We start from the raw sequence: 70,840 nt of genomic DNA on the forward strand, positions 1-70,840 counted from the left end.
GAGAGGGGGCTGGAGAAGAAAGGGGGGGGTGATGATGACAGGTGTCGGGGGAGAGGTCAGAGGGAACAAGAGCAACCTCTAGGTTGTCCCTAGGATTCCTCCACAACCTCACAGCTGTGGGCCTGATACTTCCTGACTGATGGGAGCTCATTTAACCCCCTGGAGCCCTTGTCTCCTCATCTCTACAGGTGAACACAGTCAGGCTTGTACCAAAGAAACAACCAGTAGGAGATACAGGCATACCTCGTCTTATTGCACATCACCTTATTGCTCTTCCACAGGTGTTGCGTTTTTTTACAAACTGAAGGCAAGACCCTTCACTGGCAAAAAGATTGCAACTGGCTTTATTGCTGTGGTCTGGAACCAAACTTGCAATATCTCCAAGGTGTGTGTGTTGGGGCGTCGGTGGGTGGGTGGATGGGTGTGTGTGTGACATAATTGTGGGGTCTGGCTGGGTAAGTCTGAGATATCTGGAGGGCAGGCTGGCAATCTGGAAACTGGCAGGCAGGAGCTGACACTACATTCCACAGGGGCAATTTCTTCTTCCTCTAGGTAATCACAATCTCCATTTTGCTGTTAAAGCCCTTCAACTGATTGGATGAGGCTCACCAGATGATCAAGATAAGCTCCCTTACTTAAAGTCAACTGGTTGTAGATGCTAACCACCTCTACAACAGACCTTCACAGCAGCACCTAGATTAGTGTTTGATGGAATCACCAGGGACTGTTGCCCAGCCAAGTTGACAGGTAAAGCTGACCATCAGTGGGGGTGGCCCTGCAGCTTGCTCACAGCTGCTGTGAGGAGGAAGTGGGACCAGTGTAAAGCCTTCTGCACGGACTGAAGATATCCTCACGCCCAGGCAGCTCCAGCGCCTATTTGCTTGCCTGGAGCATGCAGGTAGAGAGGTAGGGGTATGCATTTGGGGGTGATAGGAAGTGTTTCAGCCAAGGTGGCAGATGTGGTTTGGGGCCTGCTTGTCTGCAGGGAGTGGGGGTAAGGGCTGGCCCAGAGAGCCCTGGTTGCGGGGGTGGATGGAGTCTCTGTGGGTTCTGGGAGCTGCAAGACAGGCACGTCCAGAGGCACAGTGTGCTACCTGGCCACTGGGACTTCATGCCCGGGCAGCTCGCAGAGGAAATTTCCAGCCTAGCCTCACCCCTCCTGAAGGCCTGGCCAGAGACAGGCTGAGAGTTTTCAGGGCTCTGGAAATTCCCACCTGGCCAGTGTGCCCTCAGCATGGGGCTGTGTGCCCTCAGCATGGGCCGCTGCAGACGGTCAATGCTGGGTGTGGTCCCCCCTGGACTCTCCACTGTGACAGACAGGTCTTTGGGAATAAGCTCAAATTTGTCCCTACACAGCCTATAACTCAGGGGTGACAAGTTTTATCTCCTAATTTCGACCAGTTTTCTAAAAGATTCAAACTATGTCACACACACACACACACACACACACCTTATATACACTAAACATACAGGCATTTTTGTCACATAGGAATGGGGATAATGGTAATACCCAACTCACAGGGGTTGCTGTGAAGAGTAAGCCCAGCTACAGTGAGTGGGGCATGATTTAGGGGATTGTGAAATGTTGGATGTTATTAATAGCTAATATTTATTTAGAGCTGACTTGGAGCCTATCCCTGGATTGGATGCTTTCCACACATTATTAAAGTTATTTGTGAATAGATAGTGTCCTAAAAACCTGTGGGCTATGGGGAGGCGTGGGGGAATGGGGACCTGGGGGAGTGCCCCTCACCTCTAAAACTGGCATGGAAAATTGCATGTCCTGTATATTGTATATCGAAACTGTCCGTGGCTTTCAACCAGCTCCTCAGAGAAGGAAGAACTGGTTTAGTTGATAGTTGGATATTCAGTTAGAATTATTTCAGCGTTGTTTTAGCCTAAAAGAGGACGTGTCTTCACAGGTAAAATAGTCTACTTCCTGACCTTGGATGAAGCACCTCGCCGTCCCTCTTGTAATTAACTTTGCAAAAAATGTCCCTGAAATTATTTCCAGTGTCAGAAGCGCTGTGAACAGTTACAGGCAGGAGCAGGCACTTGGCCTCACAGCGGCGAGGTTCTGCAGTTGGCAGGGGAGCAGTGGACGGGAGAGGGGAGGCTCAGGGAATACCCCCGGTGGCCTGGCCTCTCCCGGGGGTGCGGAGGCGCGGGGCACACGGTCGCCCCGCCCGCCTGCTTCGCCTTTAAGGGCCGCTGGGGGCGTGCTGTCAGCTGCCGGCGGCGCGGAGGGGAGGTGAGGGCCGCCGCGCGCCGCAGGGGACACGTTACTGGGTTTGGTGACCCACCTGCGTGCGCTCGGAGTCTCGGGCTGTCCTCCCTGGCGCGCCCCTGCTGCGGGCCATGCCCTGCACACGCTGAATGGGCACCGACCCGGCTCCGGGCGGGCGGGGCGCCGCGGCCCCGGCCACCGGCAGCTTCCAGCTGGAAGACTTTGTAGCGGGCTGGATCGGAGGTGAGCCCATCCTGGATGGGAGGGAACCCCCCCCCCAGAGGTGGGTGTGCTTTCGGGAGACCCCCGTGCCGGAGAGACAGAGAGACAGAGAGACAGAGAGAGAGAGAGAGGCGGCTGGGCGCTGCGCCCAGTTTACACCCGGGCTCCGGGCGGGGAGCTCTGCACCCACGCTTCCCGCTGGCGCCGCGCGCCGCCCGCTGCGGGGAGAGCCCGGTGCCTGGGGGTCTTGCGGTTACCCGCGTAAACTCTGCGAGCCTCACAGAGGTTCACCTGAGCTGCCGATTTGCCTCCAACTTCGGATCCCCGGAGCTTGATCCGGTAATGATTAAGCCATCCGTCCCAGCGGACAGCCAATGGAGCGCCCCAGCGCGTACACACCCTTCGGTGACCAGGTGCCCACCTGAATTTGGGGAGGTGGCTTGCAGGAACTTGTAGGTGAAGATGGTTCTTGTCCACTGGCCCCGCGCGCGGGATGGGGAGCTCCACTTGGTAATCTGGCTGTTTCTAGGGGGCCCCCAGGCTGGAGGGAGCCGATAGGAGGAACCCTTTACCGTCTTCAGCCGCTGTCAACGTCAGGCCCCTCCTCCAGGCACTAGGGTCCCCTGTACCGCTCCAGGAGCCTCTCCCTGCTGGGCCTGGGATGGGTTTGCTTGGTCAGGAGTTTCATCCATTTCCTTGCTTCTCCCTTCTTCTCTTCCCAATAGGTCTATCTTTCCTCTTCTTACAGTATGGGTGGGGGTATGGGGAGAGGGTTTGAGGGACTTTTACTTTACTTATTGTAAAATATTATCTTTCTTTTGGCCCCATCTAAGGGGACCGTCAGAAAAGAGGTGTTAGCAAATGCAGCCACTCCCCAAGATAAAATACAATATTGAGGTGCTGAGGCCGAGACTCTAGATAGCATGTCTGACCCCACCTAGTGTTCTAGGTATGGAGGAGACCAGGAAATTTGTAGGGAAAGGAAACAACAACAAAAATCGACAAGCCAGGTAGCACCCCAGGTTCTTCCCCTATGGTGCTCCCCTCCCACAGGAGGCCACGTCTGTCCCTCCACGGGTGGCTGCAGGGTGCCTGCTTCTGACCATCCTGAGCAGAGTAGGTTCCTTTCCTGGTGGGCAGCCCTGTTGGCACAGGCTCTCCTGGGCTGGGCTGAGACCTGCCTTGCCTAATTATCCCAGGGGGCTGTGCCTGGAGGCCCGCTGGGCATATCCAGGCCCTCTTTGGACAACCCTTCAGCCATTCCAAGGGAGAGCCTTCCCTCGGCTGTTTCCTTCAGTAGCCAGATCAACTTCAGTAGGTCTGCCAGTGGCTTGGTTTAAGAAACACCCTGGGGGGTAAGCTGTCAGAGGAGCTCGAAGTCTCTGATGACAGGGAGACCCTCCCCAATTCACACAGCAAGTAGTGGCTTGTCCTGTATTCTGTAATTGTCTTTACTTTGATGACGTTAACATATCTTTTTCTTTTTTGCTTCCATGAAATGATGATGAGCATAGTGACAGTGAATACTTAGTGGGTACCAGGTGCTGCTTAAGTGCTCTAAATATGGTTTTAAACCAACTTTATTAAGGTTATTTTACATATCATAAAATACACCCACTTCAAGTGTACAATTCAGTGATTTTTGAGTAACTGTACAAGTGGTGCAACTATTCCCATAAATCAGTTTTGGAACGTTTTCACCCCTCAGTAAGATCCCTCATGCCCACCTACGGTTAAACTCCGTCCTGTCCTTCTCCCTCTGGGCAACCACTAGTCTACTGTCTGCCTCTATAAATTAGCCTTTTCTGGGCATTTTATATAAGTGGAATCATAAAATAGGTGGTCTCTTGTGTCTGTTTATGTATATTTCTTTATAACCCCAATGAGGTAGCTATTATTACATTCCCATTTTACAGATGAGGACATGGGTACACAGAGGAATTCAATGACTTGCCCAAAGCCATGCATCTAGCATGAGCACTGGCATTCTAACCCAGGCAATCTGGTACCACGGCCATTTTAACCCCTGTTCTCATCTACGGCTGTTTTCTTTCTTACTGACCTTGCATAATGAAATTTCACCATTTCATCATTCACATTTTGTTTCACATTTTACTGGTCGGTGAAGTCCCAAGGGCTGGAAACCACTGACCTGATATTCTGATTTCTTATCTTGTACCCCCCGCTTTTGGACGGGTGGGCTACTGAGTGAGCAGGGAGATACTGGCTCAAGGCTGGATCTGAGGTTCTGTCCTGGGCTGAGGGATGCCCCTAGGGAAGGATGCACTCACTAGGGAGGGGGGGAAGCTGGAGCCTGAGGACCAGACTCCTTCCTTCCCCTGCCGGGATGGGTTCCTGTGGAGTGAATGCTCCAGCTTCCCGGTGCCCATCACCTTTCTGCCTCTGCCCAGGTGTGTGGGAAGGAGGGATTGAGAGGGGGCTGGGGGTTCCAGACCAAGGAAACATTTGCTCTGAAATTAGCTGGTTTCTCAGCCCCTGGAAATATCGAATGTTTTAGGACCCCTTACCTGCTAGCAGAGACTCTTCCTCATCAGGTGATGGGGAATTGGTCTTAGAAGAATGACTCCTGTTTCAATCTCACAGTCAGTGACTTCTGCAACTAGGGCTTTGTAATCTGTGTGGACTCAGGGTGGCCTTGCTTCCCTCCAAAATGGTTCAGGCCTAGTGAATGTGTGTGGGGACAGGCATTTTTCTGTGAGAAGGTCCAAAGTATCCATTACCTTTTCAAAGACATCTTCTTAAAAAAAAAAAAGAAAAATCAATAGCATCCCTTTTTGAACATCCTATAAGCGCCTAGCTCTCTGCTAGTACTTTACATTCATTACCTTATTTCATTCTTACAATGGAACCGTGAGGTAGGTGCTAGCATTATTCCCTCCTACACATGCTAAACGTGAGGGGTAGAAAAGTTCAGTTACCTGTAACCTGGAGGTAACTGAAAATTTTCTGGGTTTTCTCGTCACAGTCTCTCCCCTTTTTTCAGGTGAAATCCACATAACATAAAGGTAACTAGTTTAGAGTCCAGTTCAGTGGCATTTAGTACATTCACAGTGTTGTGCAACTATCACCTCCATCTAGTTCCAAATCATTTTCCTCGTGCCCAAAGAAGTCCCTGGATCGTTTAAGCTGTCACTCGCATCTCCCCTACCCCAGGCCCTGGCAACCACTAATCTGCTTTGTCTCTGGGCTTACATATTCTGGATAATTCATACAAATGGAATCGTGCAATATGTGGCCTTTTTTGTCTGGCCTCTTTCATTTGCATCATGTTTTCAACATTCATCTACACTGCAGCCTGAGTCCGTACCTCATTCCTGTTTTTCTAATAATATTCCACGGTATGGTATACCACGTTTTCTTTATCCATTCACCCAGCGATGGACAGTTAGGCTGTTCCCACCTTTTTTGGCCATTGTGTGTAGTGCTGCTATGAACACGCGTGTACATGTACTTGTTTGAGTGCCTGTTTTCATTTCTTTTGGGTATACACGTAGGAGTGGAATTGCTGAGTCATACGGTAATTCTATGTGTAACTTTGGAGGACCTGCCAAACTGTTTTCCACGGTGGCTACACCATTTTACATTCCCACGAGCGATGTATAAGGGTTCCAATTCTCCACATCCTTGCCAACACTTATTATTTTCCTTTTTTTGTTTTGTTTAAATTAGAGCCATCCTAGTGGGTGTGAAGGGGAATCTCATGGTGATTTTGATTTTGATTTTCCTCATGACTAATGACATTGAGCACCTTTCCCTGTACTTGTTGGCCATTTGTGTATCATCTTTGGAGAGGTGTCTATTTAAGTCCTCTGCTCATATTAAAACAAATTTTTTTTAGATGTTAGAGTTCTTTATATCTTCTGGATTTCAGACCCTTATCAAATATGATTTGCAAATATTTCTCCCCATTCTACAGGTTGTCTTCACTTTCTTCATAGTATCCTTTGATGCATAAGTTTAATTTTTTATGGCATTCAATTTATTTTTTCGTTCGTTACTTGTGCTTTTGGTGTCGTATCTGAGAATCTATTGCAAATCTGAGGTCATGAAGATTTTCCCCTATGTTTTAAGGATATGATTTTTGTAGTTTTAGTATTTCAATTTAGGTCTTTGGTCTATTTTCCATTTAGGTCTTTGGTACATGATATGAGGTGTTGGGGGAGGGGTCCCACTTCATTCTTTTGCATGTGGATACCTAGTTGTCCCAACACACTCACTGCCCTTTTCTGGGGTGCTTGTTTCTTGAGGCAGAGCCCTGGTTTGGCTGCATTTTCTCTGCCTTCCTCAACGCCTGGCCCAGTACCCGGCAGATTAGGGGTCCTCTCTGGCAACTGGGCATTGACTGAGGAAGTGAATACACGTGCCTGAGCCCTCTGTCCTGTCCCATGAGCCAGCCAGTGTAAGCTAGGAGTCCAGGGGCTGAGTGACCAGGTGTTGTGCTTGAATCCACAGGTGCAGCCAGTGTCATTGTCGGCTACCCACTGGACACCGTCAAGGTACAGTCACCACGTTTGCCATTACCTCTTGGAAAGAGTCCTGGAGTGAGTCTGCCTCTAGGTGTGTGCCTGCTGTTTCTGATGCCTGCAGTGCAGGCCAGGTTCTCTGCCAGCCCATGGGGCTGTGGTGCCAGGAGGCCTGCTTTGGAATGGCTCTGCCCTCGTTACTTGACAGTGATTTTGTTTTTGTGAATGTCTCATCTCTGCCTCCAGATTCTCATGAAGTATGTGTGTGTGGGGGGGGGCAGGTGGCCAAGGCACTGGTGAGTGTCCTCCTGTACGTCCTTGTGAAGCCAAGGAACCAGGAAAGGCTTCCAGTGTGAGGTGGCAGCTGCGCCCAACTTTAAGGGGGAGCCTCAGGTGATGAGAAAAGGTATTTCAGGCACAGAGAACAGCATGGGCAAAGGCACTGAGATGGGGACGCTTTGTGGGGCTGCTTGGGAGTCTGGCCCTGGGCTGGGGCTGGGGCTCCATTATAACGTGACGCAGCTCGTGGCGTGTGAGGACTCTGGAGCCAGCAGGGCCATCTGGCGTGGGTTCATTCAGTTCCTTGTTCCACAGATGTAGAAACTGGCTCACAAAGGGGAAGCGCCTTGCCTCAGTCACACAAGTTAAAGCATCAAGGAGTGAGATTCTCTGACTCCACCCCCACCCCTGCCACCTGTCCCCAGTGGTGAGCAGGACTCAGCGCCATCCCCTGAGAACCTGGCCCCAAATAGTGACTCCCAGATCTGTGCCGAAAGCTCAGCCCGGATCTGCACAAAGAGGAACTCGGAGGCCTTTTTCAAACAGCTGTTGTCATCTCCTTTCTCCGCCTTCCTCCCCGGGTGACATTGGGCTCCCTCCTAGATCGGAGCCCAGGCCTGCTCTCTTCTTGATGGGGAGGTCAGCCTCCTCGTCTTACATTGTTGAAGATATTTCCTGGCTCCTCATGTCCCCCATACAGGCCCTGCCATTTGCTTGTATGTCAAACGCATACTGGACACTTGCTCTGTGCAGGCGCCATGAGGGTGGCAAAGCATCGGTGGTGGACAAAGCAAGTGCAGTTCCTGCCCCAATGTGGGGGTCTGACAGCCACATTCTGTATGCAGGTGACCTTTGTGTCTCCTTGGGAGAGTGTCCTTCCCTTGCCTCTAGCCTGGCGAGCCTGTTGGAGTCACCACCATCCCCTTGCCCAGGCAAGTCTGCTCACATGTCACCTGAAAAGACGGGAGCTCTCCTCCGCTTCCCTCTGGAGGGAACCCTCCTGATACATAAAATCCAAGTCTGCTCAGCCTGACAACCTCCCCCCTGAGGGGACAGCCTGGTGGTGCCCAGGGGTGTGGCCCAAGGCCCTTATTTCTCCCCAGAACATCCTCCTTTCTCCCTCCCTCTTGGCTGGCACTTTCTCTCGAGTCCCTGTCCACTGAGAAAGTCCGGGCAAGAGCTTCAGAGTCCAAATAACCTGGAGTCCAGTCCTAGCCTCCCCACCTAGTGACCAGGCCACAGCACTTAACCGCCCTGAGCCTGGTGTCCTCGTCTATAAAATGGGCAAAGAAAACCTCCCTGGCAAGGCTGTCATGAAGACTGTCACTGTGGCACTGAGGATAGAGCAATGAGGGGGCCATTCCCATCCTGGTGGGCACACGCACTGGGGTATGACTGAGGCCCCCGGGCTGGCCCATGGGACAGCCAAGCTCCAAGGGCCTGGCTTACTGAGTTGGGGCAAAGACTCCTTCCCCTGCCTGCAGCTGCCTCATCAGAAGTGGCAGAGCCAACCACTGGCTGCTTGGTGGCAGGGGAGCTGGGGTCAAGATTCTCACCTGGTTCCTGGCACAGCTGGTTCTTTCAGGGTTTATGCCTAATGCAGTGTGACCAGCTCTCTAATCAGTGCTCGGCTTCCTTTAGACCAGCTGGCAGACTGTGAGAGAATAAATTTGCATTGTTTTAAGCCACTGAGTAATTTGTTATAGCAGCAACAGGCAACTAATACAGGGAGTGGGCTTTCTTCGTCTGTAAGACAGGGGTAGGTAGCATCCAGGCTGCAGAGCATTTAAAGGATTCAGTGAGATGACTTCCTAAGGTGCCCAGGGTTTCCTCATGTATGCATTTGGTACACACTAAAATGCCAGCGTCTGTTGTAATCGGAGGACCTGGAGGCTTGAGCTGTGGTGCTGGCCTCGGTGGCAGCCTCCCAAGCGCTCAGCACGGCCGGCAGACCTTTGCTCCGTGGCTTTGAACCTGCTCTGTGATCTGGGTTTGGCTTTTGGGTTGTGTGCCCTCATATGCCATTTGCTTAAGTGACTCGACCACTCAACCTTCTTAATGGGACTTTGATACCTCCTGGGGCTCAACCATTTCATGGGTTCACTACCCAGGGCCAGTCCTGACAGGGCTGGGGCCAGCAGGGGAGAGCAGTCAGCCTCAGGCCAGCCTTCAATGGGGCAGACAGAGGCCTGTGCCCCCACCTGCCCTGGCCCACGCCCCTGCCTTGGTTGGGGACACCCCACCCCAAGGTAGACCTCTGTGGTTCTGCTTAACTAGGAGACCCTGACACCCCGTTCTCACCTCGCTGCATCTTCTGGGACCTCTTCCCCACCACCCAGCCCTTCTGATTCTTGGTTTATTTGTCTCCATGGCACCTGTCATCTGACATATATTTACTTGGGAATTAGTTTAAGTTCCACTTGGTTTAAGTTCACTCGGTTTAAGTTCCATGAGGGCAGGGAGTTTGTTTTTTCTACTGCTGAATGCAGTAGAATGGTAAGTATTCATTAAGCCAGGCAATAAATACATTTCTCTAATTATGAAAGTAATATTTATGAACAGAGTGGTACCATTAATGGCTCATACTTGTAGGAATACTACATATTTCCTCTGGCTCTATCTGTGTAAAACTATGTAGAGGAATACCTATCAGACTCTCAGCTAGGCTGTTAGCCATGGTTATGTGGTCAGGGAAGGGGTGGGGTGAGAGAGAGGGGTGGGCCAAAGGAGACTTTAGCTTTATATGTAATGTTGAATTTTTTTTATTAAGAGAGTGTAGTTCCATATTAGTTGTATACTTATTTTTTAATTACATAAGCTAAAAATAATCAAAGTAACCCCTGCTTGTGGTAGGAAAGTTGGAAAATGAAGAAAAGTTCAATGCAGGAAAATATGACCCATGATTTTTACCTAAGAGACCATCACTTTTATGATATGTGTTCTTCCAGGGTCGTCTCACCTGTCTGCAGATTGAACCCAGGCTGTTAGTGTGAAGTGTTAGTCTGCACCCTGGGCTTTAGATCCTCATGGGACCCTGGGTTCAGGGGGCAGGGTCCAGGTTTCCACCTCTGTGGCCCTCACAGCTCCTTCCTACCAAGCGTGGCATGTTGTGGGTGCTGAGAAAGTGTTTTGATGGAGAATTATAGGCCGCACATCTTAAAAGAAGTGGAACCCTCTGAGACCAGGGTAAAGGGTGCCCTGGGCACTTTTGTGGGCTTACTGAGACCCTCTGTGCTATCACGATGCCCCTGGCCACCAGAGCCGTTCGAGGACAGCACGCCTCCACCATCCAGCCCCTTATTCAGCCAGGAGTCATGTGCCAGGGCTCCACTTGGCTTTCGGGACAAGAGGGAAGTAGGAGACGGCCTTGCCCCAACGGGGGCACCCAAATAAACCCTAAGCAAACAGACAAACAGATGACACCATTGTAACATTTAAAAAAGATGAGAGAGAACTGGAGGCAGAGACTTCTGGGAGAGGAACAGAAATGGAAAGTTCTGAAGGCAGGAAACCGCTGACGTTCGAGGGACTGAGAAGGCCGAGGGTCGAGGGCTGGTGTGGAAGCAGGAGGTAGAGGACATGGCAGGGTGCGATGAGAGGCGGGCTCAGGTGCTCACCCAGGGTGTGGAATTTATTCTACGCTGCTAGGAGGCCACTGGAGAACTTTAAACAGCAGTGACACAATTCACTGTTGTTTAGAAAAGATCAGTCTCACTTGTGTCACTGGTACCAGCCAGATACCAGGCCATCGTCCAGGTGAGGGGTGAAGGGGTTCTGGAGGTAAGAAGAGCAGGTCACTCCTGGGAATATTTAGGAAGGCAGAGTGAGGAACAGCAGACGGGGCATAGCCATGCCATCGGTTGGCTATCTGTGCTCAAGAGGCAGGGATCACACATCTCCAAACAAGCATCGTTTTTGCTCAACAAACTGGCCTTTGTCTTCTGGGCTTCTGCTGTATTTAGGGAGGTCTGAATGGGACACTGAGGGAAGCAGTGCAGATAGAGGAGAGAGGGCCAGCCTGGCTGGGTCTGACACCCAGACCTACTTCCTGGCTGAGTCACTTTGGGCAGGGCCTTCCCCTGTCTGGGTCTCGGTGCTGGAAGCTCAGCATTCTGGGAGCAGCAGGGATGTGAAGCATCTCTGCCTGGGCCTCACCCTTGCCTCTCTCCTCCACAGACTCGCCTGCAGGCTGGCGTCGGCTACGGGAACACCCTCAGCTGCATCCGTACCGTGTACAGGAAGGAGAGTGTAAGTGCCCCTCTGGTGGGTGGCTGGAGCCCTAGTGGCCAGGGCCTCCCATGAAACAGGGAAGAGCCCACTGGGCCTGGGGACCGAGCGGCCCCAGCCCTCCCACCAGCACCTCTCTCAGGTAGGAGGCCTGTTCATCCCCGTTCATCACATTTGGCTCAATTTTCCCAGATCATCTCACACCACATCTCAAATATTACGTTACCTAAATGTAACTCTGTCACCTAATGTGATGTTATTGGGTGGGGAGGGGGGAGGTGGGTGTGGAAGAGGGTGGTTTTGTGTAACCTCTCTGGACAAATTCGGAGGAATTTAGAACCACAGTATGGAAAATTCCTGCAAAAACAGGGTAACCTGTCAGGTTTTCAAAACCGAATAAGTGGCTGGTAACTGTGTGCCCACAGGCTTCCCTTTATCCGGGCGCGGTGGGAGCCGTGAGCTCTGACTGCATACGCCCAGAGCGGGCTTGTACCACAGGTCACTCGAGACCATGGGACCCAAGGTGTTTTTGTTTGTTTTTTCAAAGGGGAAAACCTGAGTCATATTTTATAGAAGCTGTATCGAGTGCCTTTCTTGAGAATTACCATGTGCTTTAGGGAGACTTTCTAAGGCCCCTTTTTGGGGAGTTTAAAATAAATATTAAAATTTAGGATGACATGACCTACGGATTTAAAGCAAAGATTAGCCCTCTGGCAGCCCAAGGCACTTCCTTGGCTCACCAGAAGTGTGGCCTGGTTGTTGACCCCTGTTTCCACCCGGCTCGTGCAGGACATGCCCTGGAGCTGCGGAGCCTCTGTCTACACCTGGAGTTTCTCCTTAGACTCTGTGCCTTGTGTCAGGGTGTGGTTCTGACTCTCTGATGGGCTGCTTTAAAATCAGGGCGAGCACTGACAACCCAGGACTAACTGTTCCAGGGTGATGTGTGTGGTTCCTCGGTGCCCTGAAAGGTGACTGTCGATTCTCCCAGGTTGGCACACGTTCCCCGCAGTGTCTGCCCGCCAAAGGCCCCGCTCCGGAGCTTCTGTGGGGACTGTGGGTGTTCCTCAGACACATAGCAGCTCAGGGCTAAGTGCTGTCCCAGTTTACCTGAGGAAGAGCCTGAAGCAGTGTGTGTGTGTGTGTGTGTGTGTGTGTGTGTGTGTGTGTGTGTGTGTGTGGTGTCCTGCCTCTGGCGAATGGGGTATACACACACAAAATTCAGGATGAGCAGGTTTGCATACAGCCTAGACTTTATATGACAGCTTCTAGTACATTTTCGTCTTTGGCGTGGAGCTCATGTGTGCTGCCCTGACTCCTCCAAGGGCCTGTGGAATTTTCCAGTTTCAGGCGAGTGCCTGTGGTGTTCTCTGAGAATGCAGTGTGGACAGGCCCCTGACCTCTGCCTCAGCTCCCTCTCCTCAGTGTCCTGCATCCTGTGTACGTGCAGAAGCATCTTGGTGCTGTCCCTCTGGGGATCCCCCTCCAGCTATTCTTCCAAGAGACATCCATGCCCAGGGGCACCCATCTACAGGCTGGCCCAGGTGCCCCTGCGTGGCCGTGGGACCTACTTCTTAGCCCCGCACCACAAGCTTATTACATTCCATTTTAATTGCCTGTCAGTTTGTCCAGCCAGGTTCTCCCCTCCCCCAGACTGGGAGCTCAGTGAGGGCGTTTCTTTCTTATTGTTGTCCCCCAGGGCCTGGCACAGGGCAAGTGCCAGAGGATGCTTTTGTTGGAGTGGCACGTGAGGGGGGCACAAGTGGTGTGTGGTAAGCCCCCTCCTCACCAGGGCGCCATAGGCTTCCCGTCGGCCACAGCCCAAGAGCACTGCCACTCTGGTGGCCAATACGGGCTCCAGGCCCAGGACCCCACTGCTCAGCCACCAAGGCCGCGTGAGAAGCCGGTTCCTCCTGAGGGCGGGAATGTTCTCACACACCCACATTTCCCGTCACATCAGCATCCTCTCTCATCCTCTTCCCCGGCACATTGCTTTATTTCTGGAGTGTTTCGCTCCCAGCCCGCAGGCTGCAGGAGGGCAGGGTCTGTGCCCAGGACGACATGGGGACCTTGGCACCTGCTTGCAGTCAGGCCCTGGCAATCACACTTCCTCCCCTGGGATTTTCCCACAGGTGTTTGGCTTCTTCAAGGGCATGTCCTTCCCCCTGGCCAGCATCGCCGTCTACAACTCCGTGGTGTTTGGGGTCTTCAGTAACACACAGAGGTTCCTCAGCCAGCACCGGTGCAGGGAGCCCGGGGCCAGCGCACCCCGCAGCCTGTCAGACCTGCTACTGGCCAGCATGGTGGCCGGTGTGGTCTCCGTCGGCCTGGGCACGCCCGTGGACCTCATCAAGATCAGACTGCAGATGCAAACACAGCCATTCCGGCAAGGTAAGAGGCTGGAGGAGGGTGCCTGATGTCTGGGCACCGGTGACCCTCTCCTGGTTCGCCAGATCTGGGGTGCGGTGGTTAACATCCTCTTTATTGAGCCTGGAATCTCCATGATGACGTAATCGTCTGTGGTTAGTGTTACCGGGTCTAGAGAAGTAACGTTCATTGGTTCAGTATTTGCTGGGCTCCTGCTAAGAGCTCTACATATGTTCTCTCCATTCGTCTTTCTAGCCATTCTGTGAGGCAGGAACTCGCACTATTTCCATTTACAGAAGAGAAAACTGAGGCTCCCAGAGGTTAAGATACCCTGGTTCCCCGAAAAATAAGACCTAGCCGGACCATCAGCTCTAATGCATCTTTTGGAGCAAAAGTTAATATAAGATGCGGTCTTATAGTATATTGTATCATATAAGACCCGGTCTTATAGTAAAATAAGACCGGGTCTTATATTAGTTTTTGCTCCAAAAGATGCATTAGAGCTGATGGTCCGGCTGGGTCTTATTTTTCGGAAAACATGGTACTAATTGAGGGACACTCAATCGATGAATGGTGGGTGCGGACCAGCTACATAATTTATGGCACTCCGTGAAAAATGAAAACGTGCAGTCCCTGTTAAAAATTATTAGGAATTTTTTAAAATTAAAGCTTATTGGGGTGACAATTGTTAGTAAATTTACATTGGTTTCAAGAATCTTTAAAGCGCAGCACCATGCATTAGAGCAAATGTGGAGGCGCAGGTCTCAAAGCCATGCCTGACCCATGTGCCAGGGAGTCTCACACCTGGACGGGCTGCACAGGTTTGACGTGGGCGCCCCTCTCCTTGCCCTTGGCACCCCAATTACAGCTGCATTTCTTGGTGTGCTATGTTGCTACTCCTGCATCACAAGCTACACCTGTCATTTCCTCCTCACTGAGAAAGACGCGTCTATGCCTTCTCCTGGGAGTGGTTCTGATAAAGGAGGAAGGAAAGAATGGGAAGGCACTTCCTGTGCAGAGTAGAAAGTGCCAGCTCTAGGAGGACAAGCGAGGGGTCTTAGAAGGCAAATTTCAATACCTTGGAGTTTGGTTCTTGGCTCTAATTTTAGGGTCTCCTCAGGGAAGACACTGCCTCCCCAGGCCTCAGTCCCCTTTTCCGTACAATGGAAGGGCTGAATCCACCATGCTTCCTGTCATCTCAGGTATTCCATCAGGGCCAACAGCTCTCCTGGATAAGCCCCCTCCCCCTGGCAGCCTTCTGTGTGTGACACCTCTGTCCACAGAGGCTGGCGCTCAACTGGTCTTCCTCTCTGTCCTGCCTACTTCAGCAGAGCTTGTTAGTCTCCGGTGCAGAGGAAATCTCCCCATAAGTCTTAAAGCTCTTTGGGGTCCGGATATTGGAAGAGTGTCAGGGATGAGGCTCCTCGGCTCCTGGGGGCAGCCCAGCCTCCTTCATATCCTGAACGCTTTGTTTCTGGAAGGGGAGGAAATAGGGGCAGGTGTGCATGTATATGTGTGTGGCTGGTCACCACGGGAGATGTTTCTCAAATAGTGACTTCCTTCAGAAAGCCTCGGGCATTTCGCAGCAAATTAACTTGTGAGTTTTCTTGACAGTGTTTGGTTTCATCCTCTGTCCTGCTCTCACCCACCCACACCTTCCCTGCAGAGGGTGCTAGAAGGGTGGCTTCCTTGGCAGGCCAAGGCCTGAGCTACAAGGGTCCCGAGGCCAGGCTAGAAGCGTCTGGAGGCTGGAGGAAGGATGGGAGCAGCCAGCTAATAGCCCAACCCAAGAAAGGCCCCAAAGCTGGGTGTGCGGCAGCCTCCATTTTAGGGAGTCGAGCAGCCACCATTGGCAGCTGCCAAAGTTGTTAAGCATTCACTATGTGCCTGACACTGTGTTAAGTGCTGTATGTGCCCCATCTCATTTAATACCCACTAGGACAGTGTGAGATTGGTCTGACTGTCAGCCCTATTCATTTACCCAGCACACAATAGTTATGCACCTGCTGTATGCCAGGCACAAGGCTAGGTGTTAGGAACACAGCCGTGAGCAGAAGTCTCCGTACTGTCTCTCTGTAGTGCTCCGTCCAGCAGACAGGAATTGGGTCACTTCAAACGTGGTCGTGGGAGATAGTGGGCCGGGCTCTCAGCCAGGCTGGGGATCAGGAAGGGCTTTGGAGCAGGCGGTAGGAGGGTAGGAGGGTTGGAAGGAGAGCCTAAAGGTCAGGACTGGGGCCCTCCAGACGGTCCATCCAGGGAGTCCGGGCGCTTCTAGAACCTCGCTTCCTGGATAAGCACTCTGAGCAGTGAAAGCACGGGGACCTGTGTGCCCTCCCTGTCCCTCTCCACTATAGGAAGCACCCGCAGGGTCTCACTTCTCCTGTGTGGGTGGCATCCTGAGCATGAACTCAGGTTGTCAGTTCATCCATTCGTGGTGCCAGAGGAAAGCGGTTATTATACTTGAGGCAGGGACCCCTTGAGGCAGCAACAGTAAATGCACACGTGTTTGTTTTGTCCTTCCCAGTGTGGCAGAAACTGGACTTTGGGTGCTCACGGAAGGCTCTTCATAAGAGGCCAGTACGAGTTTCCTGCAGGCAGATGTTGCTCGGCCCTGCCAAGCGCTAAGTCACTAGTCCCTGGTCACAGGGGCTTAGCTGTCAGTGTAAAGACACGGACGGTTTACCTGAGTGGGTGGAGGGAAGGTAGAAACCAAGATTGGAACGTCGGCCTCAGCGCTGCCCCTCAAGCCTCTGGTCTGGGCTAAGCCAGACCGGCCACAGCCATGGGAGCTCAGGAGCCCGCATTTACTGAGCCCTTATGTGCCAAGAGCTTTGCGTGTGTTTCACCTTCATAACAACCCAATTCCTAGACAGTCATGGAGGGGAGACTGAGGCACAGAGAGGTTCCATCCCTTCCTGAGGTCGCTCCCCTAGGGGGAGGTGGTGCTGGGATACGAACCCAGCCAGTCAGACTCGGAATGCACTGAGGTGGTTTCTGCTTCTGCCCCCAGGATTTGGTAGACGCTGAGGCTTCGGCAACTGTGGGAACACCTGGGCTTTGCACAAAGTCGTCATGCCCAAAACCAGCTTCAGACTTTCGAGGGAGATGTGGGCTGGGGGCACGTTTCCAAAATGACATTGTTCAAGTAATGGGCATAGCTTGTGGGTCCCAAGGGATAGATGGGTCTGAATTCTGAGGCTTTAGGCGGCTCCTCTCTGCATGGTCCACTCTTCCTTACCCCCTCCCCCAACCCCAGCTGCTTGAGAGAGGATTTTGGTGACTACAGGTGCTTGGCAGGTCAACTACTGGGGATGGGGCAGGGAGGCAGGCATTGTGTCACGAGGCAGTACTTTCTGCCAGGAATCTCTTAAGAATATGACGAAGGATGCGGTTTCCTTTTACTTATTCTTCAGAACCCTATAGGCCAGAGGCAGACAATTCAAAGATTCACCTGCACCAGGGAGGTAACAGAAGTGAACAGAGGTGCCTGGCAATTGTATCCTCTTCTACATTTCTGATCCCCACAGCCCTCCTGGCTTACGTTTCATTTTTCTTCTTTTCATTGAAACATGGACATAGCACATATTTCACTCTCCACATCACTCTCCTGTTAGAAAAGCAGCAGTTCAAGCACATGTGTCAGCTTTGGCACCTGGGAGGCCATAGGAAGTGGTGGGCCCACATCCTGTCTGAAGGATGTGACTGTGCTCCAGCTTACTGTCACCCTGTGGCCTGGATCTTTTGATTTTTGAGAGAAGGCAGAAAGCTAGATTTTTCTGTGGAGTCTTTCAATTGGAAATTGTCAAGTAATGCAATTGAAAAACAAAGCCAAACACAACCAAACCAATGTAACCCCGTGTAGCCCCAAGCACGGTGGGACCGGGGCTGGCTGCCAGCTTGTGGTCGCTGCTCTGGGTCAGGCCCGTTCTGTGTGATGATGGGGCTGAATGGGCATTTCCAGGCGAATTTCAGCAGGGCTTGTGGGATGGCTTATCACTGTGGCTTTACCCCAGAATTACCAGTCCACTTCCTGGGTAATGACAACAAGCCGTGAGCGACTACACCCACGCACTGAAGCCGGGTGTCAGAAGCCTCTAGCTTCTTTCCTTTGGGACAGTGATGGGTGGACTGGCAGGTTGGGGGCAGAGCTCAGCTCACCTGCTTGGGGATTTGCAAATCTAAAGCCAGTGAGTTCATCCTGATTGTCTATTAGTGGTGACACATGGTGGAAAATGTACAAAATACAGAACGTTGACTGTAGAGGGAGAAGATGCCCACCCAGCCAAACACAGTCACTGGTGACACATCCGTGTGTTTCCTTTTCCTTTGCTATGTACACAGATTATTTTAGGAGGTTGTACTCATGTTATATAGACAGTTTCATATCCTGTTTTTAACTCAGCTTAACAGAAACATTTTTATATTATTAAAATAGCATATAAAATTATTTTAAATAGATGGGTAATATTTATAAAAGATGTTCAATGTCCCATCAAATGCATGCATGTACACACACACACACACACACACACACACACACTGAGAATGATGATGCAATGTGGTAAGAATTCCTTTTCTGGAGTTAAACTACCTGCTTCTAGCTTACCTCCACCAGTGTCTAGAAACTCTGGGTGACTCACCTAACGCGGCCAAGCCTCAGTTTACTCATTTAAGAAGCAGGTGGAACAACAGTAGCGACTCCGTACTTGGGATGGAGCAGGCTGGTGTGTTGCACAGGGAGATCTTAGCCCAGTGCCTGGCGTGCTGGAAACACAAGCTTAACGTGAGCTATAACGTGAGCAAACTTATTCTTTCACAGTCATCCTAGTGATGAAACATTTAGGTTGTTTATAGTTTTTCCTCTTTTAAAATAGTAACGTGCTCAGCAAATTTGTCCATGAAGAGTTGCCTTCATTTAGAATTATTTCCCTAAATGTGTGGGCTCTTTGATTCGCGAGTGAGTCAAAGGCAATGGTCATTTTTAAGATTCTTGGAACATGTTGTGAAATTGTTATACAGAAGGGTTTTACCAAACTACACTGAGGGTTGCTGAAATTGAGAGGGAATTTCCATTTGTCCCTGACTACCATTGCATATGAAACAGCTGTTATCCCTCGTGTAAACTCTTCCACCTTAACGGAGGTTTTCTCCTGGGGCCTCTGCCACTTGGCAAACAACGAAGAGCTGGCCTGAGTTCAGCTGGATGTGACCTTCAGGGAAGGTACCTGTGAAGAAACCCTCCCTTTTAACGTCATCATTATCCTTTGCATAGACATGAGCCCCACTGGGTGCCCTGCTGGGCCTGAGCTAGAAGTCAGGGCTGTGGTCCCTCTGCTGCCTGGGTCAAGTCACATCCTGGGGCCGATGGCCAATGATACTCAATGCTGCCCCATCTGGGAGCTTTCAGGTCTCTGTTTGCAATTAAGAGCCTAATTAATGTGCAGATCACAAGGCTCTCCATACCTCCAGAGGGCAGAGTTTGGGGGGTTAGCGGACTGGGCCTTAACTCTACTGACCAACCTGGAAACTTCACCGGGCCCAGCTGGAGGCACAGAGCTGACTGTCATCCCTGTGTGAATTCACTCTTTGACTCGTTCATTCACAAGCATTTCCTGAGCTCTTCCCTGAGCCAAGCAGACCAGGTAAATCAGGAATTCAGACCACAGCTCCTGCCTTCAGGGAGCACACAAGCTGGTGGGGAGTCAGATGTATAGAATGGAAAGAGCCTGTGGAAGGCTCTGGAACCTCAGCGTCTGTGCAGATCAGGAAGGCTCCAGAGAGCAAATGGCTGTTGACCGGTCTTTGAATACTGGCCAGGATTTGGAGGTGGGGTTGTGGGGATGTATTTCAGACTGTGGAACTGCGTAGAAAAGGAGTCCGTGGCAGGAAAGACGAACGTGTTGCAGGATGTGGAAGCAGTTAGGTTAGTGCTGACACGCAGCACAGGGAGGGAAGGTGCGGGTGAGTTGTGAAGAGCGTGGCTTTCTTAGCCAAGGATGGGCTTCGGTGCCGTTGGACAGGCAGCGAAGTGTCCGGAACACCAGAATGACCCAAGTAGAGCTGTGTGGTGGGAAGATGGATCTGGTCTTCGGAAGAGGTGGGAGAAGTGGGAATGGGGAATTGGGAACAGGGATGGGAAATTGGAGGCTGCTGCCACAGACCAGGAGACAGGCCAGGAAGTCTGACACAGGGCTGTGGAAGGGAGGAAAATGGCACCGATGCTGTAGAACTAACAGGCCACGCAGGAGAGAAGGAAGTGTCAAAAATGACCCAGATTTCAAAGCTGAATGACTGGGGGGGGGGGGCGGGTAGAGCTGGCACCCCCCCACACACAGGGAATTAAGTAGCAAAGGAAGTGTATGAGACAGCGCTTGGCGTGGATATGTGATCAATACATGCTTAGTGACTCTGCTGCTGCTTTGGAACCGGGCTGCAGGGACAGGCTCAAGTGAGAACATGATGAGTTCAGCTCGGCACGTGTTGTGTGAGGTGCCTGGGCTGCAGCTGCAATGCCAGGGCTGGAGATGTAGACGGGGTGGGCAGACACAGCACTAGCGGTTAAGTCATGACATTAGGTGCAAAGGCCAGGCGAGCTGCCAGAAAGAAGAGGGTGGACACTGATAGGAAAACAGTAAAAAAGTTTGGGAAGGGGCAGAGTGCTGTAATGACACTCACAGCTGTAGTTAACAATTTTCTGTTTTTCAATTGGGGAATAGTGTGTTTTTCCAGGACCCGTCAGCTCCAAGTCAAGTTGTTTTCAATCTAGTTGTAGAGGGCACACCTCACTGGCCCATGTGGGGATCAAACTGGCGACCGTGGTATTATGAGCACTGCTCTAACCAACTGAGCTAACCAGCTGCCCAAGTAGTTAACAATTTTTGAGCCCATACAATGTGCATTGCGCTGACACACATTCCGTGATTAAATCATCATAACTCTACGAAGTAGGCACTTTCATTCTCTGTACTTTATAGGTGGGGAAACTGAGGCTCAGCTTATGTGATGTGTCTGTGCTCATTCAACTGCCCTTGGAAACAGGGTCCTGAGAGACTCCTGTCACCAAAGTAGGGGCAGGACTTTCAGTGAAAAGGGGAGAATTGCAGAAGTTGGGGTGACACTGGGAATAAAGACCAAGGGGTGGAGAAGGAAAAAGCCTTTCTTTTCCGTATTGGGAGAGCAGAAGGAAAGAGACAATTCAGAGAGAATTTGGAGGGAAAGAGGAGGGAAGTTGAAGGAGCTTGCCTCAGAAGGCCTGGCTCTACCATGTTCAAGATCATCTGAATTGAATGAAGGGGAGAGAGTGTGGCCAGGATTCGAAGAGAAAACTGTCCTAATCTCTGGACAAGCTAAGAGGAGAGAAGCTGGGCTAGATGGTAATAGAAGAGAGGTTAGCTAAGGTGTGGATTTGGGCAGGCAAGATCATCAGACACCCCAGAACAGAAATCTCATTTGAGCCCAAGGATCCGTATGGTGACAAGTGGGGCGAAACCATTTGTCCAGTTCCCCTGACTCGCCAGAAATGTCTGTCTGGGAAGGTCACCAACTGTGTCTCAGAGCCTTCAATGCATCAGTTGACCTCTTTGGCAACATAGTTTTATTGTTACCATCAAGATGTATGACTGCCAAGAAAAACTCTTCCCCAGGCAGATTGGCCTTGGGGAGGAGGACCCTTCTAATACAATGGATTTTCCAAGACTTCCTTAGTGTAGAGCAGGAAATATGGACGCTAAGTTCCCTGAAGGGAAGCCTAAAGGGACAGGAACCCTTGAAGCATGACAAGAAGCATAAAAATCTGCAGACAATCCAGAACCATACAGCCTGGGCCTCTTCTCAAGTAGGCTGTGGGCTGCCAATAGGAAGTAAGTGTTGGTGCGATGGCAGCCCAAAAGTGGAAGGAGAAGGCTTGTGGAGCAGCCAGGTACACAGCCATGTCGTTCAGGAGGAGTCCTTGAATTCTGGACCTTTTGACTGAGTCCTTTTCAAACTGCAGTCTCACGTAGCTACCCGAGATTAATAAAGGTGCCCACAACATAGCACACCATTGTGCAAGTTACGTGCATCGGTGACTCATTCGTTTGTTCTTTGAATCAATTGACAAGAGCAAGTATTGTCCTGATTTCTGGACTTGACACTAGTATGGGTAGTTCTTGGCCCCGTGCAGGCATTCACAATCTCCCACAGTAGGCTTGGCAGCAGGCCACAGCTGCCTGAGGTTGGCAGGTCCGGCACTTCCGGAATCCGAGGTCACATCAGAACAGGGTAATAAAATTAGGAATGATAACTATTTGCCTCGAGTAAAGTACATTTGCACAACACGCATTTTAGTAAAGTACATTTGCCAACATTCTTACTTAGCTTTCAGAAAAGCCAAATGAGGTGGACAGACCACTTATTCTTCCCTGTTTGTAGACGATGGGGAAACTGAGGCTCAGTGTGGATGAGCCCTTTGCACAGCACTGAGCAGCAAAGCAAATCCCAGTTGCTCCTAATCTAGGAGTTCTTTCTACTAAACCATCTGCATACCTTGGACCCTTCAGATCACAAGGAAACTGCTGGATCCTTTGGAAACAGGAAGTGGGCAAGAGTTTTCCGGTTGCTAATATCCTGGCGAAGTGAACTTAGGGGTTACACCAGCCTGCTCAAACCCACACCACAGAGGTTACACCCGGGCTGTCTGCTGGAGGATGGACATGCCCGTTGCTGGATGCTTCCATAGTATCAGACCAGTGGTAGCAGACCATGGTTTGGGAGTTTCTTTTAGTATCTACAGCCTCTGGCACAAGGACCAGACAGGGCCAGGCTTGGATGAATGCTGAAGCTTTGGGAGGTGCCGGTGCTGAGATCTGCCTGATGAGAAGCTCAGGTGTTCACTGAGTAGTTGTGCAGCCCATGTGGGCACAGTGCCCTGGGGCATGCCACCGTGTGTGCTTCCTGCCACCAGGAAATTCACTGCATCAGTTAGGGCAAAACACACACTCAGAAAACGGCAGTAACCAGAATAAATCATAATAGGGGTACAGCTTCTGGCATGGGTTGGGGGCCCCCCACTTCCTCTAAAAGTTCTTTTTAATACAGAAAATGGGGTCCAACCCATAGAGCAGCAGTTATCCTTTCGGTGTCCATGGATTTAGAAAACACACAAGACAAGAAGCTCCTATGAGTTATTAGAATAGTTAAGTAAATTTTTTTTGTGTTACCCACCATAGCACACACATGAGAAAAAAATGTCCATAGCGTGTGTAACAACCATCATCTAAAAGAAAGATTTGCTTCTCATTGAGCAACACTTCATTGATGTCAGAGTTCTTTTACCTTGAAAGGCAGGAGAGGGTAGGTAGGCTTGTAATCTTTGCTCTGTCTGAGTGGGCTGTGACCAAAACAGTTTGTTTCCAGCATAAGATGTCATTTTCTCAGTAGGATATGGTAGCACAGGTCATGCAGTTGTCAAAATTCACCAACTGCATACTTACGAGCTGCACCTTTTATTGAATGTAAATTATACCTCGATTTAAAAACAAACTATAGGACAAGGGTAGGAGGCCAGAGAAGAAGAAGACCACGGCTCTTGAAAGTGATTGATCTTCGTGGGGAAAGAGGCAAAAATGGGGAGGAGGTTTGGCCACGAATGCGTAACCTCAACGTAATAACAAGGAAACATCAAACAAACCCCAAATGAGGAAAGTTCTGTTTACAAGAAAGGAGGCAGTGTACTCTTAAAAAGGTCAGTGTCATAAAAAAAACAAAGAAAGGCTGTGGAAAGGCTCCAGATTAAAGGAAGCGACAGAGACATGACAACTCAATGCAGTACCTGATTAGACTGGATCGTGTCCTGGGGAGGGGGAAGAATGTTATGAAAGTCATTATGAGATCAAGTGACAATGAGCCTGTAGACAGTACATTAGACAAAACTATTGTCAGAGTAGGTTATGGCGCCGATAACTGTACCGTGGGAAGACAACAACCCTGTTCTTAGCAAACACATACTGAAGTATTTGGGGGTGAAGACCCATGTTTGCATGTTACTCACCCTGACATGGTTCAGAAAATAAACTTACGTATGCATGTGTGAAAAAAAAAATATGTATGTGTGTGCAAAAGAATTTCCTGATTGCTTACTTTGGGAAAAAAAGAAAAAGAAAGTACAGATTTGGTTGTGGTTTAGGTCTTGTTGATAAGGCTGGTTCAAGGTTTGGCAAGCGTTTTCCCAGCATTGGCACCTCCAGATTGGGAGGACCTTATCAGTAACTGTCCTTCTGTCTGTAACTCCTGAAAGCCGTGTCCTACCCCTAACGGACTCATAAAAACGTTGACTCCAGGTCACGCCACTGTTGCCTGGAGATGAACACGGGCCAGGCAAGTTCTTGTGTGGGGACAGTGGTATCTGCTCTGTTCAGCTGCACGCACAGGTTTGAGGGAGAAGCAGGTGGGTGGGTGGGTGGGTGGGGGAGCACACAAACCATAAAACTAATGAGGTAAATGTTAACAATAGGTGAATCTGATTAAAGGGTATAGAAGGGTGTTTTTTGGTACAATTTTTATTTTTTGTACTTTTTTTTTCAAACTTGAAATTATTTCCAAATAAGTTTTTTCTGTTGTTTATTATTTTAAACATTGAAGCTGGGTGAGTTAGAAGGAGTTCCAAGGGCTTTGCAGCATCAATTTGTGCCCAGAAGGCACTGGCCACCAGCTCAGATTCGTGTCAGTATTCCGGGCGATGGTACTCACCCTGACAATTGTATTGCTTTAATACTCGTAAATGGATCATTCTCGAGCAATAAAAGCTAGATTGTTCATGTAACAAACCTGGGAGAATGTGAAAGAATTTCCTTATTGCTCACCCCGGAAACAAAAGGAAACAAGTTCAGGTTTTTTGTCGACATAACTAGTTGCAGGTTGAGCAAGTCCTTTATTCAACATCGCTATGTCCAAACAAGGAGAATGTTATCAGACACGCTCCTTCAATCAGTAATTTCTGAAAGCCACGTCGTGCCCATAGCTGATTCCTGAAAACTTTGGCTCCTGGGCCAGACCACTGCACTTGGACATGAGCACTGGCCCGGGCAGAGTTTTTATGTCAGAACAATTACATCTATTCTATCTAATGCCAAAATTCCCCGGGATGACTGTAGTAATATCACAATGGATTTGGGAGAGGAAGAGGTGCCCAGTGACCGCTCAGTGGGCTTTCAAACACCACAGTGTCTGATCTTGCTCTGAGCTCAGAGGGCCCTGCGCCCCCCTAAGTGACCACCACCCCTGCTCACTTCCTGCGGGATGCACTATAGGAGTGAATGGGACTCCATCTCCTGCCCGCACTGCAGTTGGCCTAACAACGCATGGCACGGATTACTCTCTTCTCCCCACACAAAAGGAAAATACAGGCTTAGTTTGTTCAAGCACACTTCCTAGGCAAATAGAAACCTCGCCCTCGACCTCAGCTACTTCTGGGTTATGTGAAAGGACAGGTTGTACTTTACTCCCAGAGCTCCAGTTTGGACTGTGGAGTCATGCAGCTGAATATTTTGTCCTAACGTGTCCTCTGATAAAGATGGACCTCCATCGGGGCCTTAGAAGTTCAACTCTGTAGTGAAAGTTGTCTGCCTCTTTGCCAGCATGTGTAAAACCGAATTGAGATGGTACATACTGGGAATTAAACCTACAGTAATACCTACACATGCTCAGCATGGTTCTAGGAGCTTGGCAGGGATGCAAACGGTATCCACATATTATCAGTGAGACCAAGATGATTGGCATGAGTCTGGCGCAGGATGCACTGGCTGGAGGCCTGGACATGTGCTCATTGACTCCCTTCAGCCCTGACCAGGCTGTGCCCTGAAACACCACTGGTGCTATGGGCCCCTCAAAGTCCAGGGGCACAGGACTGCTGTCTCCTGGCCTGACCGCTAGGGTCTCTGTTGGCAGAGTGTGGTCAAAGGCAAGCTTCATTTTATCTCTTTCCTGGACATATCCTGTTAGTTCTTCAAGAAGGGAAACAGTTGAGAATAAGAGTCTGCTTTATCTGCACGGGGACTGGGAGGTTTCTCCGTCCATAAGTCAAAGCGATGCTAAAGGGTCCATAGCAGAGATGAGCAGCAGAGAGGGAGACGGGGGCAGCCAGGTGGAAGGAGTGAATGGGAGAGACAGAGTCACTGCTAGCTGGCGACCTACACCCCTAGAAGAAGCTACAGACGTAACCCATGATCGGCCAGCAGAGACCCCCAAGGTCAGACGGAGACAGTAGCTGTGCACTTGGGCTTTGAGGGGCCAGTGGCACCAGAGTTGCCTGACAGGTGTTTCGGGGCACAGTGTGGCCGGGGCTGGAGTGGGTCAGTGAGAACCTGTCCAGCCCTCCAGCCAGGGCATCCTGCCCCCGACTCATGCCAGTTGTCTTGGTCTCACTAATAACCTGTGGACACCTTGTGCTTCCCTGCCAAGCTCCTAGAACCATACGGAGCATTTGTAGGTATTGATGTATTTATACTCACAACAACCTGTTCTCCTTTTATTTTTTAAACACACGGTTTTCTAGTTTTATTTAGATATAATTGACATGGAACACTGTGAAAGTTTAAGGTACACGATGTGAGGATTTGATACATGTGTATATTGCAAAATGATTACCAAGATAAGGGTAGTTAACACACCCATCACCTACACAGTTACCATTTTGTGAGTGTGGGTGTGGTGAAAACTTTACAAATCTACTCTCCGAGCAACTTTCAAGTATACACTACAGTATAGGCCTGTCTTCTTTTTAAAGATAAGGAAATAAAGGCTGAAAAATGTGACCTTACCAAGGACAGAAAGTTTGTAAGTGGTGGGGCCAGGATTTGAAACCAGGACAGTCTGGGTCCAAATCTCATATACTGTTTTACCGCACTGTGCACAAGTGTGCACACACACACACACACACACACACACAGTGTGTGAAATCAGTATGGCTTGTCATATTTGCTCCTAGACATTCTGCAGTCACATCTGCTCAGAAAGCATAACGATGGTCGACCAGATACCCTCTGGACATTCAAGGCAACTGGTGCTTTATCACCTGGCCGGGATTGTCTCCATTCTGGCCACACGTGTTGGCAGGTGTTCTATGTTGGGATTTCAGAATCCTGGTTTGAGCTGCCAAGAAGGTCAGAAGGTTTGGTAAAAACCAATAGGCCACGTGTGGGAACTGTCCATGGGCTAGCTCCAGTGCCAGAGAATGACCGATCTCTTGCCCCCGGGGCACTTGTCATCTTCTCCCCGCTGTCTTTGCAGCCAATCTTGGTTTGAAGCCCAGGGCAGCAGCTCTTGGGGAGCAGCCAGCCTACCAGGGACCTGTGCATTGCATCGCAACCATCGTGCGAACTGAGGGCCTGGCAGGGCTGTACCGGGGAGCCAACGCCATGCTGCTGAGGGATGTCCCAGGCTATTGCCTCTACTTCATCCCCTATGTGCTCCTGAATGACTGGATCACACCCGAGGCCTCTGCAGGCCCCAGCCCCTGTGCTGTGTGGCTGGCAGGTGGTATGGCAGGTAAGGCAGCAGCGCTGATCCCTGTCCTTGTGCTGGCCATGGCAGTGGGACAGCTGGGGAGTCTACCATGCCCTCCTCAGCCCCAGGGAAGGGCACAATTTACCCAAGAATTGTTTGCTAAGTACCTACTATGTCAGGAGGAGGAAGGGCTAGGAATAGGGAATAGTCCCCCCTCTTTCTCCCATCCCCTTCCCTCTGGACCTCTGGGGATGGCAAGTCCCTATTTGGACCCATTTAACTTTCAGTCAGAAGACATATTTTGAGCACCTTATTCTGTTGCGAGTACCGCTGAGCTTTGAAAATGAAACCTGTTGTCATGGTTCGCCTTTTTTAACTATCAGCACACTACAAACTTTTCTCATGTGAGATTTCCTTAGCTTCCGGAGGTAGGACTCAGTCTCCCCATTTTTCAGATTAGAAAGCTCAGGTTCAGAGAGATGAAGTGACCCACCCAAGGTCATACAGCTAGTGCAGCCAGTATAGCAGGGACTCTGCAGTCAGAAAGATCCAAGTTCAAATCCACGGTTACTCATTTTGTGACCATGGACTTGTTTCTTAACCTCCCTACTCAGAACCCATCCTGCATCCCCATTTCCTGTCGCTGAGCTTTGAAAATGAAATCTGTTGTGTTCAAGTCGCTGGATGACCTGGATTCCTGTTACCTATCTGTGCTCGTTTTCTGCTCCTGTCCCCTGATTTGCTCTGCTCCAGGCACAGCGGTCTCTTTGCCACCACAGGGCCTCTGTGATGTATGGGTCATTGGGAACTCTGACAAGACCCATTTTGGTGAAGAGAAGGGTGTGGAAGCCTGATTGGAGTGGGCTCGAGAGAGCGAGTAGGATGAAAGAAATTGGAGAACAGCACTTCTGAGGGGTTTGGCTGAGCTGTAATGGGGCAGAGAGCAATGCAGCTATAGCCAGAGAGGGCGTGGAATTCAAGAGAGGATTGTTTTCTAAGGAGGCTGGTAACATGGCATGTTTCATGCCGATGGGAAGGATCCAATGGAGAGAAGAAAATTATCATTCCTTCTCCTCCTTAGCATCATAATTAGCTATGCTTGAAATTCAGCCAACACATAACAGAGCTCACATCTTAGCCACCAAACACCAGTGCGCTCCTTCCACCCCCATGGGTCCGAGGCCTGGCCTGTGTCACCTCCTAGTAAGTGCACAGTAAGTACGTGCTGGCAGATAGGACAAACAAGGCCCCATCTGGTCTCATTTCTGGTGACAGTAGGTGTGAGTGGCCTGGCAGACAAACCTCGATTTGTAATACCCTGGCCTGTGAGCTGAGGGACAGGGAGGCAGCACATTATCCTGGCAGGAGGTAGGAGGGAGGAGAAGTCCAGAGGGCTCCCCAAAGACCATGGGCAGGACGCCACAGGGGCTGGAGGCTGGGAGGACGGAGGGCCTGGGGCAGGTGAAGGCCTCTTTTGGAAGCCTCTGGACAGCAATTACAAAACCTTCCAAACCAGCTGCCTTGGACTTTGGTATCAGTTTGTTTTTCTCTCCCCATCCAAGAATGTGCCAGTTTTTGTGTTTACACAATAACCTGGTGGTGTTGTCCTGGAGTCCCTTAAAGTCACAGAAGCGCTCAAACTAGGGCGCCCGAGTATCCAACAAGGATGACCCAGGGGCATGTGGTCCCAAGGCTCCTATTCCACATATCTGGAAAAGATAAGAGATTTTTAAAGACCTGTTCCTGCTCTTCTTGCAACCCCCAGGCTGGCCCTTCCTTAGCCAGCAACCTATCTGCAAGTGTTTGTTTAGCTTCTTTATGTTCAGCGCAAATCCTGCCTCTGGGAGTGGCAAGCCTTCAGCCTCATGCCTTCCCCAGGGCTCTTTCCCCTGGTGCCCTGGGAAGGTGCTGCAAAGTACGGGTGGGACCTGTTCCTGTTTCTCCGATAAAAGCTGCTGATACAAGGCTTCTACTTATGAAGCACTGGCTGTGGACATGGCACTGTGCTAAATGCTTCACAGGCATCCGTTTATTTATCCCCACCACCCCATGAAGATGACAAACCCAAGGCCTAGCGGATGTAGGAGAACTCTGCAAAGTCCCACAGCAAGAGGCTCAGGAACGGCCTTCACAGGTCCTAACCCCAAGCTTTTCCACTTTCCTCGGCAGCTTATTAAGCCTCTGAATGGTGGGAATCTGCAGGGTCCCCTCCAGACCCCAATCAGCCAGCCCCTGACCCCTGTTTGTCTCTCTTTTTACAGGAGCAATTTCTTGGGGGACAGCGACTCCTATGGATGTCGTGAAAAGTCGACTCCAAGCTGACGGAGTTTATTTAAACAAATACAAAGGTGTCCTGGACTGTATCTCCCAGAGTTACCAGAAGGATGGTCTTAAAGTAAGCCCGACAGTAGTGATGTAGGGTCAGTGTCAGTCTCTGGAAGGGGTGGGGGGGTCAGGCATTTTAGGGGATGTGAGATTATAGAAAAGGAAAACCGAGGTGCTGACAGTTACCATTTTTCAAGCCCTGTGAGAGACACTTGTCTCATCTAGTCCTTGCCCCAGGCCAGTGGAGGAGGTGGGTGTGCATCCCACCTGATGTCAAACAGCGAGTACACGGCAGAGCTAGCACCTGGACCCACAGCTGTGTGTCATCAAACCTTGCCTTCTCATCAAGATAGGCTGGGAGGTCCTTCCTCACTCAATGCTCGATACCTCAGCCTTGCCCTCTCTCTAAGTGGGAAGTCCCAGAACCACCTCAGTCATCACATCTGAAAAGTTCCAGTTCCTTCATCTGTCATGTGCTCTCCCACCCAGGGAAGTCCAGACCCCTTCACCTCTGCTTTCACCTATTGAGGCAGCCTCCAACCTGGCCTTGTCTCCCTTCTCTTTTCTCTTTCTCGCACCCAAATTTTCTGGACATGCCTCTTAGAGTCAGCAGGCTTGAGTTCAAAGCCAGGCCTGGCTACTTGTGAGCTGGAGGAATCCAGACAAGTTGCTTCACCTCTCAGGGCCTCCGTCTCTCCAAGGATAACCATCCTTACCATGAACACCAGAGGTATTTGTGGGTGAAGTTAAATTAGGCATATAAACAGTGCTCAGCTTAGTGTATCACACATAGAGAACATTTAGAAAGAGTTAGCCGTTGGTCACCAGTATTAGTATTAGTCATTTTATCAGTGTTAATGTTACTACTCAGCTCTGGGCTTTGTCTCACGTGCCTGCCTTGTCCTAAGCCTGCAGTATTTATTAACTGCCCCCTCCAATGTATCTGAACTTGCATTTTTTTTGCTCCAGTGGAGTTCTGGAACTTTTCCTCTGGAAACCTGGACTTTCACAAAGGCTCTGTCATCTGTGGGTGACTGCCCAAGGCAGTGCTCTCCAGGTGCTCCTGGACCATGACCAAGAGGGGTGGAGCCAGTTACAGGCTACCACCAGTACTGAGGTCTGTCTCTCTATTACCTGATATACAAATGGGAGACATTTCTCTTGGGCCCCTTGGCGGATGGTGCCAGATTCCACAACTCCCATAGAAGTACTTTTGTTCATAGAATTTTTGTTGTTGAGATGGGGACAATACGGGGATGTCTTGTACTGTCATGATGCTGATGTCACTCTTCCTATGAATTTACCTTTATTGAGATCTTTATTTTTTCATACAGCTTCAGGTTGCTGTCCAGTGTCATTTCATTTCACCCTGCAGGACTCCCTTGACCATTTTTTTTGCAGAGTAGTTCTAGTAGTAATGAACTTCCTCAGCTTTTGTTTATCTGGGAATGTCTTAATGTCTCCCTCACTCCATAGTTTTGCTGGATATAGGATTTTTGATTGATTATTTTTTTCTTTTAGCATTTTGAGTATATTGGCCCATTGGCTTCTGGCCTCCAAAGTTTCTGATAATTAATCTGCGGATAATCTTATTTAGGACCTTTTTTTGTGTAATGACTCGCTTCTCTCTTGCTGCTTTCAAGATTCTCTCATTGTCTTTGAAAGTTTATTATAATGTGTCTTGGTGTGGGTCTCTTTGAGTTCATCTTTTGGAATCTGTGGAGCTTCTTTGATGTTTATATTCATGTCTTTCATTGAATTTGGGAAGTTTTCAGCTATTATTACTTCAAATATTCTCTCTCTCTTCTCCTTCTGGGACTCCCACAATGCATATGTTGATCCACTTGATAGCTTCCCACGGGTCCCTTAGGTTCTTTTCTTCAATCTTTTTTCTTTCTGTTCCTCAAACTCAGTAATTTTCATTGTCCTATCTTAAAGTTTGTTGATTCTTTCTTCTTCCTGCTGAAATATGGCTCTGAATCCTTCCAGTGAATTTTTCGTTTCAATTATTGTACTTTTCAGCTCCAGAATTTCAATTTATTTTTTCCTGAGTTTTCTGTTTCTTCACTGATATTTTCATTTTGTTCATGTAACATTTTCTTGACTCTCTGCACATCTTCCTTTAGTTCTTCAAGTATATATAAGACAGTTGTTATAAAGTCTTTGTCAAGTACATCTGCTATCAGGTCTTTTTTAGGGACTGTTTCTATTGATTTATTATTATTTTTCTTTGAATGGACCATACTTCCCCTTTCTTTGTATGCCTTGTGATTTTTTTGTTGAAAACTAGACATTTAAATCTAATAACATGGTAACTCTGAAAATCAGATTCTTCTCTTTTCCCAGGGTTTAGTGTTTTTTGTTATTGTTGTTTTTCTGAGTCTGCAGAGGCAGAATATGTTGCTGATATTATTTCCTCCCAAAATTACTGTGCTCTGTTAAAAAAAAAAAAAAAAAAGAGTCCTACAGGGCAACTAAGGCCAAATGATAGACTTTTTGTTGCAGGCTGTTTCTGTGCCAAGGATCACGTGTGAACGTAAAGTCCTTTTATGTCTTTTCTGAGCCTGCACCTTTCCCTGGGCATGCACAGTCACTTTCTGATTTTCCCCAAACATGTCATTGCTTTTGATTATCATAGTCTTTAATGTCTTCTTTCCAAAAAAGAGAAAAGTGAAGAGGGAGGGGCATTATCCCTTTAAATCCCCTGGAAATCACTTCAGCCTGAGGGGGAACATCAATGGTGGCAGGCGAAACAACAAAGACCACCCTTCTCTTTGCACCTCCGTGATCAGAAAGAGCAATCAGTGATCAGAAACAGATCTCCAATATTGGGAGGACAGGGTCCTTATTGCCTACCCTGGCCCCTGTAGACTGTGCAGATTGCTCCAGAAACACATGCACAGCTTCCTGCCACAGGGGTTGAGCAGGGGATGGGTAACTGCTACTGCGCTAAGAGCTGACATTGACTGAAATTAATCAGGATTTACTGTCCAAACCTTCCCCTGGAAGTTGCAAGCCTTCAATAAACTCTAGAATTCCAAAATAGTTACATCTGACAGATTCTGCCAGTACAATTGTCCAGGTGGGGAGATGGATTCCTGGTATCTGCCATCGTTTTTTGTTTGTTTTTTTGTTTTTTGTTTGTTTGTTTGTTTGTTTGGGCAGAAGCACAGTTTGTGATTCAACCAATAAGTCCAGAGGGACATGTAGGAGAGATTCAAATGAGCTGTTCCATTTTAACATGAGATATTTTTGTCTGTTATCCAAAATATTAATGTGTCACAATTCTAAAAAAGTCTGTAGAGGCAGAATATATCACTGATATTATTTCCTCCAAAAATTACTGTGCTCTGTGAAAAAAAAAAAGAAAAAGAAAAAAAGTCCTACAGGGCAACCGAGGCCAGATGATCAATTTTTTAATCTTGATAGCATTTGATCCATAATTTATAGTCAGAGACAGATGTTAAGCAGAGACAGCAATATTCAGCTTCGTTAACCACTTCATTGACTGAGATTAATTTTTAGCTGTTTTTATTAGTGGGTTATAAAAATGGATTGTGTATGAACATAGAAAGCTTCAAAACGTAAAAGAGGATCTGCCGTCTAAATGTGTCTTGTGTGGTTCCCAGTCCTTTCTCAAAGGCAATCACTGTTATTTCTTGTGATATATTTCAAAAATCTTCACAGCCTGTGCAATCATATGTGTGCATATGCATATTTAAGTACATTTGCTACGTGTGTTTGCATATAAACATAAATAGTAACATAAAAAAAAATCCCGCCCAGTCCTGGAAAGTTGAGTTGTCTCCCAGTCGTATCCCCAGCAGGAGGAACGCAGTTTCCCAGGGCCGAGGGATGGCTCCAGTCCCAGCTGCCTTTATGAAGTATCCATTCTCAAAGTGTTACTGCAGCTTACTGAGACAGGGTACAAAGCCCTGTGCCAACTTGTTGCCACTTTCCCAGGGAAGAAGAACTCAGTGGTAATAAAGAATTGGAAAGGAGTAAAATAATGCCCATGTTTAGGAGCCCTTTGTAACTCACTTAACGATTACCCATAAAGTAGCCTTCATGATAGTGGGAATTAGACATCCATGGACTTGCAGGGCATTCCCAAGTCATAACAGAAGAAAGGCCTGGTCGTTTTGGATCCATTCTCTGCTTGCTGTGAGGGGCGGCTTGGGCCACTGGGCTGTGGCTCATCCTTGGAGAATTATCATTGGAAATAAGGAGGCTGGAGGAGTGACCTGGTGTCTATTAGCTCCACAGAGGGGACTGGTGTGAAGGGCTTTATGAGAGTGGGATGGGATTAGATGACTCTACGGAGAGATGGGGAGGAACATTTGTAGTAGAGAAGCTTCCTGAGGCACCAGGGGTGGTTGCTGTTTGGTTCTGCCATTTGCGGGTCTGGAACCCTCCCTGCACTCCAGGAATACCCCTTTATCACACAGCCACCACCAGGGCTCTTTAAGCTCAGAGACCATTCTTTTCTGCACCAAGGAATTCATCATTCATTCATTCATTCATTCATTCATTCATTCATTCATTCGCTTATTTATCCATCCATCCATCGATTCATTTATTAAGATTTTTGGAGGTCCTCTAGGCCAAGCACAGTGCAGATGCTGGGGATTCAGAGGTAAGCTACACACGCAGCCTTGCTCTCACTACCCTTACTGGGATTATTATTAATGAGAGGATGCACAAGCCTCGGGCAATTGGAAGATGGTGTGAGAAGTGGTGTGATGGCAGAAATATGGAGTGCACAGAAGGCAACGGGCCATAATCCAACTGGGGTGGCCCTGGCAGGACTACTAGAAGGTACAGCCAGGTCTGGGGAGCGTGCCAGGAGAGGGCCAGTGAGGGGAAAGAGTTGGTCTCTCAGGAGGAATGACAGGGTGTTCACCTGCCCAGAGTGTCGGGTGTAAGAGGCAGCCCCGAGAAAGTATAGGAACAGAGGATGTCGGTCCTGACGGGCCAAGGAAGGTGTGGACTTGAACTTGGGCAGTAGGGAGCCATTGAGGCTTCACGAGGGGAGACTCGGTTTAGCTTTTTTGTTTTCTGAAAGCTCGTGGTAAAAGCCAGAGGCCTATGCTTTGTTTGCCACCTTTGGGCCTCACAGTAGAGTAGCCACAGCTAGTGGAGAGGGGGTCACATCTCGGTCTAAAGTGGCCCACAGCTCAAGGAAGTTCACACTCCATGCTGGGTCCCACCTGGCTCTCCTCACCTTGCAGAGCCAAGCCTGGATCCACGGGGAGCCTCTGTGGGTATCTAGCGTGGAATTTTCCTCTTGGAGCCTAACCCAGTTCCTTGCTGTTCCTCAGTCGTTCTGGGTGAGCCGGTGGAATTCCAGAAAGATTAGACATGAGACAGGAGTGCTAAGGTTACAAGGGTCTGCCTTGCCCCCTACCTGAATTGCTCCAGGGTTTGGTGAAGCCATTGCTCACCTCTGGGATCCTGGTCCATCATATCCCTTCCCCAGGGCTGAGGCATCCCCCCAGGTCCACAGAGCCCTTCTTTCCCCTTCCTGATAAAGCTTCATCTCCCAGGCTGCCACAGAGCGTCTAGATGCAGGCACGTCTCCTGAAGGAAGGCCACCTGATGTCCTGGCCAATGACAGTGGCCTCCACCTACCCTGACTACCAAGGAAACCGGGGAAATGCAAAGGGTTGGATTTCTGCTTTCTTAAAATCACAGTACCAGTTCTATTTCATAAGCTTACTAAATTATCCAGGAGTCAGTTAATGGGTCTGGTTCTCACGCGTGACAGGTCTCAGGCCACTTATGCTTGGTTAGGCACTTGCCTTTAGATGTGTTGTCTCTTCCCAGAGAGGACATTGGAGGACAGCTCCCCCCCCCCGCACCCCACCCCTCACCAAAGCCCCTATCTGTTCTCATCACATTCTAGGTGATGTTGTGGTTATTCCTGAATGGGGCTTAGCTCCTCGAGTAGGTGATAAACTTCCCGAGGGCTGGAACTACATCGCATTGACACGATATCACAGTGTCTACCCAGGATCGGGCAGGGCGGTTCAGGAAGGGAAGCATCTTACGTTCCCTAGTGATGGAGGACAAAGACAGTCTTTTTGTATTAAAAGCTGAGTTTAGCAGCTCACAAGACAGACCACTACTCCTGGGCACGCACACCGATGACCGGGGTTGAGGGCTGCTCTGATGCGTTGGTCGTCAGGACGGTGCCGTGACGGTCAGCAGTTAGCGAGCGCTTCCTGCTTGGCAGGCACCGTGGAAGTGCTTAAAAACATCACCTCATTTATTCCCTCAATAGCTGCATCAGGTCAATAGTATTATTGCCCCCATTGTACAGTTGGGGAAATTGAGATGCCAGAGGTTGCCACTGGCCCAAGTAACGCAGCTACTGCATGGCAAAGCTGTGCCTCGACTCCGTGTCTGCGATCTTCAGCACAGCCTGAGCTCTCCCCCAGCCGACCCCTTTGGGGTGTCCTAGGGAGCACCTGCCACAGCATCCGTCATGGCTGGGGGCTCTGTCTACCATTGCAAAGCGAGTGGGGCGGAGAGCTCTGCCTCCTGGATTCCCTGGAATCGTGTGTGTGCAGGCACACACATGTGTGCATGTATATGTGTAGTCACAAGAGAGAGCAGCGACTAAGCAAGCATAGAGGTGTTTGCAGGACTCAACAGCTGGCCCACAGTATTTAGTGCATGTTGACCAGGATCTGGGAGGCAAAGTGCCATCAGATGTGACCCGGGTCAGGTCATGGGTGTGGCTGGGGCATCTCAGGTGGTCTCCACTCCACCTGAGGTCTCCACCGTCTCAGGTGGTCCTTTGGGCTCTGTGGGCTGCAGCCTGGGACAGGGGGCCTGAGTGGGCAGCACCGCCCGCCCTCTCTCTGCCCCTCAGTGGTGGCCCTGCAGAGGGTGTAGATCAGTCCCCTGTGATAACGTCACCTCCTGCCAAAGGTGTTTTTCAGAGGCATCACTGTGAACGCTGTGCGGGGTTTCCCCATGAGCGCGGCCATGTTCCTGGGCTACGAGCTCTCGCTGCAGGCCATCCGAGGGAGCCACGCCGTGACCAGCCCCTGAGTGCCAGGTCAGTGTGCTTCCTGCGCAGCCAGGTGTGCCGCCTGGATCTTGACACTCTCTTCTTTGCCATGAAAATGTCCCTCTGTCATTCATTTCCTATCGAATCTTGGTTAATCCTAGGGCTAGGATTGCCACTCTCTCGTCATCAAAAAGCCCTTCTCCAATGCCCACCTGTGACCGGCGGTGAGCCGAGGGCTCAGTAACTGAGATCCGCACAGAACTTACCTGTTTCCAGCGAGCTCACCTACCTGTTTGTCATTCAGCAGCTCTGACGGCCCTTGGAGAGAAGTGTAGTTTCACTGTACACATTTAGTGACCCAGGCTCAGAAGTGAGGACTCAAAACAAAGCCTGTCACACGGACACAATCTCTCCACCTCCCTACTGAACTCAGAGCCGGATTCTGAGAGCCACCAAAGGGCTTCCCAAGCCATGGGGGACAGCCTCTGAGCCTATCCTCTCCCTCCCCTTCTCCCCTTTTCTCTGCAGAAAGATCACTGCAGCCTCTGGGATCTAAGAACAGAAATCTGAGCAAGAGAGTCCCTTGCTCAGATGCCCTCAATGCCCCCCCCATAGCCCTCTCGGTGAAGCATCAGTCCTTATTTGCCGTGTCTTCACCCCGCTCCTAAACACACGTACCATCCTCACTCTCATCTCTGGATCTTCTCACATGCTGTCCCTGACCGACACCCTCTTCTCACACCTGCCCCCTTGTTCTTGGTTTCATCAACTCCTCTTTGTCATCCAGGCCTTGATCTAGAAGCCTCCTCCTCCAGGAAGCTCGCCCTGATGCCTCAGCCAGGAGGAGTTGTGCCTGCTGTAGGCTCCCTCCCGCAGCCCCTGCTCAATCTCTGCCACATCCCTCTGCATCATAACGATTTTCCTCATTGCCCAGCCGGCGAGAATGTCCCCAGAGAGCTGCGACTATTACTTCACCTCTGTATGGCTTGTGCCTCTCACAGAGCTTGGCACACAAATGGCCACTTGGAAACGCAGTTGAATGGCTGGATGATCACCCTCCAATATCCCCTCAGTTCTTCCTCGTCTTTTCCTCTCTTGTTTCTCCTTCTCTGGCCCCAAACAGGTCACTTGCAAAGCTCAGAAGACAAAGTGGGGTGAGTCACTGAATTTTCTAGTCACCGAGAAATCGTTTTGCTTTGGTTGTGGTGACTGCAAATTCTCTCAGGAAAGATGGTCTTTGTCAAGAAGGTCTAGCAAACCTCCCGCCCCCCTTTCCCCGGGCAGCTGAACTCTGCTAGGATGCCTGGATGGGCCAGACCCTGGAGCCAGGGAAAGGGTGGTCACGCTGACTAGAGTGAACCCAGGACAAGCCCTAGATGCTGGCTTTAAATCAAATGCTTTCAGCTTTTTACTAAAGCACCCACATTCACAGCTTTCCTGGCTTTTTGCCCTCTCTTATAAAAGGAAAAGGGTAGCAATGCACTTTGCATAATTAAACATCTTAGGTGACAAGTTACTGTATTGGGGTTATGCCCAGGGCAGGGAAGAGAAGTTGCCCAGTTCTTAAAAACATGCTCAGATATTTGCCACCCTCACCCCTGCCTCACCGGGCTCCGTGAGAGGCACAGGCCATACAGAGGTGAAAGTGACATCATAAAATCAACGCATTTTTTATGGTAGAAAAATAGAAATTACCAATAAACTGAAAGAACAATATAAAAATACCTATAATCCCAAGACTTTGCTATTATTCTTCCAAGTGTTTTTTATGAGTACCCCCCAAATGGGATCCTACTTTACGCAATGTTTTATAATCTGCTCTTCCCCTTTAATAGTCCAGGAGCATTTTTCCATGTCCTTAAATCTTCAGCTGCAAGGTGGTTTTACTGCCAAGACCTGGCACAGCCCAGAGTGGCTGGATGCTTGCCCGAGTACCCTGCCACTTGTGACCACCCTGGTGATTGGCTACTTCAGGAGGACGGAAGACGTTTCCAGCAAGCCAAATCCTGATTGTTCTGGATTTGGCCGTTCAGGGCAGCGACCACCCCAACTGGAAGCTTTTCTTTTGAAAGTGCTCTGAAAGTACAAGAGGCACAGATATCTGTCTGCCTTTCCTCTGTTGTGTGGGGAGGAGGCTGGTGCCCCCCAGCTGGAATAGGGGGTTCCCAGTGATTCTTTAGAGCCTCATCTTGAGCAAGCCTCACCCAAGAAGTTCAACTTCCTGCTCTAACCTAAGAACACCAAGGCTCTCTAACAAGTCCTGGATTTGAACTTGCCAGGTGGCTCTGAGATCTCAGGCAGGTCATGCTCCATCCAGGTAGCGGTGACGTCCACTCTTTGACGACATGGAAACCCGTGCCTCCCTCATAGTCTAGACTGAAGACAGTGAGATGATATGTGTTAGAGGACTAGGGAGCCTGCAGGTCCTAAGAAGTAGAGGATGGTGACTATCTCAAGAGTCCCTGGGTACAGGAGGTGGGAATGATGTCGAATTGTTTCCAAGTTCCTGCAGAAGATAGAGTCCAGCTCCAGCAGCTGCAGCCTCCTTCCAACAACCAGAGACAGAGCTCCTACCAACCCCCACGACGTCCTCAGAAGAACACTTCCTTTTCACTCATCTGTTCAGTTATTTCTCTCCCAGGTCAATACATGAGTCACCCAAGGACCATTTGTAACCAAGGAAACACTGCATGAGGTTGTTGTTTTGTTATGTGGTTAGTTTATCTGTTCATATGGAGGAACCAGAATCAGAAAATACGAAGATGATGACCTTTGGTGAGAGAAGACAGGTCCCAACCACTGGTCAGTGGTCAGCTCTGGCGCTTGTCTGAGGCCCGTGACTCCAACTGTACCATTCCTACCTGTCCACCAAGATCCCCTGCCTCCAGAACCTTCCTGGAGTAATGCTGGTCGGCCCCCTGTCATGGCTTTCATGCTCCAAACGTCAATGGCCTACTTTCAATTTCAGGAAAAATTTATTTTCAAGGAAAGGAGATATAGTCTCCCTCTTGTGATATCTTTTTTTGAACATTTGCAAATCACCCAGACAACCTCATAGCCTTTCACCGGTCTGTCTCACGGTGATATTTTGCCAGTTGTTGCTTCACAAACACAGTTACAAATGGGTTGTTTGACTCCTGGGTCTTGCTGACTGATAACCCCTTTTTAGATGAAAGTCTTATCTTTCCTCCTTTGTCCTCAGGGCCAGCGTCACCTGGCCAGGGTGTCACCTAACCAGGGTCTCACTCCGCTACAGGTTGCTGCTGACAGCCGTGTCTCCAGAACCTGCTGACCTCAGAGTCCCTTCCTTCTCCATTGTAAGCATCCTGCTCCTCACCTCCCAGCTGGAGTCACTGAGCTGCCGCCTTGGAGGGACCACTGATAGGTCACCGTCCCGTTCAGATCTGCACTGGTGCCTGGGAAAAAGTGGGGCAAAGCAGACCCTGCCACCACGACCACTGGCAGCTCACTGGGAAATCACCAAGGAACTGCAGTTGTCTCTTAAGTTTCCAAATAAAAACATGGAGAACAGCTTCAGGTCATTTCTGTGTCAGATGCTTCTGCCTGGCTTCCAAGAGACACCAGCCGCCCTCATCCTTCCCTCTGTTTAGACCCCTGTCGATATCACCAGCCCAGAGAGGAGCCCACTCCATGCAAGTGAGAAGAGAAACTAAGGATGGCAGTGTCACTTCCTTGTTCCCGGCTGTGGGCCCGGTGAGCAGGGAGGGCACAGAGGGTGAAAGGCCAGTGGAGGCAGAGGAGGTCCTGCAGGCACTCCCCTGCCCTGCCAGCCGCACGTACTAAGTGAGCTTCTCAGAGGTGGGCACTGAGTGTGGGTGGGGTGGGCGCTGTCTGGGCCTTGTTTTTCAATGGAGAAGAAAATAAAACAAATTAAAATACTTTGGTCACAGTCTATTCTCTAGAATGATGTCATGATTCTAAATTTTATTTCTCACCAGAACCGTGTGGGGAGACCATTGCTCTCCTGCTGTTCTGTGGCGTGTGTCCCTGAGGCCACTCCCACTTCTGTGCCCGTCACAGGCATCCCTAACTGATCACAGAGCCCTCTCCTCATGAGCAGCTTCAGAATCCCTCTCAACACAGTGGCCTGAATAGCTACCACCAGCCAGTCAGAAGTGACATACAGATGAATCGATTTACCATTCCTGGCTTAAATCCCAGTGGGGGGGAAATATCCTTAGATTCCTTTTTTTCTTCTGTTGTCCTCCAAGGAAGAGTCTCCCTTGATTTCTCCACTCCCTCGTACCCCGCCCCCCTTGAACAATACAGAGTATGTCTGAAAAATCCCCTGCCCTGACAGACCCAGCACAAAGACACAGCATTGCTCGGGCACAGAGAAGTTGAAAACGTTCAGTCTCCTCTGTAACAAGGGGTTCCCTCCTTGAAATGAAATAAACCCTCAGTATTTCTCCTGGTCTCCCCGCCTCACTGCGCCTCCACTGCGAAGTCCCCCGGGAACCTCCACAGGCTGCAGTCTAAATTCCCCATCTCTCTGGCAGTGGGGCCTTCATTCATTCCTTCAGTCATCAAACATTTGCTGAGCACCTACTCTAGGCAGATGCTGTCTTCGGTGTCGGGGACGGCCTCGAGGGGCTCCAGTGCTACTGCCATTCAGCCGTATTAGAGATGGTTCTGTTGACAGGAGACGTGGGTCTGCATGCCCACCCAGCCTCACTGGTCCTGGGAAGGCACTGCGGACACTGGTGGAGACATGTTCACTGGCATCTAATCCATTCCCGGATGAACTTGAACCTGAGGTCTTTAACACGTCCTACAGTGTGTTTCTTAAGTTTGCCTCAACTGGACCATTTCCTGGTGCTTGTTCTGGTTGCCCAGTTTGTTTGGAAGTGGTAGTGTATTCACATAGGCCCGCTGAGGTCTGCAGCTGGACACCCCTGATGAGGCTGAGATCCAACAATTTTCTTCAGTAGTCATAATCCCTCCTGGGTTCTCTTGATCATTTTATGATCCTCTCCATGGTAGGAGACAGTAAGCCGAGAGAAGCATTGCTGACCAAGTTTACAGATAGGGGAACTGAGGCTCCAATCTACCGGAGCTCCTGCTGAGAGCTTGGACTGCCAATTCCATTTGATAACCCTCCTGAGTCTACATTGCCCCCTGCTGTCCAAGCCGAGGAATATCACTTCATACTGTAAAGAAGAGAACGTTGTTGGGAGAGGTGTGTCAGAAGTCTCAAGCCACCGTTGAAGGTCTTCCATAACTCCCATCGGAGCTGCTCTTCCAGACTCACCTCTCACTGCTCTGATTTAGGTCCCCTGTGCTCCAACCACCTTTCCCCATCCCAATCAATGCCAGGCACATAGTGTGCATTCGAACGTTTGTCGAAGGAATGACTGAGTGATCCAACAAACCCCGCGGACCAGGTCCTGTCTCACTATCCTCCAAGGCTTTCCTGCCTCTGCTTTGCTGTCGCCTGAACACCCTGGCGAACAGGGAACATTTCTGTTGGCGAAAAGGATAATAACAACTGTTACTCTACAGCAGCGGTTCTTAACGGCAGTCCCTTTCCCCCTTTAAAATTATGGAGGACCGCGAAGAACTTTTGTTTATGTAGATTGTAGCACTTACCAGAAATTAAAATTGAGAATTTAAAAAATATTTGTTTAAAGTATAATAAACCCATTACATGTGAAATATAATAACACATTTTTATGAAAATAACTATTCCTTCCGAACAAAAATAAATAATGAAAGAGTTGCACTGTTTTACAGTTTTGCAAATCTCCCTAATGTCTGGCTTAAACAGAGGACAGGTGGATTCCCATCCGTATTTGCTTCTTTCACTCTGTTGTGATATTACTTGCTGTGTGACCTCTAAAAAACTCCACTGTACAGTCATGAGAACATGACAGTGGAAAGGACAGAAAACATTCTAGCGTTATATGAAAATAGTTTTTGACCCAGGGCGGGGCGGTTGTGGGGGGCGGGTCCTTTGAGAACCGCCGCTTTCCAAAAAAATCTCTCACCCAAAGGCTCACTTGGCTGGTAAGCTGCAGAATCACCACTTGGTGGCAGCAGAGGTCAACTAAATCCTCTCTGCAGGTGTCAGTTTCTGGTAGCTTGTGCCTTTGGGCTCAGTGTAAGAGCATCTGGGCCCTGTGACACTGCTCTTTTCTGGGCGTCCTGCCTCCCTTGTTGTTGTCCTTTTCCTTCTCTGTGATGAAACGAACCTCAGGCTAGGGAGACCATTGCCTTGCATTCCAGTCCCAGGTGGGTCATCAGCTACTTGTGTGACCTTGGCAAGCTTTTGCCCCTTCTGGGATTCAGTTTCCTCATCTGCAAAATGGCCACACCTGGTCTCCCTTACTTACCTTCCAGGGCTTTAGTAAGAATCAAGTGTAAAAGTGGTTTTGTAAACTGTAAGGTGAAAAAAATAGGGGTTAGAGGAAGGCGGTGGGGGCTGGATTGGGGGCAGTCACTGTGTGATGTTTTTTCTTGTTTCTGGTTTCAGCCTGCCTTCCCCTTCTGTGAGATCTGGGTTGTTTGCATCTTTCAGGGGACAACACGGAGTGGTTGCAGCAGTGTTCCCTGGGCCTTGTCTCTGCAGGTGAAACCTTGAGAGCATCAGATGCCTGGCTCCTAGGCCTTTGGACGTGTAAGTGAAGATCTGACACACATGCTTGGGTGTGGCCCTTCTGATGATATGATCTTGTATACAGAAAATCCTAAGGAATCCATTTCAAACACTATTAGGACCAATAAACAAGTTCAGCAAAGTTTCAGGATACAAGACCAACAAACAAAAATCAATTGTATTTCTATACCCTAGCAATGCACATTCCAAAAATGAAATTAAGAAAACAATTTTATTCACAATCGCATTTAAACATGAACTATTTAGGCATATTTTAACAAAAGAAGTGTAAGCCTTACACATTGGAAACTACAAAACTTTGTTGAAAGAAATTTCAAAAGACCTAAAGAAATGGAAAAATATTCTTTCTATGTCATGGGTCAAAAGACGAAATATAGTTAAAACAGAAACACTTCCTAAATTGATCTACAGATTTAATTAAATCCCTCTCAAAATACCAGCTGGCTTCTCCCTGCCCTCTATTCTGGAAGAAACTGGCAAACTAATCCTAAAATTCAAAATGGAAAAGCGAAGGACACAGAATAGCCCAGATAATCTTAATAACGAAGAGTAAAGTTGGAGGACACACACTTTCCTATTACAAGGCTACAGGAATCGAGACAGTGTGGTGGTGGCATAAGGTCGACCAATGGAGGATCATAAAGATCAATGGAATAAAACTGAGAGTCCAGAAATAAACCCTTCCATTTGTGGGCAACTGATTTTCAACGAGACAATTCAATGGAGATTCTTGTCTTTTCAAACAATGGTGTTGGGACACCTGGACATCTTTATGCCAAAAGAATGAAGTTGGAACCTTACCTCACACCATCTATAAATATTGACTCAGAATGGATCAGAGACCTATATGTAAGAGATAAAAATATAAAACTCATAGAAGGGGCTATGGAATCACTTTTTGCGACCTTGGGTTTGGCAAAATACTTTTTAGCTAGAATACCAAAAGCATAAGTGACAAAATAAAATATAGATAAATTGGACTGCAATTAAAAACTTTTGTGCTACAAATGATGTCATCAATAAAATAAGAAGACAACACAAAATGGTAGAAAATATTTGCAAATCCTGTCAGAGGAGGGACTTATATCCAAGATACATAAAGAACTCTTACAACTTAGCTATCGAAATACAAATAGCCCAATTTAAAAATGGTCGAAGTATTTGATTAGACATTTCTCTAAAGATATACAAGTGGACAATGAGCACATGAAAAGATGCATCACTAATTATTAGGGAAAGGAAAATCAAAGGCGCAATGAGATACCATCCCCTGGGACAGCTACCATGAAAAAAGCAGATAATAACAAGTGTTGATGAGGATACGGACAAATTGAAAGCCGCGTACACTGGAATGTAAAATGGTGCAGCCACTTTGGAACACAGTTTGACAGGTCCTCCAAAGTTAAGATAGAATTACCACCTGGTCCAGCAACTCCACTTCTAGATGCGTACTGCAGAGAAATGAGAAAATATATCCTCACAAAAACCCGTACATGAATGTTCGTAGAAGGATTATTTGTAATGGCCAAAAAGTGGCATCAACCCACATGTCTATCAATGGATGAATGGATAAATAAAAGGCAGTATATCTATAAAATGGAATATTATTTGGCAATAAAAAGAAATGAAGTACTGGTACCTGCTACAATGTGAATGAAGTTTCAAAGCGCCATGCTAAGTGAAAGAAGCCAGTCACACAGAAAAATACATTACCTCATATAATTCTATTTATAGGAAAAATCCAGAAGAGGAAAGTTTATAGAGACAGAAAGTAGATTTTTTAGTTAATTAGGTTGGGGGAAGGGAGGCTAGGGAGGGGCTGCTAATGTGTACAGGGTTTCTTTTGGGGGTGATGAAAATGTTCTCAAATTAAATTGTGGTGATGGTTGCACAGCCCTGTGAACATACTGAAAACCAGTGAGTTGTACACTATTTTTTAAATTAATTACCGTATTTTTCCATGTGTAATGTTCACCCATGTTTTGAGCCCAAACTTTCAGGGGAAAGATCTTTCGTTTTAATTTTTTAATTCAAATTTTTATTTCTTTACATTTAGGTACTTGTTTTTTGTATTATAAAGGTATTTTAGCATTTATTTTTTAACATATTATGGTACAAGAAATTTTATGTGACAAATAATTACAAAACACAAGAACAGATACAAGATACAAGAAATACTATGTTCCGGTAACAAATTTACGATATATACTCATCGTAGAAGGCCCAGAACTCTTCGTCATTACAAGTTCCTCGTAAGTTCAACAAAACCGATTATCGTATTCCAGGGTATTATTTTGCATACGGTTATCGTTATTGATTTCTAGAGTTACAGTTTTAACTCATAAGCATAAATAAAAGAATTAAAAACATTTACATAGATGTGGAATTAGTGCTACCCATGTATAATACACATCCTTATTTTTCCCCTCACAAATTTGGGCCAAAAAAGTGCACATTATACACGGCAAAATGCGGTATTTTTTTTACTTACAGTTGACATTCGATATTTTAATGGTACACTTTAAACGGTTGAATGGTCTTTGCATTTCTGCTGAGGGCTCACTTTCCAGAGGAAGACAGGTCTTGGTCTGGGGTGGATGAGGGGAGCTGGTTAGGAAAAAGATTGCAGGGTTGAGCCTTTACAATATCTTCCTGCTTCAAATTGGATGGATGGGAAGATAGAGAGACAGATGCAGGTGGACTGATGGACTTGAAGGTCTGCAGCACCTGGCCATGGCTTTGGCCAGTGGCAGTGGACCCTGGTCTGGACTCTCCTGGAAATAACTCTGCCTGGGACCTGGCAACCTGGACAAGGCAGCTGGCTGTGTTGAGAGCTGCCACCCACCCCCCTGTTGGTCCCATTTAAGAGTGTGGCTCTGGAGTCAGTTACCTGAGTTGGGAACTTGGCTTTACCCCTTGTAAGCTGTGTACCCCGGGCATGTTGAGTAACCTCTCTGGGCCTCATCTGTGCACTGGGAATAATTATATAGAATAATTACATACCTATTTTATGGGGTGGTTGTAAAGATCCCACTAGGTATTTTACAAAACATGCCACGCACAGTGCCTGGTCCACAACAAACACTCAGTAAATGTTAGGTCTTCTTTCTCCAAGGTGACTTCTAGATAAATCTCAACCCTCCTGGCACAGGGAGGAGAATAACTACATCCCACCTCACCCAGGCCCTGAGAATCCTGCTGTGAGCTTGCCGGCAGGGTTGTGGGTTTTATGACTTTTGCAGAAAAGCAGAGGGAAACCACCAAGCCACGCGAGTGACTAATCTGTGACAGTGGGTCCAGCTTATCTCTCTGCCCACCTCCTCTGGCAGCTGATTGTGTTCCCAGGTTGTGTTCTGAAACCAACCACCAGCATCTGTCCTTGCAGTGATCCCCGGGCAGGGCGATCATCACTGAGATGGCAGCTGCGAGGCTGCAGGCTATAATCCACACGATATAACATGACACAGCTGTGCCTGGGGCAGTCATTCAGAAAACCCAGATGGAGGAGAGGAGAAAAGAAGGCCCGGCTCCTGCAACCTGGGACACCACGTAGCAGGCCGTCCAGGGAGCTACAGAAGCCTGTGTCTCTCCTGGAGACGCCAGCGCAGTCCCAGGTAAGCCCTTGGGAGAGGGAGCCCCTCTCTGTAAGTGGGGCCAGAGCTGGGGAAATGCTCCCCAGGCCCTCATCACAATCCTGAAGTCCAAACAGCTCTGAAAGCCCAAGATTTGTGGAGACTCAATCGACTGCCAAATCTGATCGCCTCATGTGACAGCTCGTGTGTTTTGCTGCTGAATATTAATGTGTTTAATTACGGAATCCTGCCCCAGGCCCTGCTGTGGGTGTTGTGTAATACACGGCGCATGGACTGTGTGTTTCCTTTCTAAAAGGCTAAGCAGTTTGAATGCGGAAGACTATCTGGCCCCCGGGTTTTCAGGTTAGGGAGTGTGGGGCCATATTATTATGAATCTGTTTTACCCTCGGACTGCAGTCAGAGGAAACAACATACACATTTGATGTACACAGAATAAGAGCAGAATGGTTGGAGCAGAGACAGCTGGGGTGGGAGTCCTGCTCCAACTCTGACCAGCTGTGGGGCCTTGGGAAAACGATTTAACCTTTCTGAACTTTGATTTCCTTATCTATAAAATGGAAACAATAATACCTACCCCTTGCAGTTATTAAGGGATTAAATGAGATGGTGCAGGCTTAGTACAGACAGACTAAGTGCTTACTTATTACATACTTAATATTAATAAATAATAATAAATCTATTATTTGATAGACCTTTTTCTCAGTGCCTCGTCCATGGCAATCCACAGACCAGCTAGGGACCCAGGGAAGCCAGACACACCTGGATACTGTGTGTCTGTCTCTGTGCAGGGCTCTGTGCATGAAGAGGGCGGGTCCTGAAGATACTTAGTGATCAGAACTTTGAGTCTTGGAGAAGAAGTCATGCAGCAGATGCTGGGAGATCCTACTAAAAACAGTAATGGTTGGAACGCAAATCCTCATGCGCACTGTTATGGGACAGCCTCAGGAAATCTCCTGAGAGAACCTGTGCCCAACCTCCACCCACCCCCCCCCCCCACTGCCACACAATGCTTTTCACTTCTCTCGGGAAGCAGATGGGTCAGCAGACTGTGAATATTGTCTCTTTGTCTTAAGGTCTGTGTCCTCTGCAAAGTGCTTAGTGGCCTTTCATGCTGAAGAAGGACAAAGGGTAAACTAGTGGTCCCTTTCTGAAAGCCTCTTGACTTAGAAATCCAACTTGTTGTCCTCTGATATACATGTTCCTAAGGATAAATCCCTGAGAAATTTGTCTCTTTCTGTCCAAACTAAGACTAAGAACCTTATGATTGGATATTATCTTGGACCCACAAGTTCTGTACCCAAGAAGATAATAAAACATTCCCCTGACATGGGCCCCTTTGCTAAAACTCTTCCATCTCTCCTATGTGGGAGGGGCTTGGCTGCAGGTGGAGGCCAAACTTGTGCCCACCCCCTTGCTCAAGGAGCTGCCAGTGCCAGGGACGGGCTACTTAGATTATCAGAGAAGCTCGCCTCTGGCCAAGGGCTGTTTGCAGTGCAGGTCACATGGGATATTGTTTGACGTTGTAATTGATTGAAGATAAAAGCCGAGCAAAGCCCTTTGAGGAACTCTGTCTCTGGGTGCTCCAAACTTTCCATATTATTGTGACCAAAAGTAACCAAGGATGGTCTGGCCCAATAGGGAGAGGAAGTGATTCTATTTTTGATGGTACCAAGGAAAACACTCCCCACATTAGGCTCCTCTAAGCTCTTCCGAAACCTCTAAGCCTTCAGATAGCAGGGGAGAGGGCCATTTTGATTGTCAGACCACCCCAACCCCAAGACGCCCACGTACACCCTGCCTCCACCTCACCCATCACACAAAGCCAGGGAGGCCAAGCAGGGTGGTTGTTGGCAGGCTGCCCACCCCCACGTGGCCAGGTCGTTTGAACCCCAGGTTTGGGGCCTGCCTGGAGGTGTTTGAAGGGGCCTCACCTTTCTGAACACATGTCAAATGTTCTAGGTACCATCCCTTCTCCAGGTGAGCACATTCCTGACCTACACATCAGTTTATACTTTGCTTTTGCATCTCAAAGACCTTTCATCCATTCGGTCAATAATTATAGAGCACCTGGTCCAGTACAGCAATATAGGCTCAGGATAGGCATTTGGGATACAAGAGTGAGAAAACCAAAGTTCTCTGCCCTCAGGGAGCTGGCATTTGAGCAGGGAGAGACAGGCAGTAAAAACAAATGTGGTAAGTTAATAGATGAGAGCATCTTAGAAGAAGTGGAACAGAAGCCAGGACCAGGAGTGCTGCACACAGGGTGGGGCGGGGAATGGACCGAATATCCAAGCAAACTGGATAGTGTATTAGTCAGGGTTTTCTAGGGAAGCAGAACCAACAGGGTGTATGGATGGATGGGTGGATAGATAGATGATAAGCGCATTTATTATAAGGAATCAGCTCATGTGATTACGGAGGCTGAGAAGTCCCATGATCTGCTGTCTATAAGCTGGAGGCCCAGGAAAGCTGGTGGCATAGTTTTAGTGGCAAGTCCAAAAGCTTGATAACCAGAGAACCGATGGTGTAAGTCCCAGTTTGAGAAAACTGATGTCCCAGCTCAAAGCTGTCAGGCAGAGAGCCAATTCTTCCTCCTCTGCTTTTTGGCCCTCGGGGGATTGCATGAGGCCCACCCGCCTTGGGGAGAACATCTGCTTCACTCAGTCCACCACTTCAAATGCAATCCCATCCAGAAACAGCCTCACAGACACACCCAGAAGTAATGGTTAGTGAAATATCTGGGCACCCCATGGCCTGGTCAAGTTGACACATACAATTAAGCATCACCGACAGCTATAGCCACACTATGCCAGCCAGGCAACCAAGGTCAAGGATCCCTTAGGTCTATGGCCCGTTAGCCTCTGCACCCCAGCCAGACACTGCGCCTGGCATGTGGTGGGTGCTAGCTGAAGGCCTTTAGGTGCCTAGATGACTGTGTTGACCCCAGCGTGTCTCTGCTTTGTCCCCAGCGGGTCTGCTCCATGACCTGCTCCTGGCTCAGCTCCCAGCACTTTCCTCTCTTATGTATGAACACGCCCACGTCTTCAACTGGTCTCCCACCTCCTGGACCCGCCAAACTGCTGCCTTCTCCCGTTTCGGGTACGTGGTTGGTTTCTCAGGACCCCAAAAGCCTTGGCAGTGCCCTGAGCCTCCCTCCCCCAGCACCAGCTAGGGTACCTCAGGCATGTCGTTAGCCTCCCCTAGTAGCAACCCCCAGCCTGTCCCCACACCCTTCCTAACTGCATCCTGGTCTGTCCCCAGGCACAGGTGTGAGCCGTCAGCCATTGGGCCCTTTGACAGAGATTGTAGCTTTCTTTGTCCTGGACAGCAAGGTGGGAATAAGCACCTGGAGACCAGATTGTCATCTCTTTTTTAACATATTTATTTATTCCAAAATAAAGACAGCATTTTAAACAAATACATATTTTTTAATTTAAAAATTTTAAACAACTATGACAACTGATTTTGATTTCAAGTGGCTTACTTGATTTTTAAATTGCAACAACTTAAGGAGGAGGCTTTTAAAATTCAATAAATAGAATAAATACTATTTCATCTTCATACACTGCCTTTCATCCTTTGTTTCTGGAAAGTTCCCAGGAGACTCTTCAGAAATGTCAGTGTGTTGCCTGCTGTGGTTTGGTTGCATGGCTGTTCACAGGAAAAATACTGTGGGGATAAAAGTTAACAGAGACACAAAATTCACAAGAGTGACTAAAACTGTGTGGCACCACCCTGCCCGGAGCCTGGTGAAGGGTGGGGGGGTGCAGTGGGGAAGGACGTGCATGAGGAGAACCAAGGCTAGCATTTTGTATAGACCCATAGGTGGTTGTCTTTGTGGTAGGATTTCAGGGGACACACACCACCACCACCACCACCACACCTAGCTCTGGGGACCAAATCTCTTCATTAGAAGAGAGCTTTTCTTGGGATTATTTGAGTTGACAAATTTTGTTATTATCCTTTTTGGTTGTCCTTTCAAGGTCATTTTATAGCATAATAACAAAGAGCCAGACTTTGGGGTCCCATAGATCAGAGTTTAAATCTCAATTCTGCCACTTATTAAATATGTAGCCTTTGACAAATTAGTTAACCTCGCCGAGCCTCAGTTTTCTCCTCTATAAAGTGAGGGTGATAAATCTAACAATTGTCCCTAAGGTAGGTACTCAATGAAACAGTATCTATTAAACACTTAGAACTACATGCTGTTGATGGCAGAAATGTACAGTTAAGTAGCTGAGTGCAGGGCTCTCTGCCGTCTGTGGACTCAGGTGGAGACGCCAATGCTCAGTGTTCCCTCCCTGCGCCTTCCCTCCAAGGACGGGGTATATGCTGAAGAGAGAATGTACTGGTGGGCATTTAGGGCAAGCAGCAAGCTTTCACCCAGATCCAGGTGCGTTTTCCTTTAAACGCCTCCTTGGCCAATCGAAAACAAATCTTTACCTTGCAGGCCAGAACATCCACTCAGTTAGCAAATTGCATCACTAGGAGATTAGGGTTGTGTGGGCTGTCGCCTCGATTTTCTAGATTTTAGCTTCTCATTACAATCAGATAGATTCGTTCATTATTCGATGGGTAGAGAGAAGTAAATGGCCGCATAGGTATCAGTGTTTTTTAAAACTAGGGGGGAACAATGGGCTATCGGAGCAAATCGCACTTTAGTTCTATTGTTCTGATTAAAGTTCTTAGAAGTCTCTTACAGACCTTGAACTACCAAAGACACCATTATAATCTGCTCTCATGCCGATGGAGTTGGTATTGACATTCACTTAGAAATAACTAAGCAGAGCATATCACAGATGAAAACCATCTCACCAGACACTTGTTATTCTTCAAGACTTCAACTGTTTTTTTCACCCGGTAGAAAATCAGAGGGAAACGTGTTTTCACTGTGGTGTTTGTCATCTGTGACAGACCCTCCTGGAAGCATGGCGTGGTGCAGTTGTCCTGGTAAAGGATAAGATTTATGATGAGAAACATTCAGAAGGTAGCTTGGGGAAGGAATCACAAAAAGAATGCTTTTAGAGACTTTTAATTTAACCAACCTAACCTAAACTGACATTATTTTTAGTCAGGTCCCTTGCCAGTCTAGGAAATGATCACTATTTCAAGGTGAGGCCATTTTTCTACAGGGACACTCCCTGGAGATTCCAGTATGTTCCATGCAGGGAACACGAGGCCTGCGGGCCCTGGTAAACAGCCAGTTCTGAGTCTCCTTTTCCAACGATGCTCCCCTGCTCCAAGTCTTGAAATAGTGAGTTTGAAAGTACAGGGAAGAAAAAGTCTTTTCGCACCAGCCTGATGAGATATGCCCATTGAATACAGTCAGTGTTTTCCGCAGTAGCTAAAATCATGGACTGTAAATCAAGGGGATGGGATGCGGTATAATTGTGTGGTTCTGCCTTATCTAATGGGTAGACCATGATGAGGTGTGATGACTGACCTCAGCCGGGGTGAGCAGCTCAGATTTTCCCAGATTTTGCTTCAGAGAGAGCAAAGCAGAGCCCCTTGGATAAGTTCTTCCTCCTCGCTTTACCCAGAAAGTTCCTGGTGCGCTTGCTCTCAGCCAAAGTGGGCAACAAACTTCTGCAAGCCATTTCCAGTTCCCCTCCCCCAACCTCAGCCACTCTGTCCTCCCAGAGGGAGGCCACCCTAAATCAGCTAGGTAGACAGGAAGGGAGGGAGAAGGCAGTGCGCACAGATTGTTTATTTCCGAGGAAAGGTGAAGAGTTGTCATTTTATTTACATTGTTTTGCAATCTTAGTTATCAGCATATGAATTAGAAAGCAATGTGATAGGCGCTATATCATGTTATAGTCTCAGTTACAGTTTGATTTAATTGTTCGCTAATGACCATTAATCTAAAAAGACATTCAAAGCTCTTCCTTAAATATGAAAAATGTTCAAACTTCTCAAGGGGCAAAAAGCTGACGAAATACAAAAAAAACGTATGTAATATAACATTTGAAGAGCCTGGTCTTAAAAGGAAATGCTAATCTGTAACGATCGCAATTAAGTAACACTTGTTCATTTAAAAATATCAAATAAAGCAATTGTTTTTACTTAAAAACTTAAAAAGAATAAGATTACATTCTTTTACTATACTTACAGAAGGAATGGGCAGACACAAACAATTTGTCACCTGCAAAAGAGAAATTTCAAAGTGAAGATTCCAAATGTGGAAATTAAAATTAGTTTGAAAAGTTTTTAAAAGAGCATTTACTCACATTGCCACTGCAGCTGCATTTTGAAGGTGGATCTTTCTAAAGTAGATAGAGAGACAAGAACACATAATGGGCAGTGTGTTTTTTCATCCTCCTAAGAAACTCACTGAAATTTTCAATAGCTGCCTTTCCTGCTGGCACCTCCCTCTGCAGCTTACCTGTAGGTTGTCGATAAGGTGCTTGATGTCCTTGATCCCTACCAAGGTCAAACACCCCTGGCTGGCCACCGTGCAGAGGAGAAGGGCAGAGAGGATCACGGTTGGGAGCATGTTGACACGGGGCTGGAGCTTGGCCTGCAGAAGTCTTCAAGTCGAGTGGTATTTAAAGCTCCCTTGCAAACATGGGAAAACCCTGACATCAAACTGATACCAGTTGCCCACTTTTTCTCTGTAAGTTTGGGCCACTTGAATTGATAAAAAAAAAAAAAGATCTATACATATATTATATCAAACTGAGTCACTTGGCAAAGGCTGCGTTACACTGTCTCACAAAATATCATTCCTCAGAAAAGATGCTTTTGAAAAAGCTGGGTACTGAGATGCTGTAAGAGAAGTTAAAGATCTTAAAACTATGTGTGTTTTTTTCTTTTTTTCTTTTTCTTTTTTTTTTTTATGGCAGAGATTCTGGTTGTGAGAGTTTGAATACTTTCCATGAAAGCCCAACGCTGTATTTTCCCTTTTTCACTTTATTGGAAATGCTGATATAATAGCCAGTCACAGGTGTTCTAGTGAAGGAGGGGCTGGGGTGAGGGAGAGGATGGCGGGGAGGAGGTAGGAGGATGAGAAATAGTGTAGTTTCCTGAGTGGTTCTCTTTATCAGTGTTTTTTGCAACCCAAGTCTTTGCAAACTGAGTCTAGACATTGCAACCTCAATCTTTTTTTGTTAAATAGATTTTTATTAAAATGTAGCTAACATACAATGTTACATTAGTTTCAGGTGTATACCACAGTTACTTAACATTTACATACCTACAGAAGTGGTCACCATGATTAGTCCAGCAACCATCTGACACCAGACCATGCTGCCCCAGTATTATTGACTATATAATACTCAATATTATAGTATTGAGTATGCTGTACGTTACTTATTTGTTTTCTATCTGGAAATTTGAACCTCTTATTCCCCTTCATCTTGCCCCCCCTTTTTAATTTTTCAATTATAGTTGACATTCAATATTATTTTATATTAATTTCAGGTGTACAGCACAGTAGTTAGACATTGATATAATTTAAGAAGTGATCCCCCTGACGAGTCTAGTGCCCACCTGGCACTATACATAGTTATTACCATATTATTGACTATATTCCCTATGCTTTACTTTACATCCCCATGGCTGTTTTGTAACTACCAATTTGTACTTCTTAATCCCTTCACCTTTTCCACCCATTCCCAATGCCCCTCCCATTTGGCAACCACGTTCTCTGTATCTATGAATTTGTTTCTGTTTTTTTTCTTTGTTCATTTTGTTTTTTAGATTCCACATGTAAGTGAAATCACACTGCATCTGCCTTTCGCTGTTTGACATACTTCACTCAGCACAATACCCTCCAGGTCCATCTATGCCACCACAGGTGACGAGAATTCATTCCCTTCCACAGCCGAACAATATTCCATTGTGTATGTGTACCACCTCCTCTTTATCCGTTCATCCATCAATGGACACCCAGGCTGCCTCCACATCTTGGCCTTTGTAAACAATGCTGCAATAAACATATGGATGTACACGTCCCCACAAAGTAGTGTTTTGGGTTTCTTTGGCTAATTATCCAGAGGTGGAATTACTGGGTCCTTCTTTGACACTTATTACAGACTTTGTTTTAAAGTCTATTTTGTCTGGTGTAAGTATTGCTACCACAGCTTTTTTGTGTGTGTTTCCATTTTCATGAAATATCTTTCCTATCCCTTTACTTGTATGTCTTTTGATCTGAAGTGAGTCTTTCGTAGGCAGCATATGTAAGCGACTTATTTTCTTATCCATTCAGCCACCCTATCTTTTGATTGGAGCACTCAATCCATTTACATTAAAGTGTTGATAGATATGTAGTTATTGCCATTTTATTTATTTATTTATTTATTTTTTCCTTACAGAAGTCCCTTTAACATTCTTTGTAATACTGGTTTGGTGGTGAGGAACTCCTTTAACTTTTTCTTGTCTAGAAAGCTCTTTATCTGTCCTTCAATTCTAAATGATAGCTTTGCTGGGTAGGGTAATCTTGGTTATAGGTCCTTGCTTTTCATCACTTTGAATATTTCCTGCCAATCCCTTCTGGCCTGCAAAGTTTCTGGTGAGAAATCAGCTGATGGTCTTATGGGAGCTCCCTTGCAGGTAGCTAACTGCTTTTCTCTTACTGCTTTTAAAATTCTCTCTTTGTCTTTAATCTTTGGCATTTTGATTGTGATGTATCTTGGTGTGGGCCTCTTTGAGTTCAGCTTGTTTGGGACTCTGCACTTCCTGGGCTTGTATAGCTATTTCCTTCACCAGGTTAGGGAAGTTTTCAGTCATTATTTCTTCATATAGGTTTTCAATTCCTTGCTTCCTCTCTTCTCCTTCTGGTACCCCTATGATGGAAATGTTGTTATGCTTGATGTTGTTCCAGAGACCCCTTAAACTCTCCTCATTTTTTTGTAGTACTTTTTCTTTTTGCTCTTTTGATTGGGTGTTTTATGCTACCTTATCTTCTAAATTGCTGATTTGATTCTCTACTTCATTTAATCTACTCTTGATTCCTTATAAGGTATTCTTCATTTCGATTATTGTATTCTGTATTGCTGACTGGTTCTTTTTTATGTTTTCTATCTCCATTTCTATGTTTCCTATCTCTTTTTTGAAGTTCTCCCTGAGATCACTGAGCATCCTTCTAACCAGTGTGTTAAACTCTGTATCTGGTAGGATGCTTGCTTCCATTTTGTTTAGTTCTTTTTCTGGAGATTTGTTCTGTACTTTCTTTTGGGACATGGTTCTCTGTCTCCCCATTTTGGCTGCCTCCCTGTATTTGTTTCTATTCTAGGTAAGGATGCTAAGTCTCCCAGTCTTAGTAGAGTAGCCTTATGTACGAGGTGTGCTGTGGGGTTCAGTGGCACAGTTTCCCTGGTCACCAGAGTCAGGTGCTCTGGTGTGTCCCCTGGGAAGGTTGTATGTGCCCTCCTGTTGTAGTTGAGCCTTGGTTGCCTTTTGCACATCAATGGGAGGGATTGACCCTCAAGCTGATTTGTTGTGAGTACTGGCCGTGACTGCAGTGGAGGAGCTGTGGTTCAAGGGCTAACCCTACAGACCTACAGAGCAAGGTTCACATTAGCAGGGCTCTGGTGCCTGCCCAGTCTGCCCTTTGGGTGTATCATCCTTGGAGGCAGCCAAGTGATGCTGCAGCTTGGTCTGAAGCTGGCCACTGGGTGTGCCAAACCCAGAGCCTCCTGGAACAGGACCCATTGCAGGCCAAGTTCAGTCACAGTCTGTGCCCTGCCCAGGGCCATCTGGAATGAGCCACAAAGCAATCTGCAGATGGCTGCCACCTGCGCAGTACTTGGCAGTGCCTTGAGAGGCCAACCATGAACCAAGTTGGCTGTTGCTAGTGCCAGACTTAGGGCTGCTCAGCCTCAGGTACAGGACATGCCAAAGCCAGATGATGCTTGTTTGGATTTTGTGAACCTTGGAGAGATTTAAGAAAAGTCCACAGTATGAGACAAGACAGGTTATTTATATGGAAAAGTCACTAGAAGTGGATTGAGTGTGCCCAAAAGTTGGGTGGGGTGGGGTCTAAGGAAATCGCTAGGGCACAGCAGATGAATGGTGTTAGCCAGGTTGATGGAGAATCAGATATGGCGTCTGCCTGCATCTGCATGCAATGAGGGATAGGGCTCAACAAGGAAACAATGGCTTCCACCAGCACCTCCAACCAGGAGAAAGTTGCCCCACCATCACTCATCCTGCAGCCAGGCAACTCAGTTCCTCACCACATGTATATCCCTGATGACTTTTGAGCTGCTCTCCCAGTGCTGGAACTCAGAGTGAGTAAGTCTGTCAGTGATAAGTTCATGTGTGGGCCTTTTAAGAGCAGCACCTAGGACTGTAGCTGCCCTTGTCTCACTCAGCCACTCGTACACTTTTGGTGTATCATCTTTGGAGGCAGGTGAGTGATGCTCCAGCCCAGTCTTAAGCTGGGCATTGGGCCTGCCAGCTCCCAGAGCCCCCTAGAGGGGACCCACTGCAGGTCAATTTCTGCCACAGTCCGTATTCTGCCTACAATTTCCACTGGTTTTCACAGCCAGAAGTTATGGGGACTTCTCTCTCTGGCACTGGAACCCTTGGCTGGGAAGCCTGGTGTGGGGTTGGGACCCCTCACTCCTTCAGAGGAGACCTCTGCAGCTGAGATATCCATCCAGATTTTTAATGGTCCACGTGGGTGTGGGATCAGCCATTCTGTGTCTCTGCCCCTCCTACCAGTCTTAAGGTGACTTCTTCCGTATGTCCATAGTTGTGGGGCTTCGGTTTAGCTAGACTTAAGGCAATTCTAAATGATGGTTGTTCTGTGGTTTAGTTGTAGTTGATGTGGTCCTGAGAGGAGGTGAGCACCATGATTACCTACTCCACCATCTTGACCTAAAACCGTGTATCCTCAGTCTTATTATACTTTATTCCCAAATCTTAACAATATCTTTCATGCCTAGGGCCAGATACCCTACCTCATACAAATGTGTCTTTGTGCAAGTATTGCTTTGAACAACTGCACCACACCAATTGTAAGTACAAGAATACAGCAACACTGCCTGTCAACACTGGCTTTGAAGATGCCTTTGTATCTTTAGGGAAATTATATAGCACTGTATAACACCAAGTAAAAGCTCAGTGCTTGAAATGGGATAGCAGCTAACATTTATCGAGCACTTACTACATACCAGTCCCAATTCTAAGCACTTTATGGGAGTTAAGCCATGTAATACGTACAGCCACCAAATGAGGTGGGTACTAATTTGTCATCCCCATTTTTTCCCTTTTAAAACATTGTCTGTATGTCAGCTTTCCAGCCTTTGATGAGGCTTTTCTTATCATTGTGAGCCAGAAAGCAGTCTCACTGTCACCCTATGAGATAAGTATTAGGATTGTCCTCATTATTTTGTAGATGGGGAAACTGAGGCACCAAGAGGCAAGTAATTTTCCCAAAGCCACACAGCCAGGAGCAACAAAATTTGTATTCAAGCCTGAAGTCTGACTCCCAGGTTCAGCTCTTAATCCTCTGGCTTTTCTACTTCTTGGTGTGTTTTTGGTCTGCCTCTCCCAACAGCTATGTCTCCAGGTGTATGGCCCAAGGTCCTTGTGGGTCTAGTTCACCCCTGTATCCTCAGCACGTGGGAAGGTGCTAGGAACACTGAATGCATGTTGAATTAAAACATTAATTTGAAAAGTAGTTTTTGAAATAGCAAGAAAGGTGCACATATACTGAGATTTTATAAGGTTTCAAATCTAGTTTCTAGGGTATACATTTGGAGGTGTGTGCATTTAAGAAAACGTATCTTTTACACACTAGAGACTGAAAAGGTGGGGGTTCTTTTCCTTAGTACTTGGAGCTATAGTAGCCAATGCGGACAAACCCTTAAGATTTTCTCACCGCTACTGTAAGAGTGTGTGGCAATATTGTTTTTCTCATTGTATGCTGTTCCTTAGACATGATGAGGGATTGTCGGTGTTTGGCTGCACTATGGAGAGAGGGATATCTTGGTGCCAAACAAGGTAAGATGTTGGCTTTTTGCCAAATTCCCCAAATCCACCTGCAGTTCTGACTTCCATGCCTGTCTTTTGCAGGCATTAAGGAGAAGCTCCAAAGACCTCCCAGCTTATGGCAAACACTTTGATTACAGACTCTGGTATCGACACCGTTTTCTTGCTAACGCAATGTGTGGTTTAGGGAGGCAATGTGCCCAGCCAAACACCCACTTTTTTAGCCTCTCTTACTGCAACAGGTGGCCATGTGACATGTTCTGATCACTGCCATGTCTGTAAAATTCTTTTGCTTTCCTGGTAATAGGAGACAAAAGTAGCTGAAACCTGCCCTTACCCCCTACTTCAATTTGGCCACAGATGTGCCGGCAGGAGCTTCAGCAGTAATCTCACAACTATTAAGGAATGGACAGGAGAATTGCCACAACAGCAACACTAGCATTTTGCATAAATAGAAAAAAAGACTCATAAAAACCAATACAAGTAAAACCATAATAAGCGTACAACAGTGGTACTAAATTCTAGGTAGTTATCTCTAGAAGATCCTGGGCCTGAAGATCCTGGGCCTTGAAATTCAGTAAAAATGGAAAGCTCTTATAAAAATGGAAGGTAGCGTGTGCAGGACAGATGTTAAGGATATGCTAACATCAGTCTGAATCTTTCCCCTGACGTCACTGGAAGACTTAAAAGAGACTTGAAAGGGTAATCATCTTCTCACCATGTGAATGAATATTATTTAAAGCCTTGTGTGTGAACCAAGAAAATCATTTCACCTGCCATTGGATATGCTTGCCACACTGAGGGAACACTATGCCACCCCTCTCATTTTACAGGTGGGAGCCATACCCAGAAAGAAAAATGGGCTTGTCCAAAGCCATGTCTCTAGTTACTGGTGGGGGCTAGTACAGTGGCGTGTTTCAGACATCAGACTGCCTGGGTTCAAATCTTGCTCCCGTCACTTGTTAGCCTTGGGCAGGTTACTTGACCTCTCCAAGCTTCCATTTCCTGACTATAAAACAAGGATGAGGATATGGAAAATGCAAATGGGGGTGAGGCAGGGATAGGGGTTGGCTTGGGGTTGTTGTATAAGGCCTACCTCAGAGGATTCTTGTAAAATTGAAAAGAAATGTTTACTCGGTGCTTACCAGCAGCTTCGGTTTGAAGTGCTTCAGCAGCTTCAGTTTGAACTTTGTCAGGGAAATGCAGTCTAGTTTAGAGGTCAACAAACTACAACCTACTTGGCCAGATCCAGTGTAAGGTCTGCAAGCTAAGAATAATTTTAACCTTTTGAAGGGTTGTTAAAAACAAGACAAAACAAAACAAAACAAAATTAACAAATGAAAACAAAGAACAATGTGTGACAGAGACTAAATGTAACTTGTAAAGTCTAAAATGTCTACTATCTGGCCCTTTACAGAGAAAGTTTGTCCAGCCCTGGTCTAGTTCCCACACTGTTCTCCTCCTTTTCAGAAGACGTCATCTATTATCTTCCCTGCCTGAGAAGGATAGAGCATTCTGGGTATTCAGGGCAGGCCTCTGAACGAAAGGGAGGGGAGTGGGGACCCTGGAGTCATCGGCTGCCAGAGTCCCTGAGGTGCTGGAGGTTCATCATTCCCTGTAGCTGTCTGGGGAGTGAGCTTGATGGCCCCAGGAGCCAAAGGTCTTCTCTTGGTGTAGCCAGGTAACTGCCATCAATGGTATTCAGGTAGGCCCTGGTTTTCTAGGTTTTCTCCTCCCATATTGAAGTCAGGAGAAAAGTGGGTAAACTAACATTCCCTTCTCCCTGGGCCGAATCCTGGCCTGACCAGCTGGCCTTGGGTCACCCACCCTCCTAGCCATCCACAAGAGCTGGCGCAGGAAAGGTGCCCAGTGGACACTGGTGCTCCTTGAGCAGGTTACCTAGCCCTTCCAAGCATCAGTGTATCACCAACACTCACCCACACAGGAATCTGGTGTGGATCACCTAGCCCTACCTCATGGTAAACCAGCAGTATTCCACTTGGGATGCTTCCTCAGGAATGCGCCACGTTTCCATTTGGAAACTTGGTCTGGTCTGTCCCTCTTTCCACCCTCCAGTCTTGTTGGTTTCTTGTTCTTTCCAGCATCTAGGCCTTTGCTCTTGCTAAGCTCTGCCTGGAATGTTCCTCCTCAATTCTTCCATGTACAGCCCGTTCTCACCCTCGAGGTCTCAGCCCAAATGCCGCTTCCTCTACGGGGCCCTCCCTGATGGCAGTGATCACTGCAGTCTGCGTGATTCTTATTGTCTATTCCTCCTGGTGAGGTATGAGTTCCACAAGAGCTGACACGACAACTGATTATTGTTCATCATTGTATTCCCAGGGCATGGTCTATCTTAAATGCTCAGGAAATACTGGTTAGATAAATGAATGACAAATAAATTTAATTCTGTAAAAATTTATTAAATGTATATTATTCATGAAACGACCAATATAGATTAGCAGTGGATCAGTAGATGTAACAAAGAAAGAGTAGATGGAACATTTTTAAAACCTGAGTAAGGAAAGCATTTGCCAAGCCATTAAGCAATGAACAATACAAGCTCTCCTGTTGTGTAGTCCCTTGAGAATTTTGAAGTGCTTTCAATCTCTTCTCCCTTTCAATTTTTATAGTAACTGCATGAGGAAGGCATGTCAATTGTGGCAACTCCAACTCTACAAAGGATGAAACAGAGAGAGAGTTAGGTGACAATTCTTTCCAATTCTTGCCCATTTCCCCATACACTCAATTATAAAAAAGAACGAAGAATATTTAAATGATAGTTCAACAGTTCAAAACACCATTAGAACAGCAGATGTTTATCTAGGCAGTCACGAACTTTTGAGGTTTAGCTTCTAGGATTTCTTTCACTATCAAAATGTAAGTATGCAAATGGTCTCCTACAGAGAAAATACACTAAGCTCAGAAATTAATTACTCACCTATTTTAAATATCAAGAAGATTGGAGAGTGGGATGCTTACCAAGATTTAGTGTAGATAACATATTTTGCAATAGATGACAAAAGGCAATATTCAACCATTTGTTTTTTTCCAAAGATAAAGTTTGACATTTTTATTTTGTGATAAAAACCCATGTGTCATTTTTTTTCCCTAGATTATTTATCTAGGAATAAAACAAAATAGTAATTTGTTCTAGGAAGCCACGGCACCAAATGACACACACACACATAAAGGCACTAAGTTTCTAGGTAAAACCCATTCTGCCTTTTTCTCTAAACAGCCAAGAGATAACTAGTTATGAGAATCCTCAAGCACTAATTTCTTAAACAAATAGTTATTTCTAGGTCGGTGTTTCCCAACCAAATGGGACGGGGAGGCCCCGCTGGATGCGCTGTCCTCTCTACGGGGGCTTCTTCCCCAAGGAGGGTGATTTCTGCCCTGGACCTCTCTCCTTGCATCTCTCCTAAGCGCATTCTGGGTCCCAGGGACATGGGGGCTCCTGCTCCCAGTTTGGCTCCCATACAATTTCCAGAGCTCCAGACCTAGGATCTTTTCCTCTCCCCCACCTCCACTCCTCTTCTATTCCTCCCCATCGGTGAAGAACCATCCAGGCCATCCTTGGAAATGGAATTTTCACACCCTCCCATGGACACAGCCCACATGACCTGAAATCTGCCCCTATATTTGTTAGAGACTATGGGACCCCCTTTGCTGTGGCCAATTTATTGGTGTCCATCTAATTAAGAAAGAATGACAACTCCTGTTCTGGATCACAGTGGGGAAGGCCGTAGAATTTGTTGAACCTTTATTATATGCAAGACAACATATTAAGTACTTTATATATGTCATCTGACTCAGCCCTCTCAACCATCTTGATTAGCCCCATTTTATAGATGTGGAAATTGGAGCTCAGAGACACTAAACGATTTGCCATAGTCACACAGCTGGCAACTTGAACTGGGTTTATCTGACCTCAGAGCCTGTCCTCTTGTCTGCTATGCCATATAACTATCTCCATTGCTGCTGACGCAACTGTGACGGCTATGTTCCAAGTCCACTTAATACAATCTGAAATCAAAGTATGGCCTTGGGGCTGGCGGAGGTAGAGTGTAGAGATCAGCTGTATTGGTTTCCTAGAGCTGCCATAACAAAGTGCCACAAACGGACCGGCTTAAAGCAACAGACATTTATTCTCTCACAGTTCTGGAGGCCAAAATTCTGAAATCAAGGTGTTGGAAGGACTGGAAGCAGCCTGATCGCTGCAGAGGTAGCTGTTGGGAAGAGATGGCGAATACGGCTGGGAGATTAGAAGGGTAGGGATATTTTGGCCACAAATCACAGAAACCCCAGTTAACACTTGCAATAAGAAAAATTACCATCTCACAAAACACTGAATCTATGGCTCAAGTAGCTCCAGGGTGGCGGTGGGGTTGAGGGTGGGGGACCAGGACTCAGGCACCTCTGTCTCTCTGGACATTGGCTTTGCCCCCAGGTTGCCTCCCCTGGTGGTTGCAGGATGACTGCCTCAGGTCCAGGTCTCACATCCAGACATGACAATATAAATTCTAGATTTGGAATTGATGTCAAGCATTTTAATGCTTTCACTTGTAACAGTTATTACCAAACTGCTCTCCAGAAGTTGTTCTAACATAAAACTGTACAATTATAATACTCTCATTATTCAGGTTTAAAATGCCCACTTCAGGACACCCTTGCCAACAGGTTTTTTATTAACCTTGGCCAGTGTACCTGGCACATAATAGATGCTAATGTATATTCGTTGAATTAATTAATTATTGCTTTTTTCTATTTCTTCATTTCTGAATTACCTGACTGGGCCCAGTTTTCTGTTGGTGTATTGATCTTTTACTTACTGAGTTCTAAGAATTCTTTGTATATATTTGTTTTTCATATATATTATTTTCCTCTATTTGTTCTGCTTGTAGTGTTTTTTGGCTGCATATATTGCATATTTGGCTGCAGATACTTTTTGTGTGGTCAAATACATAATATATTCACCTCTAGTTTTCTAGACTGTTATTTCATTTTAAGCGATTAAATCTTTAATCTTTGGAGTTTATTTGAGGGTAAAGAAATCCAGTCTTTTCCTTTGGTAAGCTTGGTCAATATCATTATTAGCTAAATATCTCTTTAGCCCCCTGATTTGAAATACCACCTTTAGTGAAAGGATTAAGAAATACAAATTAGTAGTTAAAAAATAATCACGGGGATGTAAAATACAGCATAGGGAATGTAGTTAATAATATTGTAATAACTATGTATAGTGCCAAGTAGGTACTAGACTAATTGGGGGAGGGAGGTTCACTTTGTAAATTCTATAAATGCCGAATCATGACTCTGTACACCTGAAACTAATATAATATTGAATGTCAACTGTCATTGAAAAAAATAAAAAGAAATACCACCTTTACTGTGGACTACATTTCTGATTTTGCCTAGCTGTGTTTCTGAACTCTCTGACTGGTTTCAGGGAGCTGCCTGTTTATATTGGTGTTATGGTTTTGTGATCTTCAGTTTCTGTAGCTCTTTTGTGTGTCTAACTATATGGTTGGGAACGTCGACCTGTCTCCTAGTACTTGTCATTTTCAAAAGTGTCTTAGATAGTTTCAAACATTTATAGGTCTAGATTGGCTTTAGAATCCTTTTGATAAGTCCCCCACCCAAAAAAAAAAATCCTTTTGGGATTTTAATTGGGACTGTGTTCAATTGAAATTGAATTTGGGAAAAATTGGTATCTTTAAAAATTGAAACTCTCCATCCAGGATGATGATATATACCTCTCTCTATTAGCCCTTTTTTATTTCCCTCTATTCAATTTCATAGTTCTTTTTTCATAAATAGTTTTACACAGTTTATTCTTAGGTTTACCTATTTTTTCCAACAATATTTACTGAGAATTATGTCCTGAGCATTGTTCTAGGCTCTTGGGATAAAGCAGTGAACAAACCAAAGTCTCCAGTCTTGGGAAGCCTATATTCTAGAAAGCAGAGAAGGCAATAAACAAATAAACAAATATATTGGTCATATGTCAGGTGGTGACAAGCACCATAAAAATCAAAAGCATGTGAGGAAACATGAGTGGTGGAGGGTGGGAGCTATGTTCTGTAAGGTGGCCAGGGAAGGCCTCTCTGATACTCTCTACTCTTTGAGTAGAGGCCCAATGAAACTGAGTGAGTGAGTCAGGCAGGTAAATTGGGGAAGATCATTTCAGGCAGAGGGAACAGAAAGTAGATAAGGCCCTGAGACTGGAGTGTGTCTATCATGCAGGAGGAGCAGCAAGGAGGTTAAAGGAGGCTAGTGTTTCTATAGCAGAGTGATTGAAAAAAAAATGAATGGGAATATAGAGCAAATCATGTAGAACCTTATAGGCAATGAGGAGGACTTAAGATTTTCTTAGGTAAGGTGGCAGCCATTGGAAGGCTTTGAGAAGAGGAATAGCATGCTCTAACCTATATTTTAGAAGGATTACTCTGGCTGCTGCATGGAGGATAGCTGGGGCACAAAAGTGGGAATTTTGCTCCCCCTTTACAGTTAGGATACTATTGAGTTATCTGTGTTAGAGCTGATGGTGGCTTGGACCAAGGTGGTGTCAACAGTCGTTGTAAGGAATACTCAGAATCTAGATGTCTTTTTAAGGTAGAGCCAATAAATATGTTGATGGGAAGGATAAATGATGGGAGAGAAAGACAGGGATCAAAGAAGACTCAAGGGGTTTTGGCCCAGGCGATTGATAGAATGGAGTGGTCATTCACTGAGATAAGGAAGAGTGGAAGAGAAACAGGTATTGGGATGGAAGAGTTGTGAAGAGTTCAAGTTTGTTTTGGACAGGTTTAGTTTGAGATGCCCATTAAGCATCCAGGGGACATGTTGAGTAGGCAGTTGCATATAAAAGTATAAATTTAAAAAAAGAGGTGAGGTGTTTCCTATTTTAATGGCTATTGTGTACAGGGTTTCTTGATCTTCAGTTTCTAACTGGTCATTACTGTTGTATAGATATAATAGTGAGCTTCTGCTGTGTAACCAACAACCACAACTCCTAATGGCATGCGACAGTAATCATTAATTACTAATACATCATTTGCTGGCCTTTCTGCGCTACCCAGAGAGGGGTCCGTGTGGCATTGTTCTGGGTTCCTGTCATAACTTAAGGGGAAACTTTCATGATGTCCAGAACCCTCACTCGAGTCCTGCTGCCAAAGCAGGAGGATATTGTCAAATTCCTTGCAGCAGGAACGACTTAGGCGGCACCCACTTTGACTTCCAAATGGAACAGTGCATCTACAAAAGAAAAACTGATGGCATCTACATCAGAAATCTGGAGAAAACCTGGGAGAAGTTTCTGCTGGAGGCTTGTGCCATTGCTGCTATTGAAAAACCGGCTGCTGTCAGCGCCATATCGATCCTCCAGGAACAGCGGCCAGCAGGCTGTGCTGAAGTTCGCTGCTGTCCTTGGAGCCACTCCTACTGCTGGCCCTTCCCTCCTGGAGCCTTCACCAACCAGACCCAGGCAGCCCTCCAGGCAGGAGCTGTGAGCGCCGGGGGTTGCTGATCGCAGGGCTGCCCGCCAGCCTCTCACAGATGTGTCTTGTGTTAACATACCTACCATCTTTCTGAGTGATACCCTCTCTATGCCCTGCGAGCATGCCATTCTGGGCAACAAGGAGGCTCGCTCTCGGCCCAAGCACTGGACGCTGGGCCGGGAAGCACTGCGCATGGGGGGCCCCTTCTCCCATGAGCACCCACGGGAGGTCCCACGGGAGGTCCCACGTGATCTCTGCTTCCACCGAGACCCGGAGGAGGCTGAAAAGCAAGAATAGGCTGCTGCTGAAAAGGCATTGACCCGGGAGGAATTTCGGGGTGGATGTACTGCTTCAACTTCCAAATTTACTGCTGCTCAGCCTGAGGTCGCAGGCTGCTCTGAAGGCACAGGTGCCCTCTGTACCTCTTCAGGGGTTCCCCGCACCCCCCCGCCCCCCAAGACTCCAGTGCTCAGCTGCCCCTGAGGACTGATCCGCAGCTAATGGGTAGGAACAACCACTGAGTGGTCTTAAGCTGTTCTTCCACAGACCCTTAAACAGAAAATTAAAATCAGGCGGATGGAAAATAAGCAGTTTCTTTAAACAAACAAAAAAAAAATTATTTTCTCAGTAAATTAAGTTCTGATAGAACTTGGCCATAAAATCTGGGTGATGACTTTTGGAGGTTCATTCTTTAGCATTTTCTGTTGAAGAGAAACAAGGCTTCATAAGTCTTTGTAGCATAGTGGTTATGAGTGCAGACTCTAGCTGGACAGTGGCTGCCACTTACAACTATGACCTTGTGCAAGTGACGTCTCTGTGCTTCAGTCTCATCTGTAAAGTGGGCTAGTCATATAATGTATCGTATAGGGCTGTTGTGGGGAATAAAAAAATCAGCACACAGTAAGCCCCCAGAACAGTGTCTGGCATATAATTGGCACCGTGAAAGTAGTTGATATTATTATTGAAAGATGAGGAATTGAAGCTTTAAAGAGTTAAATAATTTGCCCAGGATCACACAGCTATTACTAGATACGGCGCCGTTTTCTATTGAACACAGTCTGGACAGAATTGCGTAGATTTCGGTATGCACTTTGCTCATTCTCATTCATTTCTTAATAGTCTGTAATTTCAGTTTCGGTTTCTTCTTTGATGAAGTTCCTGTTGTTTCCTCCTCTGTGGGAAACCTTTTTGTTTCGTCCTATCTGCATGGCCTTGAAACTCAGGAATTTCACCAGAATTTGTCCAGTTGTGGCTGTTCTTTTTTATTCCTGACCGGCTTGTAGCCCGTCTCACCTTAAGATCACAATCGTTCTCCAGGAAAAATCTTTTCTATTAGTGTTTTGATCTCCAATCATCCTTCTTCTATAATTCCTATTGTACATATGTTGAAATCTCCTAAACCTATTTTTCATGCCTGTGCTTTTCCCTTAAGTTTTTATTTTTTATTTTTTTAATTGGGGAATATTGGGGAACAGTGTGTTTCTCCAGGGCCCATCAGCTCCAAGTCGTTGTCCTTCAATCTAGTTATGGAGGGTGCAGCTCAGCTCCAAGTCCAGTTGCCGTTTTCAATCTTAGTTGCAGGGGGCGCAGCCCACCATCCCATTTGGGAATTGAACCAGCAACCTTGTTGTTGAGAGCTCACGCTCTAGCCAACTGAGCCATCGGGTGGAGCCTAAATTTCTTATCATTGTTTTCATTTCTGATTTCTGGGGGAACTATTGGATTGGGTCTTTTAATTTTCAATTCAGTTATCTGCAGAATCCAATCTGTTGTTTAACTGCCCCTACTGAGGTTTTTCATCAATAATTATTTTAATTTTAATATTTTTTAAAGTTTGATATGCATTCCAAAATATATGTAACAAGCTCATTAGGCCCACTTTGGACCATTTTTATAAAAATGAAGGAGAAAGATTATATATAAATGACAAAGCCACATAAAATGCCCTTTAAATTTTCCATTAAAATTAAATTATTAATAATTAAAAATTCCACTTTCATTTCCACTAAAGTTCTACCCTACATACAGCCATCCAGCATTTCTTTCTCCAAAATCTGACACCCACTGCCAGACCCCAAAATTAGTTTTTTGATCCTGGCCTACTCTCCCCAGACTCTACCTCAGCATCTTTCCATCTTCCTTTTTGATCTTTAACAAAGTTTTATTTAGAACAGTTTAAGATTTATAAAACAATTGTAAATGTACCAGTTTTTTGCCATGTATAATGTGCATATTTTTGCCCAAGTTTGTGAGGGTAGTACTAATTCTGTTTCCCTGAAAGTCTGGGACAAAAACATGGGTGCTCATTATGCAAAATGTGGTAGTACAGAAAGTTCTCGTATACCCCACATCTAATTTCCCCTGTTATTAGCATCTTACATTTGTCACAGTATGTACATGGTGCATTTGTTACAATTAATGAACCAATCTTGATACCTCATTATTAACTGAAGTCCTTACCTTGTTCAGATTTCCTTAGTTTTCACTTACTGTTCTTATTTGGATCTCACCCAGGACACCATATTATATTTAGTTATTATGTCTCTTGAGGCCCCTCTTGACTGTGACCATTTCTCAGACTTTCCTTGTTTTTGATAACCTTGACAGTTTTGAGGTGTGCTGGTCAGGTATTTTGCAGAATATCCCTCAGTGGGATTTGCCTGATTTTTTTTTTTTTCATGATTAGACCGGGGTTATGTGTTTTGGAAGGAAGAGCACGAAAGTAAAGTGCTGTTTTCGTCATAAAATATCAAAGGCACATACATCATCGTGAGTTATCCCTGTTGATGTTGACCTTGATCATGTGACTGAGATCGTATTTGTCAGGTGTTCCCATTATGATGTCCCTCTTTCCCTCCCTTTCCATACTGTGCTCTTTGGCAGGAAGTCACCCTACACAGCACATACGCAAGGAGTGGGGAGTTATGTTCCACTTCCCTAAGTGCTGAGTATCTGCATAAATTATTTGAGATTCTTCTGCGTGGGGGACTTGCCTCCCTATTTATTTACTCAATTATTTATTTATAGCAGTATGGACTCACAGGGATTTATTTTATACTTTGGGTTACAATCAAATACTGCTTTATTTATTTTATCTCTCTAATTGTTCCAGTTTTGGCCATTTGGGAACTGTTTCAATTGTCTCCTGTGTTCCCATTGAACCCACCATTGTGGCTTTTTCTGTTTTTTGTTTTTTGAGCACTGTATTACTTTCTGGCATTGGGATGCTCCAGGCTCATCTTGTCTATTTCTTATGCCAGTAGGAGAATCTGCCATTTCTCCAAAGAGTGCTGGTTCCTTTTCCTGGAGAATGGCATTAGAAGGCAAGATGAAAGCTAGCTGTGCTCATTGCTGCTGGGTTTTTTTTTATCTTCAAGAATTGTAACTATTGCTCCCTTTCCATAACAACTGGCTCTTACTTTATCAATGCAATGAATCAAAATTATCAAACTATATATACACAGGAAATGGGAGGGAGAAGCTCTTTTATGAAGTCCTTTTTCATTCAAGGTTATTTGCTCTGAATGTTCCACTTAAACTGCTGAGTACTTTTAGATACCTGGTAATTTTTTTTTGCTCTGCTGATGCACGTGAACTATTCAGAAAGGTAACCAGGACTGGTTGCTGAGATGGGTCCCAACAGAGACTGTTAAGCCAGTATAATTTCTTTCCATTCTTAACAAAAATAGAAGACAAATTTAGACATATACTTTTCCTTCAGCAGCTGAGACAGCCAATCGTTTGTTCAGCACTGGGATGTTGACAGCTGCTTGAGTGAAGTTTCACCTTAGCTCAGTTATATTCTGCATCTCAAAGGGGACAGGGCCCTAGGTACCAGCCATTTAGGACTACTTCCTGTGCACCCAGTCAGGTCTGTTAACTATCCAGTTAGCCTCAAATGCAAAGTCTTGGCCTCTGTCTCAGTTTCCACCTCTGTCCTATACCCTGGGATGGAATGCAAACCCCATTCCTCCTCCCTGGCTAGTGACAGGTCCTAGAAACCCAGCCGGACTTAGAGGCCACGTTTCTCACTCCCCACTCCCCAATCCACCAGATTCTGTAGACCTCCAGGGTCACTCAGCTAGTGAGAGGCAGAGCCCACATTCAACCCATTCTCTTTATATTACCTCATTCTGCCTCCCAGGTTGACCGTTCCAGTAAACAGATAATTCAAATGCTGAACTCAAACACTATCCACAGGTTATTATTTCCGTAGTCTAGCTAATATGAATTTGATTAGAGAAAATGGAATAGAGGAAATGAATAATGTGAACAATGTGAAGGCCAGGGTAGCTGTGGTAGCTAGCAGGAAATCTGAGCAGTGGTGGGGACAGGCAGCAGGACACGGGCACCGGGCACATCCCAAGGGTTCCTTTTGGTGGAAAAGGAGGCTCCACCTCTGGTTACATCTCTACCATCTCCAGAACACCTGGGACATCAAGCATAGGAGCCAGCAGAGGCCTCACCCACAAAACCATGTGCTTTAGTATCTGCCTGAAAGAATGAAAGACTAATGTGTTTTCCAAGTTGATTTCAGAAAAAGATAAGC

The 70,840-nt window shown here is 47.0% G+C and overlaps 2 protein-coding genes across 12 annotated transcripts; one reads left to right on the plus strand and one right to left on the minus strand.

Moving 5' to 3' along the window:
• Positions 1–2,230: 2,230 nt before the first annotated feature.
• SLC25A48 (solute carrier family 25 member 48) lies at positions 2,231–40,526 on the plus strand. 11 transcript variants are annotated; one of them, XM_033096713.1, is made up of 8 exons: positions 2,231–2,470; positions 6,923–6,966; positions 11,389–11,460; positions 13,569–13,827; positions 27,067–27,324; positions 29,544–29,677; positions 36,544–36,673; positions 39,882–40,015. In XM_033096713.1, exons 1-7 carry the CDS (start codon positions 2,377–2,379, stop codon positions 36,664–36,666), a joined length of 984 nt encoding a protein of 327 aa, XP_032952604.1. In that variant the 5' UTR covers positions 2,231–2,376; the 3' UTR covers positions 36,667–36,673; positions 39,882–40,015. The 11 variants fall into 11 exon arrangements, with proteins under 11 accessions (XP_032952604.1, XP_032952606.1, XP_032952605.1 ...); XM_033096715.1 differs by lacking the exon at positions 39,882–40,015 and adding an exon at positions 38,496–38,620; XM_033096714.1 differs by lacking the exon at positions 39,882–40,015 and adding an exon at positions 38,461–38,591.
• Positions 40,527–50,413: 9,887 nt separating this feature from the next.
• On the minus strand, positions 50,414–53,348 carry IL9 (interleukin 9). Its single transcript, XM_033097002.1, has 5 exons — positions 53,238–53,348; positions 53,083–53,118; positions 52,965–52,997; positions 51,671–51,802; positions 50,414–50,524 (listed from the first exon to the last, which is right to left on the minus strand). The coding sequence occupies exons 1-5, from the start codon at positions 53,346–53,348 to the stop codon at positions 50,414–50,416; spliced, it is 423 nt and encodes a 140-aa protein (XP_032952893.1).
• Positions 53,349–70,840: the final 17,492 nt, after the last annotated feature.

The sequence above is a fragment of the Rhinolophus ferrumequinum genome, chromosome 24 (genome assembly GCF_004115265.2).
Source record: "Rhinolophus ferrumequinum isolate MPI-CBG mRhiFer1 chromosome 24, mRhiFer1_v1.p, whole genome shotgun sequence".
In the NCBI taxonomy this organism is placed as follows: Eukaryota; Metazoa; Chordata; class Mammalia; order Chiroptera; family Rhinolophidae; genus Rhinolophus; species Rhinolophus ferrumequinum.

Bases quoted from the DNA above. Each gene is read 5' to 3' on its own strand.
- SLC25A48 (XM_033096711.1), top strand. From the start codon at position 2,377: ATGGGCACCGACCCGGCTCCGGGCGGGCGGGGCGCCGCGGCCCCGGCC. The intron at 6,967-11,388 runs GTACAGTCACCA...TCTCCTCCACAG, and splicing joins ACCCACTGGACACCGTCAAG to ACTCGCCTGCAGGCTGGCGT. The intron at 11,461-13,568 runs GTAAGTGCCCCT...ATTTTCCCACAG, and splicing joins CCGTGTACAGGAAGGAGAGT to GTGTTTGGCTTCTTCAAGGG.
- IL9 (XM_033097002.1), bottom strand. From the start codon at position 53,348: ATGCTCCCAACCGTGATCCTCTCTGCCCTTCTCCTCTGCACGGTGGCC. The intron at 52,998-53,082 runs GTGAGTAAATGC...TCTCTTTTGCAG, and splicing joins AATGCAGCTGCAGTGGCAAT to GTGACAAATTGTTTGTGTCT. The intron at 51,803-52,964 runs GTAAGTATAGTA...ATCCTTTACCAG, and splicing joins TGTGTCTGCCCATTCCTTCT to GACAACTGCACCACGCCATG.